Consider the following 72,089-nt stretch of genomic DNA (forward strand, 5'->3'; position numbering starts at 1 on the left):
AATACCCACAACCTCTTTTATATCCTGTTATTTTTGCACACGTCACTCTTGTAATCCCTTTAGCCCTCCATATTTTATATGCAGGGAAAGGCTCACATTATACCTTCATACATATTCAACAAACTATCACCATTGCTAATCTGCTGTTGCATGGTCAAAGCAAAAGGGAAAGAGTGTTCTCTTTCATATACTGTTAAAGATTTTTCTGTTTTATTATTAATGGTTACAAATATCATAAAAACCTTTCATTTTGTGAATGTCTTTTCTCTAAAGGCATGGATTGTTCTGCATACTGATCAGCAGAGGGCCTCGCAAGCACAGCGTACAGTCCCTGCTGTAAGACCCCATGCAGGTGTTAGGGTTACATAAAATAAGCCACTTTATTGTGCTCTGTTTTGATTGCATTAATCACTGTCACATAGTGGGAGTTAGCTCCTTTGATGTGAGGTGTTGCAAGCAATCAAAGTCATCTTTGGGAATCAGGCATGCTGAGAATAAAGCCAATTGAGATAAGGTGCCAATATCAGGATCTGCTAAAACACTGATTTACAAATTACAGCCTCTCAGCCTTTTAATCATGCTCAAGTGGCCTTTTGTCAGGAGAGCTAACAGGGAAGAGGAAATCACGCCACTGCTGATATTTGTTTATTTGTTTTAGAGTAGATATTAAAAAAAACACTTTAAAACTAATCTTTCCTATTGTAAAACCGTGAATGTGGGATAAGTATTCTTATTTGCATTGTTTGCAAGTCCTGGAGACATGAGGCCACAACTTCGGAAAAGGGGATTATTAAAGCCAGCCTAGTCACACGTCTACCACAGCAATCACAAAACAGTATTTGATGTTTGAAAGAAATCTCCATACATAGATAGTAGCAATGTAGGAATATTATATGCTAATGGTGCTTCACTTCCATGCTTACATTTGTATGTTGATCGAGTGCTTGCTGCTACTCTGCACTGGATTGAATTACTATATGTGTATGTTTGAGTAGATAGGTGTTTGAGTAATAAACTGACATAATCACCCTTTAACAGAAACATAGCAATGCCCTGTTGTAGTGGCTCACTAAAGGTGGCCAGATATTGGTCGGGCAGGCCCGTTGGTAGTGCCTATACACGGGCCGATTAGCTGCCGAATCGGCCCATGTATGGGCACCTTAATTATACTGCTCCTCTGCAGGGTTTTTTCTATAGTGTGCCCCGAGTAAAATGGATGATGATCAGATAAAAAACCATAACCTTGGTAAAAAGAGTTTGTTGCTTTATGTTCTAATTGCAGTTTATATAACTATAATATAATATAAATAAATTGAATAATTGAACTATAAGATGTAAAAGAAGTTTACTGCCAACCCTAATTAATGGGGAAGCATAAAACAATAAGCGTTAAGAAAGCCCTCTTATATTTCCAACAGAACTGCACCTATTGCACTTCCATCACATGTGGTGGATTCTCAGCCCTTGGATAAACAAAGGCTGAGAATCTGCCCCTACGCTTGAATCAGCAATCTTCTGTCTCTGCACCCAGAGCAACTGTGTCGACTTGGGTGTAGGCACACTGAGTGAATACGTCAAGTGTGGCATAAGCCTTAAATGGATTAGATGAATGGCACTAAAGGTAGCAAAACACCACAATATAAAATGTTTTAAAGAAAAATGATTCTATTTAATATTTGTACTGCTGGTCAACTGCCAACAAAAAAATGAAAAATTTGGTTGGAAGATGAAAATATCATTTGGTTGGTATATATATATAGCGCCATGTTGTATGTGATTATTCTTCCTCTTCCTCATGATTCAAATGACAGTATATAGACATAAGAAAATTTAATGAAGAGGGTAGAGATTTCTAGAGAAGTCTGAAGCAGTGGAGCAGCCAATACTTGGCTTCCCCAAGTAGGCAGAAACAAAACTATTTAAATTAGATAGATTTTTATTTTACAATTACATTTTTATTTTAGTAGAATTTACAGGTAACCAGACCAGCTTTTTCACTAAACACTTTAATTAAAGGATGCATTTTGTTGGAAAATGCTTGGATGCTGGGGTTACCCAGACAGGGGATCATGCTACTAAACTACTGACTAATGCACAATTCATATTTATGTGTACAGATAAACTTCCTAAAGTTATAGGAGCTAAGATTTTGCTGTGGAGCCCAGTAAATGGCATCAATGTAATTTTTTCTATTTGACCATCCATATGGTGGGTAAATTGATTACTTGATCATAATTTGGGCCCATACAGACCCATCATGTGATGACTGCAAAAGCCTTTTAGGATTTTCTAACCAACCTGATATCGGGCGAACAGGCAACTGACTTACTTTGAAGAAGCTGTCTCCCCTGCTTGCATTGGCACGTGCGTGGTCATCTTTACTTCTGTTTATGCCGCTGTTTTTATAAGGTGAGACATATTATGCGATAAATCACACAGTTTAGGCATCATTCATCCCTATAGAGTAGTTTACACAAACTTGTTAAATCTATTCTGCAAGCTATGATACCTAGATTGTGTAACAGATCGCATGCATCTTGTAGCTTGTATAAACCAGGGCCCTAATCACCTCGGTTTTAGTTACCTAATAAAAAGGATACTATCAATAGGCAAACGAAACATCAAAGAATAAAAAGAAAACACACAGAGGGGTGATTATTTACTTGAGATAACAACACTATTTGTGTATTCCTCCCAGCTGCAGCATGTAATACAGAGAAGCCAAGATCCACAGAGGCAAAATGAACAGCAATAGCAGAGTATAATATCACTGCACTGCAGGTACACTAATGTTCCATTTTTATAGCTAAAGAGAGGCAAAGAGCAAAATAAAAAAATATCACAGTTCACTACACTGTTCCCCCAAAATACAGCATTTGCACGAACTTATAACTGCCATAAATTGTAGCAGCTAACAAATTGGATGCAGTTAAACATATACAAATGCATTTGTAAAAAAAAATGATTTTATATGGGTATATATTCACTGGCGCCTACATTTTCATGGCAATATCTAAAAACAATAATTTTGCATGACTGGACGCAATGCCCCGGTCAATATCAGGTGCAAAGTACAGGGCTCAGGTGTGAGTGCTGCATCTAACTTCATATTAATCATATTAATAGGTGCACTGGCATAAAGAACAAAAAATATAGGTTAATTGATTTATGTATGGAGTTAAAAGGACAATGGAACTCAAATTCACTGGCAATTGACAATTTTTTAAGCACCCCACCTTCCAGTGAATAATGTAATTTAATTTTCACGCCAGGCCATGTGATCCAGCTCATGCCCGATATAGTACATTTTTTGCAGTTTTTTTTTATTTTTAGGAAGTATTTTTAAATATTTACAGTTTTTGCTGTAAATTCATTCTCCAGCTCATAACAGCTTTTTTATCACAGACCATCAAGGAGGGAAATATGACAAGTGTGCACACTGTACACAAGCAGTCTCTCAAGCTAGAAGTCCCAATGGACTTGTCCCTCACTTCCTCTGCCCACATATATTTGGTCACTAAAACATGCTGCTTTTCTTTTTTAAAAAAATACACACGCACGGTTTCATGCTTTCTTCTGCCCATCAACTGGTAGAACAGTCATTCCGACAGGGGAGAAAGGTGAAATTTGTGAGTGAAGGTTTTCTATTGCTTAACTTATAATTAAATATCAATATATAGCAGTTGATCTTCTTTTGGGCAATCTAAACCTCCCTAAATCTTCATTATTTTCTGTCTATGCACTCAGGCTTTTTTCCTTTCCATAGTAGACTACTGTAAAAAATGATTTTTTGGTGAGGGTCCCAAATAAGCAGACCGTCGGCTCGTTGATGCGGTCCCCAAACCGACTGCCCCATTGCCGCGTGTAGAATTCGCCTACATGCCTCCCCAATATCGCCCACCCGTAGGTGGGGATATCGGGTGAAGATCCGCTTGCTTGGCGACATCGCCAAGCGAGCGGATCTGCCCGTGTATGGCCAGCTTTAGGGTACATGCAACTGCACCCTTACAATCTGCTTATTGATCACACAAGAATTTGCTCCTGCCCCCTAACTTGCAGCCCAACTACCCAAGCAGAAGTCACCATCAGCATCTTATTCCTAGAGATCTGATTTTATGATGACTATGAGTAGCTTTATGGCACAAGGCCTAGTTTCTGTGACATATCCTGCAGCCCCTGTAGTCACCCTAAAATACAAATGGTGGAGATATTATAAAAACATCTGGCTTCTATTAAACTAGAAAAAAGGTAAGGTCATCGGTGTCATATACTTCAGTAAGATATGTGCTTCAACTATAAGCATTACTCTGTAAGAACAATGCATGTTTTTATATGTTCAAATGAATGGCTAAAGGTCATAAATACCTGTGTAGAGTATTAATTTATTAACATTTATTTATAAAGCGCCAACATATTCCGCAGCGCTGTACAATAAGTGTCTGACTTTTTCTAATGAGGAGCAAACTGCTTTCTGTGGGCATCCAGGCAGAAGAGGCAGTTTGATTATGTGCCAGAAAGCAATCTCCCAGTTTATCACAGTGGTCATTCTGGCTCAGTGCAATAGGCTTCACCTGAACTAACACATCTGTCACTGGGCCTAGCCTGCAGTCAGCAATGAGAATGGATAAGACAACAGCAAGCTGGAAAAATATAAGGCAAAAAGCTCAGCTGTTTCTGTTGTCTAGGAAGGGCTTACTCTGTTTATCCACAGAGGATCAATACAGTGATGTTACAAGAGTAATAAGACTACAGGGAAAAAGATATTTCATAAACAATAAAAAAGAGAGAAATGCTCATTACAGTTGTATAATTAAAACTTGCTGAGTCGACAGCAAAATCTTTTTACGGCCCCCAGAACACCAAAAACATTGAGCACTCCACTGGGCACCCTAGACAGCAGCAAAATAGTTTGCCTTGAACAAGGTGCTAAGGTAGTCTCTACAGCAAGAATAAAGCCAATAGTAAACATGGTGCTTTGGGCGCCAATGTTGTCTGGAGGAGAGCTACAGCAGCCAAATCCATCTGTCCCCCTTTTCACTACTGCTCATGTTATGTAACATAGATCACCATGACTGATGCACATGGAGTGGTGAAAGTTTGCCCTCCACAGAAGAGCACTCGCTTGAGTGTATTTTGTATGGGGTTGACAGAGTTGTATGCAGACAAACAGATTTATTTTGTCCAACCTTTAGCTATTTAGCTATCATTAAACGCAGTTCTTAATGAAATATTAACTCCAAAATACACTGGTTTACATAGCAGATAACAGATAAGCTCTGAATCCTCCACAGATGGCTGCCCCCCATAGCTACTCAGCAGCTTATTTTTATAAACTACTGTAGTGTTTCTGAAGAAAATATGATTATTAGGTTAATGTCACACTATGCTTTTCCTCCTCTAGCTGTAAAATGCACAAAAGAGAGACATTTGCTTTAAAATCCATATCCTTATTGCCCCCCTCCTCCCCATTTTAGGTAATGGTTCAGTACTAGCCAAAGCACATACTAATCTACGTTTCCATATAAATTTAAATAAAGCACAAAAAAATAGGGCCAATGACATGCTTATTTGTAATATTTCTGGATTTGGTTAAACAAAGGAGCTGTGCAATTGTGAGGAAGTTAAATCTCATGCTATAAGATGTTTTTTTAATATTTATCAGTTGCATCAAACTGTTTTGCTTAGATGAGAGACAGCAATATAATTTCTATCCAGTGGGGCAGACCAGCATTTTTTTATGGAAGAATGCCGTCACTTTAACTACTTGATAATCAAGCTGGCTTAATAAATCCATTCAACAGAAGCCTATGGGAAAGTAGCGTAACCAGAGAAGAATTTTCTCGGGCATCTTCATGATTGAGAAAACTGACCTAAGACCCAAGAAATAATAAATGTGAGAAATTAATGATCTAATGAAAAAAATGTTTTGTGATTCTCCCAAGTGAAATGAATCAGGAATAGGCTAAAACATTTCTCAGATTTTGATAAATCTGCCCTTATCCATTCTTTATCTCTTACGCAAGTGGACAGCCATTCCTACACAGCATGAAATGCAGTGTCTTGGTGCCATTAGCAATAAAAGGACTTTACGATATAGCTGTTATCGCAGGGACACCTGATTTACTGTACATGCCTTTTGTTTCACGGCAAAGTAATGATGAATAATGACACCAATAAATAATACAATGCAACACATTAAGGCTAAGAAAACAGTCTATAAACCTTTGCCCAACTGCCAAAAAGACAAAGACTCAATATTTTGCCCTATTTCCACACTTGTAGTGTAATGTCATAAAAGAACAAGAAAAAGAACCATGCGTTGCTCTACTTTTTATTTGCCTCATTGACCTAGGAAAGTGGGCAAATGGGGCTCATGGTCCCATCTACTTTTAGATCCTCTCAACCAGATCTGTTTGTATTCCGTTTTATCTATGTACCGTTCTACAATAGTCAGTGCTGTGTAATATGTTGGTGGGGCTTTATAAATATGCATTAATAATAAAATACCTATAAATCCGCACACTAAAGGACGTTTATAAATAAAGTCAAATCCAGGCACCCTTACCATTCACCCAGAACCGTAGGCAAGTTAGCACCAAACTAGTTAGCTTTATTGCAATGACCGGCGCATTTATAAAGCGGCCTTCTAAAATTATTCTTATTTATGAAACATACACAGAATCTCCCGCAGTCTTTATTCGGATCAGGACATTTAAACCTGCATCAAACTGTTAAAGTAAATAATTAAAGCCAAGCAGGTTGGCAGAGACACGGGGGTGTCTATGTAGCGTTAAATCAATTCAATTGGCGCTTCCATGTCACTCACACCTCCCAGGATTAGCGAGATGAGCCGAGTGCGGCACAGCGCGGCCCGCAGGAAGGAGCGCACTCAAGTAACAGTGGGAAAAAAACTAATGAAGGAGGATTATGGGCTCAAATTAGATCATGTGTCCGTCCAACATCGTGTGTTTTGAGTGGAAGCGAAGTGTCTGTTTTTCTTTTCTAATTCTTTGCCCCGTTAAGAGAATGTATGTAATTAGGTTCTGGGATGCCTGCCTGCCTGCCTGCCTGCCTAATAAGCACAAAGCTTGCCCAACACTTCCCTCTTATTGTTCGGGTCCTTTTGGTTTTCCGCTGTAGTGCACACAACAGCAAGGTGCTAATTCGCCTTTAATTACTGCACGAATGGAAAACTTCTGGGAGGCTCCGACAAACTTTTAGGCAGTTGTGGGAGCTCGCAGCGAGCAGTCAGGGATTGCATTGCGCCCACATGGGGGCTGGCTGCTCGTCTCTAGAAGTTCCAGCCCGTCCCGGGGAATGTTAAAGAGAAATACCAACTCAAATGCCTCTATAGCTCCGCGTTATGTAAATACACGTTTGTAATTATATCATCGTAGGATGAACCGCCCCCCCTCCTCTCTCCCTATGTCCAATGAGAAGAGAGGCAGCTTGACACCTGCCTATATACAGGGGAAAGGAGGAGAGGCTGGAGCATACTCATCTGTCCCTCACCGCAAAGCAAATATTAGGTCAGTTTAAAGAGCCCGCGGGGGAGAGAGAAGGGGATAATCCGCAGCGCATCCAGCCATGACTTCCAGTAAAATCGAGATGCCCGGGGAAGTGAAGACAGACCCAGCTGCCCTGATGGCTTCCCTGCAGCTCTTGCCTTCTCCCAGCGCTAACCTAGAAGTCAAGCACACCAAGGTAAGTACAGACTGCCCAAGAGCCGACTTTGTCTGCTCTGATGTAGCGTCAACTTTTCTTACGTAAGAATTTTTGTTGGATTTTACATTGGATCACATGGTTGTTTAAACAAGATTTACGGTAATACCGCATTATACACTTGCGTTCTGGGCGAGTTAAAGGAAAGTTCTGACTGCGCTTTGTTATCCTGATGCTGCGCGACTGCGCTCTGGCGCTGCGACTGGAGCATCTCTACATCGCCCTTATTATAATAACAGTAATGAATATTAGAAATAATATGTGGGGAAAGTTTTCTCTCTTGCTCAAAAGAAGTGATACCAGTCCTAACTTCTTGTTATTTTCCCAAGTTCGTTTCTTGTTTCACTGACCTGCTGTTAATGTGCCATCAGTTTTAGTCTCACAAATGGTTCTTTGCAAATTTTGGAATTATAATGATTTTTACATTTACACTTTATTCTGTTATTAGAAGTAAGTTTGCTAAATCAGTTGCCCTTTTTATCGCTGTGTAAATTCTTCTGCAATGGATAAGGTTTTTTGTTTTTTTTTTATCACTAAAAAATCTGCAGCAGTTTGCAGGTATTTAGTAACTTTGTGATAGATTCCCTTTAATAACCAAAAATGATTGTAAAATGTTTATGCACAGTCAGATGTGAAAACATGTTAAGATTGTAACAATTTTACTAAAAACAGCAGCAATGAAATTGCATAACACAAGGGCCTTCATCAGGGTCTTGTTCAACATTACATGATACTAGAACTACACTTTACTTTCTAATTTCTATTTTTAGTAGTTTTAACATTTCCATACTCTGTATGCATAGCGCAACTAGAACTATGTTATGTTCAAGGATCTTTAGAGTCTAAGCATGCTCAGGTCTTTAAATTACTAACTATACTCTTCAGATTCTTTGTGACCTTCCTGGATGAAGATGGCATTCATTAAAACGAACAGCATTTCATTCTAACGCAAGACTAGAATATTTTCTTTGATTTCTTTTTAATTAAACACATCAGTGTCCTTAGAGAATATATTATATAATCTGTATAAATAACATATATGTAGGCAGCGTTAACCTTGCACTCTTGAAATATACCAGCGCTGGTATCTTCTGGGTTAATGATATTCCTATCTATTTTAAATAAATCATTATAAATGCTTTTCTAAGTTTTGAGGGACCCATCCAAATGCTTTTAAATAATGCTGTCAAATTGCTTTGCTAGAAACTTGAAACTTTTGGAAAGTTCCTGCTGACCACACATCTTGCTGCAAAAGTAGCTGCTTCTGCCTTTACCATGTAAACCCAATTTTTTTAAATTGCCAAGAATTCATAGTTTTAAGGCTTCCAGAGTACCTGGAAGTGAAGTAAGAAAAAAATGATCTATTATCATGAACTAGACAGAAGTAGTAGTTATTCATTCCCCCCAGTAGTCTGTTGTCTTGGCACTGGAGTATATTTGTGTATTGGCGTTTAAAGTCTACTTTACATGATAATAGTTTTTTCAAATAAATGTTTAGTGTAGACGTCTATATGTGCTTGGTTAAAGGTTATTTTTTTAAAAGAAAAGCAGAATGTCAATCCCATGATTCTATGAATCAAAAGTATTTATAAATTAAACAATTTATATACTTTGGGCATTCAGTATTGCAGTGTCTTGAAGTTTAGAAATCCTGGATACTTGTTTATACTGAGGCATATAAAACAAACACAAAAAGCACACATGCAAGTTCATTAATAATGTATTGGGTATATATGGTCTGCTTTTCTAGCCTTTTAACTTTGATTTCAGGCTTATTGAAACACAGATTTTAATTTGCCATTTGAATTTGCCCCTTAAAATGTTAAGGTGTGATGCTCATATACCATTACTGGCAAAGATGGAAATAAGATCTATACAGAATTCCTAATTATAGTGAAGCATTTTAAGAATAACAAGTTAATGTATGTACTTTACATATTGTATGTAGAACATATAGATACCATTTGTCAATTTTATGTTTGGTTTTCAAGAGAAAATAAGACTTTTGTGCAGATATTTGCTATTTTATTATTATCGAGTTTCAAGCACTTATCTAAAGTACAACCTTATTAGTTGGGTTTTCCTCAACCCCTTCCCCACCCCATAACTAGACAATTAAGGTACATTCCTTCAATTTACTCAAATGGAATAAGTGTGTTTATGTCTGGTCCTTACATTCAAGGACCTTCACTGACATTGGTGAGGAGAATTGACTTGTCTTTTTAGGTTCAGCATTTGCATGGAGGTGTCTCTTAAATATATTTATATTTTCTTTGGCCTTTATTTGGTTTTGCTTTCAGTAGTGTCAAAGGCCTATACTGTTTTCTCCAAGTTCTCAAATTTATTGCTAAGTGGTATTTAGGGGGAGTTAAAACTATAAACCTAGTATAACATTTGACATTGAGTTGCTGTCTAGAGAATCTGTTTATTGATTTAATGTATTAAACTGGCAACACTTGCTGTACTGGATGGCAGTATGGCATTACATTAATGTTCACAGGTGGATATTTATTGGTGCACTCTAAAAAGATTGTTATGAATATGTAAGGATTAGTGATGATTAATTCAGCCATTCATGCTGCTAAATTAACAAGGGTATTTCTGCCATTTTAAAGAAAATAGCCAAGATTAAGGCCACAATAGCAGTACTAACCCCTAAGTAATTGTGTTATTGTGTTTGGCCGAGTGAGCAGGAATCCTGCTACTATGTATTGTGGTTACTGCTTTAAATACGCACACACATATATGTATTTGGGAGCAAGGACTGAAAGTTGGATTCCTACCATAAATATCTCCTCTTCTGCTTACCACTAATCTCTGATGGTACTGGTTTAGCAGCTGTGTGGCATATGTGTGGCAGGTTGGTTAAAATGTATAGTGGCTGGCACCTTTTTGTTATATATTGAATCCAAAGAATTTACTTTTATTTTAAATAATGTTTTCTTTTACTATTTTTGTCATGTATTGTCACATTCAAGGATATTTTCTTGAATGTCTGTTAAGAGTGTAAAAGCAGATAGCCAATTGGTGGTTTTTAAGATGCTGTTCAACTGCAACTTCCCTACTAACAATTAAAGCCTTTAGGGGTGCCGGGGGTAATTGTTTAAGAAAGTATGGGGTATGCACATGTTTAAAAAAAAAATCCCACTCCTTGTACATAGAAAGCAGGCATTTATCTTTTTATTTAAAAAATAAAATCTACTTTAGTATTAATTTATTTTAATAGGCAGTGTATATGATTTGAAGGTGCTTGACTGTGCTTTGAAATGTTATATACTTGCATAGATGATATTAATTTATCAGTAAAGGCCAATAATATAATGATATCTACTGTTCAAACATATATGCAACATATAGCTACGGTATTGGGAATAAATTTGAAGCCGCTGCAAAGGGTTAAAGATCTTGATGTATCTGACATTAATTTTTTATGTTTGTAAAGTAGTGGTGGCACTGTTATCATTTATAGGTTCTTCCCAAAAATCTGCCTTTTATAAAAAAAAAAAATGAATACTGGGAATATTTTATGTTACTATATCCAATTCTTATAAAACTACACATATTTATAACTGCAGTAGAGTTGTTTAATTTTGTTTGTATTTCATCCTGATGCAAATGATTCCTTAATCTGCAGTGTGTATTAGCAGAGGGAGTCAGATATGTCCTCTGTGGTCTGAATTCTCTGTAATAAAGATAGCTAGAATATTAACCATAACCTGGCAGGACTGTGATAATCATTGAGCTCACTTCCAGTTGGTGCATAAGATTAACTGCTCGGTTTTACTTGTTATTACTTGTATTCAGAGACAAATACAAACTTTATTTTTGATGAAAATGTCCCTTTAGGTTTATATGCTTTGCTATGGCTGAGTATTCTGGGAATTTTAGTCCTACACTAGCTGGAGGGCCACGGGTTTGACACTGCTGATCCAAAGCATGCATCCTTCAATACAGCTCCCACATAGTTGGAACTTAGCCAGAGTCTATGAATGTTTTCAATTAGCTCAACTTTATTTGTGCAGCTTAGTTTAATGTAAATGAAGTAGGTTGTATTTAATGTAGATTTCTTTTTTCCCCCTAAAACAACAAACCTAATAGAGTAGAGAATGCCATTACCCACAAGAGCCCACACTGCCCAAGTATCTACAGCCCCCTGACAAAGTAACTGTAGAAATCATACAAGGCTAGATAGTGTCCCGAGGTCTCATCCAGCCAACAATGAGATATTCCTAACACTACAATTTCCTTTCCATTATGATTCCTAACAGGAAGAAAGTATTTTCCTTTACATATGCTGTTGCTGCTTGTAATTTCCTCTCCTCCTACTTAATGTGGTATTGCTGTTGTAGAGTTTTTATGTTTAGCAGTTCGGTATTGCTGATAAGCTTACCTATGATGTATTGTAAACCAGTTGTGGTTCTGAGAGTACTGGCAAAGTGCAACGCTGTGTCGAGGATCCTGTTATTTTAAAAAAACTGAAATAAAAAAGAATCGGGCATCTAGCTCCTCTTCCATAAAAGTGTCTAATAGCTGGCTCTTCCCTAAGTAGCAGGTGTGAAGGGTAGGAGATGACCCCTATTTCTAATAGTGAAAACTAGTCCGTTTCCTTGTTAACCAAACATTAAACTTACAGACCTGACAAATTAAGTAGCTTTGATATAAACAAGGAGGGCCAGATTGCATTAATTTAGTCTAGCAAAATAGCTAAATAGCAAGGTGGATGTGGAGAACTGGGGTTTCTATCGCTTTAGGGATAGGAACTGAAAATTAAAGGTTAGATTTGGTAGCTGAACTACCGTGTGTGACCAACCTTAGCATATTTTTAGAGGCTAGTACATTTCAGTAAGCCATAGGTGTTTTTCATTTAGCTTGCCATAAATGTATTTTACAGGAAGTTCAGAGGACAAACATGGTACTACTGTTGAACCTTGATTTGAATCTTAAATTGGTGACTTATAGTTCTGCCTCTGCACTATGGGCTTGGTACCTAAAAGATAGATCATTTAGCTTACTCCGTCACTTTCCATGCCTTCCCTTAAAGCATTGTAATTAGAATATATGATATGTAATTTAAAGGAATAAACAGGCCAGTTTATAAACACAATTGCTTTTGTATTGCAACTTTGGAGTATGTGTTGAAAAGTCTGGAAATCTGCAGCTGCAAATCTCCATGTGCCGATGAGATTGTGAGAAGTGGTGAGAGTAGTGGTACTCTGGCTTGCTCCTTATAGAGTAAGGAGGTCAAACACTCTGCCCTCCAGCTGTTGTATGCTGCTGCTCCTCAGGCTGCCACCACTGTCTGAGAATGCTGGGAACTTTAGTTCACAATAGCTAGAGAGCCACAAGTTTGACATCTCGGTGTTAGAATGCAAGGAGGCATACAATACAAAGCACCAAATGGAATGGCAAATTGCCAGATGGCAACTTTGGACTTTTTTTCTTTAAAACTTCTGTTAGAGAGCTTTGCAGACTTTTTGTTCTTGCTGGATTGTCAGATATACTTTTATATATGGTGAACAAAACAGTTGGTGGAGTCAATTTTAGAACATTAGGGGATATGTAACGTAAGTGTGAGTGTAGTATGCAGTTGTTGAAGTTACCATGTTTCTTAGAAAGATTCCTCTTCCAGTTACAGTGATAGTAAAGTATAGAGGGCTATGTTGTATTGTGCATATTCCATTCCTATTTGACTGAGAGCCATTATATGGCTTGCCTTGCCCAAATCATCATATACGATGTATGCTATAGCAAGTAAAATAGGCAGTGATATTTTACTGGTCTATTATGTCTCACCTTTCCAAGGCAGTCTGCTGATATTATTGAGTGGAACAATGTAAAAATCAAGAAAAAAGCATTCATGGATCTTCTCTAGGATTAATTAAAAGCTACAAAGATACGATCCTTGCGCTTTTAACTTATACACAATAGATATGCAGCTCCTTAATCTCTTTTAATTTTCTTCATCTTAGAAAGGATAGTGCGTTATTGATGACTGAACTCTAAATAAATGATGCATTAAAAATGTTGAAATGTTGAAAATCTGTAACTGAGATGAAGAATACAAGCTTAATATCCTAGCCATAAGCTGGCGTCTGTCTAGAATGTAGTGGTAGATCTTCTATATAATACCACTCATTGAATATTAAATTAGATAGCATTATACTTAGTTTTTCATGACATCATTAAAGTTTTCGGAATGATTTGCAACTTTGCATGAGTTGATATGAATTTTACCAGTGACACTTTTGAAACATTTATAAATAGTATCTCTTCGTAAAATAGAGACATCATTACAAAATAACATTTCATGAGAAACCACCCACTTGTCACCAAATTGTAATTTTAGTTTTGTCTTTGTATTCCTTTCTCTTCCTTTCCAAGCAGCATGCAAGCAGTCATTCACAGTGAGCACTCAGTATTAACTACACTAATTACAAGGTTTTGTATAAAACGGTTGTTCTTGAAATTTATGCACCCCCCACAGCTTGGAAAGCAAACAGTAAAGACCTTTCCACCTTCCTTCCCCCTCTAATGTGCTGCCATGTGCAGACTGATTCCTTAAACTGGACAGGAGTAGATGAAAAAGATACTTGGTGCATAGTGGTACGCCATTCAGACCAAGACATCTACTCTGCTGAACAAAGTGACAGGAGGAAGTTTTCTTTCTGTTTCCCCCCCTCCATAGAGCAATCCAACACACTCAACAGCAAGCCACTACTTAAGTATTGTTCTAACAGATACATAGGGAAATGCACGCTCACTTTGGAGCTGTACTATTAAAATGGGGTTAATGCAACATATTTGACTTTATTGCTTCTGCTATAGGTCTAAATTATAAATGGCCTTTTACTATATTATATTTTTGACTTGGTCAAATGCAAAAGCAGGAATTTCCCCACGATTAAGCCGAATTTCTACAAGTACTGTAATTTGCTTTCAGCAATTACAGTGTTAGTGGAGGGCAAGTCATTCTCATGGAAATTTGTCAACCGCATTAGCAAATTTTTAATGTGAGCGGCAAATCTCTCCATGTGTCATTGCACTGGCAGTCCATTCTTATTCTGCGTGGAGAAAGCTTCATTTTTACCAGCTCATTCTTACCACAAAGAATCAAGGTCCTTTCTGCTCCCAATCATGTACAGGTATGGGACCCGTTATCCAGAATGCTCGGGACCTAGGTTTTTTCGGATAAGGGGTCTTTCCGTAATTTGGATCTCCTACCTTAAATCTACCGAAAAAATTATTTAAACAGTAATTAAACCCAATAGGAGTGTTTTGGCCCCAATAAGGATTAATTATATCTTAGTTGGGATCAATTACAAGGTTCTGTTTTATTATTACAGAGAAAAAGGAAATAATTTACATTTTTAAAAATGATTTGATTAAAATGGAGTATATGGGAGATTACCTTTCCGTAATTTGGAACTTTCTGGATAATTAGTTTCCGGATAAGGGGTCTGATACCCGTATAAGAAATCTGCAATGATAGCTAGCAAAAAAGTTTGTTTTCCACCCTACCTTTCACAACAGATGAATTGCTGCAGGTCTCTGCTTTGGACCTGCGGCTACTCCTTGAATATAGTGTGTGTGTGTGTATATATGTATGTATGTATATATAACACTTACAATACTACAGTCCTAAGGTCTCTATCGCATTCTTACACACATTTATTTGTATTTATATAGTGTGTGCAGAATTTCAGCTAGCAGCCTTTTCTCCCTTGTCTTGCACATAGCATATGGGGTAACATGAACAAGGACTATTTCAGCAATTGAAAACATAACTTGCTTGTAAATCAAATGAGTTGAGAAATTCCCATTCACTCAGTGTTCATCCAGAATAATTTTTCCTGTGGGACGCCATTATTACTTGGATGTTAAAATCTGCTTCCTGTACTGAAAGAAGGGAATAGCTGAGCTGCTAAAGTACAAAACTATTGTGTATTGAATCCAAGGGAAAGCAAGGGGGGGAGAAATTTCCATATCACTGGAATTGAGCGCTAAGTCCATGAGCATACTGGCAGAGGCTTGGAACCTTGCACCTGGGGAGGCTGCAGATAAATTATGACATCACACAGCAACATCAAATTAAGACTGTAAATCATCATTGTTTCACTAGCACATCATTTTACAACTGCCTTAGGAAAGGAAATGAGAACTTACATTGCCACCACCTGTTGATATGTGGCTTAAATACATTCAGCAAACACTGAAAGTGCCCTTAACACCACCACAGTGCTGAAAGTTTAGCCCCTGTATATTCTTGCAACTGCAGGATCTATTTAGGGGGGAAAAAACATTTCCACTTTTGTTTTCTTATAATGTCTGTGTTGTATGGTTAGAAAAGATTCTCACTTTTTTTTGTTTAGTGTAATAAAAACAAAATATAATCACATATAAATAAATCTTCTTTATAGAGAAGATCACCCTCCTGCTTTCTCCTCAGACCCTAGATCCTGAAGTCCATTCAGCTGTTCTGCTTTTAAACAATAAAGTGAAAAAAAAACCATATTTCTAACTATGGGGTTTCCTCTCTTTTCGTCTTTTCTCGCTTTCCTGTCTGCTCAAAACAAAAGCATGGGATGCCTCATGCGTATATTGTGCAGAGTAGGTCGTTTGCATATGCGAGAGACTGCATGGCCCAATGAAGGTTGTGTGTATTGCACTAGAGTGGAGATTTTTACAATGAGACTGGGTAAACAATTTCAACAGGATCCTAGTCAAGGTGCTAAATACATAAATGTGTATAAATGTGTATAGTTATAGAGATTTTATTTTTCTAAAAAGAGACTTTGAGTTAGAGGTATTTAAAAAAATTATGTACATTGATTATGTCTCTAATTCTGCCGGAAGCGATGCTGGAACTGGAAGTACGTTGGTAAATAATAAACAGTGCTCACCAAATAGAGAAAACATTAGCTGCACTGCAATTGAATAGCTCACTCCTCCTTTTTTCCTGTTTAGCACAGCAAGGGAAAGCGTTAATCTCACCAACGAGATTTATACATGAGTAGACCCCAAAAGCAAATAACCCCCGCACCTCTTAAAGACTTAATGCGGTTAATCAATTACTTGTTTTCTATTTTTAAATATATATACTTAATGCTGAATTAGGCTGTAAAAACACAAGGGCTGATTTATAGTCAGAAGTCAGCCTTAATTAACATTGAATCCAGGGGAATAGCAATTGTGACTAGCCTTTTGCTATTAAATTTGAACAATGGGCTCTCTAGGTGCTTGATGGTGATTTACATGGAAACAAGCTCTGCTTTTGCAAGAGGCAGCCTTCACTGATAGTTATATATTTTTTCTCTCCAGATAGGATCACTTCATGTCACATAGTTTCTCTGATTTACAGACTTCCCTTACAACAATCACTATAAATTAGAAAGTGGGGGAGGAATGGAATCTAATTTAAGCTTTGCAGGGATTCCTTGTGTTTTCTTGCAATGTGTCATCACTTGTCCACTACATGGCATTTTTATGAAGTGACCATAATGAAAGTCAGATTAAATGTGCAGGCTATATACATTTAATCAACAGCCATCAGAGTCTGTATAGCTGGAGGAGTTCTAAAAAGCCCCCAGTGAATGCACATTTGCTGCGAAAAAATTTTGGGCTTGGTGGTATGGATGTGTGCAGACTGGTACTACCTGACACAGAACACTTCAGAAATTTAAAAGTGAGTTATTTACGTGTAAGGTTTTCCTTGTAAACCCAACAGCTGGTGGTTTTCAAGACTTGAAACTGTTCCAGAACATGAGATGAGGCACTTAATACACACACACGCCCAAGTAAACGCTATGATTTTTACAGCCAATTTAAATGCGATCAACTTGCATTAATAAGAAATTAATGGTGATGCCGTGGTTTGTTTTAGAGTAAAATGGTGGGGGAAATAGTTTGTTCCTGTTGCTATTTAATGTGTCACACTATGATGGGGTTTGCTTTTGTTCTAAGTGATTTGGGTGCTTCAGTGAAACTTCTTGCAGGCCCTGTTTCCGCAAACATGAAAAAAATTTGCTATGCCACACACTATGAATGGCTTGTAGATTTTATTATATAGTCTATTTGATAGATTTTCCCAGTGGTTTTTAAGGCTTTTAAACTTTGCATTCCACTTTCTAGGTATTCTCTCAAAATTTTACCCTAATGCAGACTATCCTCCCCAATATATACTGTGGGCCCCACAGGGAGCTATCCCTAAAGCTTAAAATCACTGTACTAGACTGATGTTTTGGTCTGTCTATCTGCTGTCCTCTCATTCCTAAATGATCAGACACAACAGAAAGAAATATTATAGGCTGATATTGCTGAATAATGTATAATCTCTGTGAAGCACTGCAGAATATTTTGTAGCTTTATATATGAGGATTTATGCTAGTATCCCTTTAAGAAAGTGTCTGCTTAATTAACTGAGCACTGCTTTTATTCTATATATACAATATTCATAATGTGTTTTTTTTTTTGTTTTTTTTTATTTATTATTGCTGTGAAGTTTTTTCCTTAGCTTTGCTAAATTTATATATCTTAATCTCTGATAATCTGTAAAGATCTTGCAATCTTTTAGTAATGTAAACAGCGAGTGTAACATAAGATCTCAGAATGCTATGCAAGCATAATGCCAATGGTACATCTGGCATTTTTACCACATGGTGATAAGAGTGGCAGTCAGTAGGCTGTTTTACATGTTATGGCTTCATTTTTAAAAGAATGCCTATGAAAGATGCTGGTAGTGACAGGTGGGCACCTCAGGAATGTTAATGCTAGCTTGTGATTGGTTAAATGGCGTCAATCATTTAATTTTTAATGAATGGTTGGTAGAACAAATACAAGAAGACTTCATAGTTGAGATGGCACACCTTCCATCTCCTATACATGGGTATAAGCAGCAGGCACAAGTGCTATTTGGCATTTAAAAAGGAAAATGCTATGCCTGCCCCCCCCCCCCATTTTTTTTTTGCACTGATTAATGTGCATGCTTTTCATAATTGAACCCAGATTGAGATGTGGTAGACATTTTTAAATGTTGATGTGCCTGAGAAAACTGGTAACTTGTTAATAATCTTGCTGGTAAATATAGAAGGTATTCAGATGCACAAAAGAGAGACGGGGTCATTTGTTCCCATGTTACAATGTCTGCAATGAAAATTCACCTGTCCTTTACTTTTGTAAATAGAACATGACTGTTTATTCTTTAAAGGTCAAGATGTCACTACAATATAAAAACCAGCTTATTTTTGTTCTCCTCCAAAGATTTTTATAAACAATGAATGGCAGACTTCTGAGAGTGGAAGGACTTTTCCAGTCTATAATCCAGCCACTGGGGAGCAGATCTGTGAAGTTCAAGAAGCTGAAAAGGTAATTGTGTTATAAAAAAAAAAAAAAAAAAACAACCCAGCAAGGTGTGAATTTGGCCTCCTCATCTCTAGCTGCTGATTTAATAAATGTGGAAAGGAAATCCTCTCTGCACTGAGGACTAAGGGGTCGTCTTCTGCAATATAAAATATTTGTGTTGTAAAATGAAAATGTTTTATACCACTAGAAATATTTGGTTTATTAGAGAGAGGATTGCATTTCTAACAAAACATAATCAAACAGGAAATCAATGCACCACAGGTAGTGTTATACCAACAGAGGTGCATGTTTAAGATAACCACAAACCCCCAATATTGATACAGATTTTTAGTGGTCTAACATTGCCATTATCAAAGAGCAAATGAAAATGCTAAAAACTTTTCTTTTTTGCTAACAAGGTTGAGGAATATGATTCAGACATAGAACTCTGTATTATCAACAAGGTTTTTTTTTTTCCTAAAACAAAAAAACTTTCCTTTGTCGTGCTGAAAGAAAATCTTTCCCTAGGCTTCAGTTTATTGCATTTTTAATTAATATCCAAGGTAAATCTGCTCACTTATTGCCAGTGCTTTAAAGGGGGAAAATCAAACTGCATTGACTTCTAAACTTTGTAGTGGGAAAAGTGCATCCATTGTATGATGTCCTGGTGGCACACCTTGCAGGCAGAATTGTTTGTGTTTACATGCATGTGTATATAATATGATTTGGTTCAGAAATAATAATTACAAATCATTTTTCTTGCTAGGCTGATGTAGATAAAGCAGTGCAAGCTGCCAGACTGGCCTTTTCATTGGGTTCTGTATGGAGGAGAATGGATGCCTCTGAGAGGGGACGGCTGCTGGATAAATTAGCTGATCTCGTGGAAAGGGAGAGGACTACCCTTGCAGTAAGTATAATTCTATATACTATGCTTTATGATATATACTTATAGCAGATGTGCAGACATTTAGGGATATTACACAAAGTTGATATTTTTCTGTAATGTGTATATTACCCTTAGGAGAGACTATCAAATGTAATCTTCTACATAATGTATTTTAAGAAAATTAAGTGTAAAGCATCTGGACTGGAAGTTCAGTTCAACTAGAAGCAATTGAACTGGAGAAGCTGCTCAGATGAGCAGAGAAAGGTTTTACAAAAAAAAAAAAATCTGTTGCTTTGGACTTAAAGGAGAAGGAAAGGCTAATAAAGAGTTAATCTCAAGCTGCAGGCATACCTTCAGTTGTCTCAATAGTGCCCTTAAGTCTCTGCATATTTCACCTGTTCAGATGATCAGAAGCCAGACCGGAAGAAAAAACACTGAGCTGTGTAAAGAAAGTTGAACATGCTCAGTTAGTAAAACTATAAGTCAGCTTCCTGCTGATTGGCTCAGATCCACATTCCTAAGGGGGGGAGTGAGTTCTTAGCATTCTTGAGGGAGGAGCAGGAGAGAGGAGACAGCAGAGAGCTGTGTGTCTCTGGCACATGAATTACAGACGCAACTAATCTTTTGACAGAGAACTCAGTGCAGTGTTTCTGTGAGTGCTTATGGCTGTATTTACATAGACCTTCTCCTTTAATGCTGCTAGATACTATATATCATGACCTGGATAAATAATATTCATAGACATTTATCTTAATAGTTTGTCATTCTTTTTCTCCTACTTTTCTTCTACGGAGTAACATGATATACATTTAGTTGAAAATGAATTATCGGGGGAAAAATAGTTTGATTTCCAATTTTGGCAGCCAGCAAAACGTTGTGTCTGTACCCCACAAACCCTGTCATTTGTTTTATTTTCTTAAATTGTCCCACCTCAATCTCTCTCTACTCCTGGATTCTCCAGGCTTCACAGATTGGGAAAGTATTATGTTTTATGTATGTCTCATTAGTTTGCAAAGACATGATCTACACTCTTGGTCTTGCAAAAATGAACAATGACTGAGGTAAACTTGGTAGTAATTTAGCAAACCAGTAGAACAACGGTCATGTCTGTTCTAGAGCTACAACTTTCCTTACTATTGATTTTTTTTTTTCCAGATAACTACCAAAAGCATTTAGTTAAGAACACATTCAGTTAATCCATTCATCAAAGTTACCTATACTTCTGTATGTTTGCAGTAACAATTTAGTGCTGCATTTTTTCTTGTATCGTGCACAGCGATGGTTTACTCTAGAACCTAGAGTATTCATTTATAAGCAACTGCTTGGTTATGTTGCAGAATTTTCACTCCGTTATTAAAGCTTTCATGTTTTAAAAAAGGATTTAGTGCCTGTAATAATTTGCAGATGTGGCTCTCTGTTATAAGACGTTTAAATGTTCAGTAAAACATGTCTTGCATGACTGGCAAAAATTAAGTGTCTGGTTAACTTCTGATGTGTACAGAACTTAGTGGAACTGTGAATCTAGATATTTCTCAACTTTCTTTAATTTGCTGCCTAAGAAAATACAGTATATAAAAGTGATGCCTATTTATGTCCTGTTGTATGCTTATTTGTGTATGTGTTATAAAATATCATGCGACTCTGACCATGCTTTGTGTGTCAACCATGCAATTGACGTGTAACGGTAATAAAAGTTATTCCACAGTTGTGTTAAATGTTAGTCTTATGACTTTATTTAAAATGTGGGGTTATCAAAAAGAAGCAAAACCAAAATGTTCACATTTTAATCTGCTTGGCCTAAATGGCCTATATACTGTTCCAATTGATTTTTGTATGATTATCTATCCATTTGTGGGTTTTGAGAGAATAAATTCTTTAAAATCTGGTTAATTCATGACCACTATTAACCCTGGATTATCACTGAATTGAAGAAGTTAAATATTACTGCATAATTAGTTTACTTAGCATTATTCTAAAGGAGGTTTTTTTATGCAAATAACTGTTTTGATGCATTTAAAAAAATTTTAAATTGTTGCACATAAACATAAATATTTGATATTTTCTTTTCCAGACACTTGAATCTCTAAACAGCGGAAAACCTTTTCTCCAATCTTACTATGTGGATCTCCAAGGTGCTATCAAAACATTCAGGTACTATGCTGGCTGGGCTGACAAGATTCATGGACTGACTATCCCAGCAGGTAACCATTTTTGTCTGCTATATTCTGATACATGGAAACACAGTTATATTTTATATAGCACTGATCACGCTTTATCACTGTAACAACCTTACAGAGTTTGTAAGAACTGCAGATAGATGACTATGGGCACATATGATTTGGGCCAGAAAATGATAGTCCGATGATAATGATTATTTGAAATTTGTTTAGGCTGTTTGGCTGAAAAAAATGATTGTATTGATTGTACTGTACAGTTGGATCTGCTACCTGTGCATCCATATTGGCCATATCAGGGGGCTTCATTTCTTAGGATGAACAACCAGTTAATACAATCATTGGACAGTTTTTTTTGGAGCTGCGTGCTGGGGTTTTCTTGCTGCTGCATATATGAACATGACATGTTATTCCTTTATGGAAACATAACATGCATGATAAGCCCTGTTAACTTGTGGAAAAGTAAAAATAAACCAACTGCCAACTTATTGTTATTAGAATAGGCAGATATTAAGAATATCTATATATTCTTAATAAAATTAAAATATTATAATACATTAACATTGTGCACTTTTTGGTTTTCTGTAAGTCCAAAACTTTGCTTTATTTCCGGGTTGGAACTTCTGTCTTGCATTCTGCTTTTTTTTTTTTTCTTTCTGTGAATTACTTTATGGTGCCCTTGTGACTGGAAGGAAAAACAGGTGCAGTGTGTATTTTTTTCTTTCCTCTAGAAAAATATGCTGCAGTGGGATCATCATTTTCCATAACAATGATCTCAATCAATGGTCACTTTATTTGGAAACCATATTGGGAGAACTTAATGAAGCACAACTGCAGTTATTCAACTCGAACACATGTAAAACCAGTAAAGATTTCCCTACACCACCTGCTATATTTCAAACTGATGCATACACTCAAAGACTCAGAATTGAGGAAAATTGATGATAAAACTAAAAGTTTTTCCTTGTGTGTAATAGCGTACAATGTAAATGTAAAGGTTTCAGTGCCCTTATACAACATAATAATTTGTCTTCCATATTCACTAAGGATCTATCTTGACATAGGCTCCAGCAAGTTCTATTACATCATTCTAATTTAGGGTGATGTGATTTTTCCTGAAACACTGAAGGCAAACCATATTTCGCAAGGAAAAGCATCACACATAACATACCCTTTCTTCCAATGTGTTTGGATGAGAATGCCTTTACAAAAAAATAGTTCATTTAACTGTTAAAGGGACACAGTGGGGAAAAAGTATGATTCGCTTGATGAAAGAAATGTTGGCAAAAACTGATTACAATTTCTACTTACTAATTTTCCAATATATATGAACCTACTAATTAAGTAATTGTAGTTTTAAGGGGTTATTGACCTTTGAGTTAACTTTTAGTATTTTTGAGTAATATTCCGAGACGATTTACAATTGGCCTCCATATTTTTATAATCTGTACTTTTTTAATCATTTCAAGCATCATATTGTTTAATGTAACTCCATACCTAGCAATAAAGCATCAAGCTTGTTCAGAAAGTTGAAGTTTAAAATGTTTCTAATGTTTAAACTTCATAGATATTTAATTCCAGTTGAGTTTTTCTCAGTTTTGTTTCATCATTCCTGCTCAGCCAAAATAATATTGCTGAAATCTAACACCAGCTCAGATCTTGTGAAATGTCATTATTTTCTTTCAGAGGATAAAGAATTTCTTTTGAGCCCCATAAGAGAAGAAATCATCGTTGTTATATTACCTATCAATAATTTATTTGTGAAAATATTAAAATGGTGTTTCATTTTACTTTTGACTGAATACTCATTACAACATTGCCAACTATAGAAATTGTTGATGTATGTCAAACTAGTAAACATTACTTCAACAGTATATAAATAGGCCCCTTGGTGGTATTTTCACACATTTTTTTGCTTTTTGGAGGTACTCCTCTGTATCTTTTTAACACTTAAATTCTGAACATTATAATATGCTTTTATTGGTTACAGGATATTATAGCCCTGCCCGCTTCAAATTTGGGTACTTGCACAAGAAAGTGATAATAGTAGGTGTTAACACCTCAGTCTGAAAGGAAAAAATACATGCAAGCCCCAAAGAAACTAGAAAACAAGGTGTAGAAATGGCCTGTAGGAAACCAAAATGTCAGTTTAAGAAAAAAATGAAATATATGTTTGTGTTAAGATTACACATGCTCTTTCAAGGAATGGCAGCTTTTAATTCATTTTGCATGTTCGTGTATAAAGAAACTATATTAGTGGGGAAAAAACAGCATATGCTTGTGTATGGGTTTTATATTACAGGCACCAAGATACACTCTGAAAGATAAACTGGAAAATATAATCCATCAAGCAGCATTCACATATTGTAGGTGGTCCCCTCAAGGGCTTAAGACCAACCCAAACATGCTTAAATAAGCAGAGTTGGACAAATGTTTAGTAATTATCCCAAATCTACAAAAAAAATACAATTAGAACCTTATTGCAAAAATATATATTTTATAAATATATTTTGAGATAAAAAGATAACTATGTACATTATTTTTTAAATAGCTGTGTATACATGTTTTTTTTGCTAAAAGATTGTGTAAACTCTTAAAGGGGCTGTATACACCTATAATCACCATTGCTAAACCAACAAACTTGTTACATAGTATCTGTTTAAAATGTACTTTGCCTATATTTTTAAAAAATCCATATTTAAAAAAAATTGCCATTATAAAGCAGGTGCTAAATTTTGTAAGCATGTAATTTTGCTGACAAAATGTAATATGGTCGGTAGAATCCCACAGAGCAGAGCATAATGGCCTTTGCGAGGGACTTGGGTTGTGGTATAGTAAGATGAGATGGTGCCTTTACAGTCAGAAAAGATTATGGATAATGTTAGTTATCATGTATAGTAATAGTAGTATAAGGTGGTGCCTATAGTAGCAGTGGGGGTAACAGCCACTGGGCAAAGACTTGGCTATGGTATAGTAGGATGCAGTGGTGCCTGTAGTAGTAGTTGGGTTAATAGTACTTTGAAAGGGACTAGGCTATGGGATACCAGGCAAGATTGTTACAGCAACTATCACTAATCCGTGTATGTTTCATTTAGCTTGAGAAATGCCAAAAACCACCAATTTTCCATAAGTAAAATATATTCAGCACAAGCCTTAAATACTGAACTCATATTAAACAAGGGGCTGTATAACCTACAAATAACCAACCTGTATAAGTCCAGTGCTTGTAGGAAAACTGTAGGTGATCATTTTGTAATGTCTGTCATTCATGTATTATTTAATAATCTACTTGTACATGTTTATATTGAAGAGAGCAAGTCTGATTTTGCTTATTCCAATCATCTGTTTTAAAGATGGAGATTACTTAACGTTTACAAGACATGAACCCATTGGCGTGTGTGGTCAGATCATCCCAGTAAGTATCTCTTTGCTATTGCCCATATTTATTTTTCTTTGGAGTGGCTCACAGTGCAGTCACACAACATGGGACTTGCAGCTGTGTGTTTTCTGTTACAGGGAATCAAATCTTCCTATTGTTGACATATCTTAAACAGCTTCCCTGCATATGATTATTTGGATTGGTTTGTAGGGCTTTATCTCTGTTATAAAGAGTCAGGTTCTCAAGCCATTTAGACTTTCTGGAAAAAAATGTAAAATAAATGCTTCGTTCTGTTTTAGTGATCTAAAAGTTGGTTATTTTCTTACAATTTGGAACAATCTTTAAACAGAATACTGGGCTATGAGTATTCTCTCATAAAAAACTTTAAAGAGAACTATTAGCAAATAAAAAGCTCTTATGTGGTAGGCCATGTTGTAACACTAATACACAGAATTTTCCATTCTTTGATCAAATAGCTAATCTATTTGAAAGGATATTCAGTAGTCTTGTAGTAATGTTTTCCTATTCTCTTTTTTTTTTTTTTTTTTTTTTTTTTTTTTTTGTGACTGTTGTGCAGGCAAGCCCAAACCATTTTAAATCCAGTAACAATGTTTTATACATCAATATATTACATTTATGTAGAGCTTTACTGTGAAGTGGGGATAGTCGAATTCTAGAGGTCTGCCTGTTCTAATCAGTCAGCAGACAGATTAGCCTTTAAAGCAGAGGTCCCCAACCCTTTTTTTTTTTTTTTTTTTTTTTCCCATCAGCCACATTCAAATGTAAAAACAGTTGGGGAGCAAAAAATGGGTGTTGCAGTGTTAAATATGGAGTGACACTTTGGTAGCTCCTATGTGGACTGTCAGCCTACAGGAGGTTCTGTTGACAGTACTCGTGGTTTTTAAGCAACTTAATCTTGCCTCCAAGCCAGAAATTCAAAAATAAGCAGCTACTTTGAGGTCACTGGCAGCAACATCCAAGGGGTTGGTGAGCAAAGTGGTGCTCACGAGCAACTGGTTGGGGATCACTGCTTTAAAGGTACAGCCCTTAAACTGCTGTACAATCATGTTCAACATTTTACCTCCAGCTGTTGCGAAACTACAGCTGTAGTTGGGGAGGTACTGCATTTTGCAGTTTACTTAACAGTTGAAGGACAGAGGCCCTGTCCAAGCAATGGCAAAAAATAAATAAATAAAAATTCAAATAAGTTACTTTATCAGTTATTTAATTGTATATAGGTATGGGACTTGTTATCCAGAATGCTCAATCTGTGTTTTTTTTTTGTTTTGTTTTTTGGATAAGGTATCTTTGTTTGGAACAACATACTTTGTCTACTAAAATAAATTTTAGAATTAATTAAACCCAGTTGGATTGTTCTTATTAAGTTGTATTTTGAGCCATTTGATTGATACCTGATTAAAGCCTGGGAGTTGGAACAAATCGGCTTGATGTTAAACACAAAGGCAAGCTAGAATTTTCTTATCTATTTATCAACTTGTTCTGTTCTACAGTGGAACTTCCCCCTGCTGATGTTTGCCTGGAAGATTGCTCCTGCCCTGTGCTGTGGGAATACTGTAGTAATTAAACCCGCTGAACAGACTCCGCTCACTGCTCTCTACATGGGAGCCCTCATCAAAGAGGTAAAGAAAAAATACACTTGTAACTATATCCCCTGAGGTTAAAGATTTACGTTTAATAATGTGGTCAGTACTAATGCATCATATCCCTTCTGTTCATTCTGATAGGCTGGCTTTCCACCAGGAGTTGTTAACATTTTACCAGGATATGGACCATCTGCTGGCACAGCAATAGCTTCTCACATTGGAATTGATAAAGTTGCATTCACTGGTTCTACTGAGGTATGTATATGGGACCAATAGATTTAATTTTACTTGCTCCAGCATATATTGCTGCACTGTGCAGATTAGAAACCAACCTTAGCAAAAACAACAACAAGTTCCTGTACAAAACTGAGGACTTTGGCACCATATTTTTTTCTTTCAAGTCATGACTGTTTCAGAAACCCAGTCACAGGTAGTAATCCCAGGTGCCTCCTACTGCATGAATCATCATAGACAAGATTGCAAATGGAGGCCATACCAGACACAATTATCTTGTTTGAAATCCTATCACCCCAGGTATTGTTGCAGATTTATGGATGCTTATCAGAAGAGTGACTCAGCTCCTAGAATTTCATTACACTAAAGAACTTTTTTCATGCTTAAAGACAGATTGTTTCATGGAAACCAATAATCCCATGCAGTTCTGTTTATATTAAGGGGCTGATTTACTTACCCACGAACGGGTCGAATGGAGTCCGATTGCGTTTTTTTCGTAATGATCGGTATTTTGCGATTTTTTCGTATGTTTTGCGATTTTTTCGGATTCTTTACGAATTTTTCGTTACCTATACGATTTTTGCGTAAAAACGCGAGTTTTCGTATCCATTACGAAAGTTGCGTAAAAAGTTGCGCATTTTTCGTAGCGTTAAAACTTACGCGAAAAGTTGTGCATTTTTCGTTGCGTTAAGTTTTAATCATAGACAAGATTGCAAATGGAGGCCATACCAGACACAATTATCTTGTTTGAAATCCTATCACCCCAGGTATTGTTGCAGATTTATGGATGCTTATCAGAAGAGTGACTCAGCTCCTAGAATTTCATTACACTAAAGAACTTTTTTCATGCTTAAAGACAGATTGTTTCATGGAAACCAATAATCCCATGCAGTTCTGTTTATATTAAGGGGCTGATTTACTTACCCACGAACGGGTCGAATGGAGTCCGATTGCGTTTTTTTCGTAATGATCGGTATTTTGCGATTTTTTCGTATGTTTTGCGATTTTTTCGGATTCTTTACGAATTTTTCGTTACCTATACGATTTTTGCGTAAAAACGCGAGTTTTCGTATCCATTACGAAAGTTGCGTAAAAAGTTGCGCATTTTTCGTAGCGTTAAAACTTACGCGAAAAGTTGTGCATTTTTCGTTGCGTTAAGTTTTAACGCTACGAAAAATGCGCAACTTTTCGCGCAAGTTTTAACGCTACGAAAAATGCGCAACTTTTTACGCAACTTTCGTAATGGATACGAAAAACTCGCGTTTTTACGCAAAAATCGTATTGGTAACGAAAAATTCGTAAAGAATCCGAAAAAATCGCAAAACATACGAAAAAGTCGCAAAATGTTCGTTTTCAAGTCGGAACTTTTCCAATTCGGGTCGGATTCATGGGTTAGTAAATCAGCCCCTAAGTGTCACATAATCTCATGCCTTCTTAGGAAAAGCTTTGCAACCAAGCTCATTCAAACTTAGGTTTTTACAAAACAAGCAGAATGTGTACCCCCATTTATTTCATTGTATACATTTGCTCATCCAATTATCATCACTGGTAAAATTTGTATACTTTTATATGTTTTCTTTATAATATATTACAGTATTATACATTGTTTACAAATTATCAGTGTTCAGCAGAAAATGGAGGTTACTTTGAAATTTTAGAACCCACTGTTAGAGACAGACTAAAAATCCCATGCATATTATTCCCTCTCAGTTTGTACAAACAAATGCATTTTAACTTGTTGTTTGTCTTTAAAGCATGTTCTGCTTCCCGTACATCAGTTAGGTATGAGGAGTATGTGAATATAAAACAGGGTCATCCATGGGTGTATTTTAGTTGCCAGGGATCATATTTTAAACCCATCCGTAGATTTTTTTTTTTTTTTTTTTTTTCTTTCCCCCTCTCCTAATTTTTAATGAGCTAACAGTTGTTAGATCAAAAGATGTCGATTTAATACCAACTAAGGAGCTGACTTTAAAAGCCTTGCTAATAGGAAGTGAAAAGCACCACTAATGTGAAAAAGAGGGTCTCTAAAATTCTAAGCAAGACCAGATGTCAATTCTTAATGCAAACAGAGTATAAACAGTTCCATATTCCATATTTCCTGTCACAGCAGACACTTATAAAAGCAAGTCAACATTATCGCATCTTAAATATACCCACTGTAACAACAATTTGTAAATCTAGGGCTTTACTTTCGATAAATGGAGAAAATTCTTTCAGGCAGAGAATATGATCTCTTTGGTCATGACTCCTATACTTGTATTTACCATTGTACAGAGCTTTTAGGGGTTTAATTAATTTCGCTTGGTAAACCAATGAACTCCTGTAAGGCATATGAGTTGAGGTTTAAATAGCCAAAGCCTTGACTTTTCATATTTCTAGTGTCTAGCTATGGAAGACAGGCCAGTTATATTTATGTTGCAGTGTTTTAAAAAAAAAATAATTACAGAGGATCCACCACCGAATAAGAAGTTGTTTGACCAGTTTAACAAAACAGAAAATTCTACTTTGTATTTCCAAAACAGAAATATTGGTCTTGGTTTGCTTGCTACATTTTCTGCCATAATACAGCTAAACACAATCTCATGAATTCTTCTCATCTTAAATCTCCAAACATTTTAAACACCACCTACCTGTTCTTATGCTTTAGGCTGATGGCCCTCGGAGCGAGTTAGTTGTCCCGATAGTTCACTGTTAACCGCTCCGAAATGCAAATACAATAGGAGTAGCTGGTGGAAAGGCTTACCCATCACTTCAGCTTTCCGAAATCGCGTGAACTTTCCTACCGCAGGCAACTTTGTGCAGCTTGGGAAAGCCAAGTCTTCAAAGCCGAATGGCTTTACATCTAAATCTGAATCTAACGTACTACTCATATTCATTATCCAGTCTCTGCATATATCATAACTCCATTGCAGTAGCATTGTTACTTTTTGCCATTTATTTTACTGCTCTTTTTACCACTCATATCCAAAAAAGTCTATAGGTCTTAATTTTCTACCTCAAACACATATCTTGTTTTTATTTTAACATCACAAAAAAAATCTCCCATCTTGAAACTGTGGGCTTATTTATCAGTTTTTCTAATTCGAACAAACTCATTTTAAAAAGAACTCTAATGAGTGCATATTTATTAATGTGGAAAACTTAGAATACAAAGAATCGAATACCTCAAATTTGCAAGTTTACAAACTCAAAAAATTCAAATCTAGAACTCCCATTGACTTCTACATAAACTCCCCAGCTTTTAGATGCCAAAGTTTTTTATTACTGTTTTCAGTTTTTTGCACTTAATAAATATCGGACATTCGAGTTCCTCAGCCACAATTAGAATTATGGGAGTTTAATATGGGAGCACAACAAACCTTGAATTGTGGAAAAAAACTTGAATTCAGATGTTGATAGATCACTCCCTAAGTTAATATGTTAAGAGGTACCTCACATATAATGTTTCAAACATAACAGGTAGCCCAAGACATTTTTGTGTGACTTCTTTATCCTGTGCCCAAAATCTCCCATATAAAGATAAGGTGGATATCAAATACATCTATAATAAGGGCACAACTATAAAATGGAAGAAAAAAACCCTGCTGATTTTATATAGGAGTTTTATGCCAAGGCCCTGTGCAGTTTTTTTTGTTTTGTTTTTGATAATCTTGTTTTGATTGGCAAAGTGTTTTCTTTATACAAATCATGATGTCATCATTAGTCAAACAGATGCAAACAGAGTCATCAAAGCAAACTACAGGAGAATCATAACTGTTTAATGCCAAACAAATGTTTCCATCTAACAGCTGTATTACCACGGATTCAAATTTACTCAGCAAGATTTTCCTTTTATTTCTTAAGTGAGATTAATGTCATGTTGCTTGGTATAGACATCCGCGTTCCGCCTAAATAATAAGCTGTTTACACTAGAGTTTTAAAATAGCTTGGTTTAAGAGAGTTGGCAAGAGGAAAGCTCTAAGGCATGTCTTACAAGTTGGAGTTTTAAATAGCTATTATATTATACAGAAAATCTCTGATCACTGAAATGAACACTCTTTAAGTAGCAACCAGGCTTGAAAACGATCGGTCACTTTATCCCTCATGGGGTCTTTGTACAATCCCATTTTCAGGTATTAGCTGCCTGGCTGAACATATGAAATACCATTTGTTAAAGAAGCCACAAAATTGTTAGCCTATACTTTATTTAAAGGCATCACCTCTGATGACTTTCCAGTTTTGGAAATTGTTTATTAACAGGTCATTTCGTTACAGGAATGTCTACAGGCAGACATGGTAATATTCAGCTGAGATTTATGGAACAATATTAAATTGTTTAGTTGTGTCTGTGCAATATCCTGAATACTGTTTAATTCGCGTATTATGTGACTAGACTATAGCTTTAGAACTTCAACCTGCAAGTGCATGAATATATTCCTTGTATACTACATACCATTACAGAATAATCCCAACAGCCTGGGAAGGAAGTCAAAGTTTTATCCATTATAATCATTCTGTGTAGTACCCATTGTTTAAAGGCCTCTAGTTGCACTGCAGAACAGCAATGAGCAAGCTGTAGAATTTAGAGGATTTAGAAAATTGCTAATAGTTTCAGAATAGCACTCTCTATTACATACTAAAAGTTAATTTTAAGATGAACAATATTTAACATATTACAATTCTTCTTCCTAAAAGAAAGGCAAACAAAAATGATACATTGGTTTAAATCAGTGCCTGCATCATGCTAAAAGTTAATTTGATTGTGATCTTCCTATTTAAGGAAGCTGTTTAAAATACAGTTTAACAGGTGATATCCTCGGGAACTTGCACTCCTATCAAATTTGTGTGTTAGGAGGAAAGAACATGTGGGCTGCATCTTAGCTACAGACAATACAGATATCAATCTTGGATTTTGTTCACCAAATTTATGGGAGTTTAATCAAATGGAATGTTGGCTCAGTAAACCAGGTTAGCAGAGCTCCATTATCTCTACAGGAGTGTCTTCTTGCTCAACTGCTCTAAGAATTAAAAATGAGTTTAAATAAACTCTCAAACTCTTGTATAACACTCCTTAAAGGACATGGAAAGGCAAAGTCACTTGGGGATGCCAAAATGTTAGGCACCCCCAAGTGACTTTAATCACCTACCTTTTACCCAGGGCTGGTGCCCCTGTATGGAGAGAAGAGCACCAGCCCGGGGTACCTGCAGCGCTTCCTTCTTCCTGGTTCTGTGCGCATGCGCAGTAGAGTGAAAAGCCAAACTTTAATAGAGAAGTCGGCTTTTCACTCTACTGCGCATGTGCTTGTCGCATAGTCGCAGCTAAACCAAGCAGGAAGGAGGAAGGCTCGCTCCAGGTACCCCGGGCTGGTGCTGTTTTCTCCTAACAGGGGCACCAGCCCGGGGTACAAGGTAAGCGATTAAAGTCACTTGGGGGTGCCTAACATTTTGGCACCCCCAAGTGACTTTGCCTTTCCTTCTCCTTTAACAGATATACCCTTTCTGTCAATATGTGTATATCACTTTAAATCAAAATTAAGTGTACAATCTTATCCTTTATACAAAAATAAAAACATTTGCAACCAAAATATTGTGTGTTCACACTTCTGTTTAGTGGAATGTTGCTATAATAGCTGTGTATGTGACATATTTTCTTGACTTTTTTTTTTTTTTTTCCCCTCTCAGGTTGGCATGCTTATTCAAGAAGCAGCTGGCAAAAGCAATTTGAAGAGAGTGACTCTCGAACTAGGAGGAAAGAGCCCCAACATTATTTTTGCTGATGCAGATTGTAAGTTGGTTCTCTTACAACTTTAAAGAAATTATTTTATTTACTTGTTGCTGTGGTATACATTTAATTCAAGTAAAGCATCGGTGAACTAAAACTAAGGATGATAAAGGATTTGGCCGAATCAAATCCTAATTTCCGCGCGCTACGTGCGTGGTGAAAAATGTTCAACTTCCGTGTTTATGTGACAAAAAGTCACGTGATTTTAAGGATTCAGTTGACCCATGCGCGTGGATTCAGGTGAATCCAGCTGAAAAAGGCCAAACCCCAAACAGAATTCTGCAATCGGTGCATGCCTAACTAAAATCCTCTTACTAAATCTAACACAGTAAATCAAAGCCCTTCTTAACGAAGCATTTTCCAAAAATGGTAAATTACACTAAGGGGCCCATTTACTTACTCACGAACTGGCCGAATGCGTCCGATTGCGTTTTTTTCGTAATGATCGGTATTTGGCGATTTTTTTGGAAAATTATCGCGACTTTTTCGTTGCCATTCCGAATGTTGCGCAAAATCTGGCAATTTTTTCGTAGCGTTAAAACTTGCGCGAAAAGTCGTGCCTTTTTCGTAGCCATTCCGAAAGTTGCACAAAATGTTGCGATTTTTTCGTAACGTTCGGATTCATTCAAGCTTCAGTATGGTGACTTTCCTTGGGCCAGGTTGGAGCTGCAGGGTGCCATTGAGTCCTATGGGACGCTTCCAAAATCATCTGAAAGTTTCGCCCGCCGCTTATGAGCGCTCAATACGAAAAAGTCGCGACAAGATACGAGCGCATCTTAATGGCTACGAAAAACTCGCGTTTTTACGCGCAAATCGTATTGGTAACGGAAAAGTCGCGACAATTTCGGAAAAGTCGTAAAGGCGCCGAAAAAATCGCAAAAAATACGAAAGTCGCAAAATGTTCGTTTTCCAATCGGAATTTTTCCAATTCGGATTCGTGGGTTAGTAAATGTGCCCCTTAGTATATTAAATAGTCTAGCTTTAGTATTGCCTTGAATAATGGCTATATAACCAAGCGTTTTTTGTGTTAGGTAGACAAACATCATGTTCTACCATAGAACCTTTGGAAACCTCATAATGTGCAATACACATTTGCTCTGGTGCCAAGCAAAGCACACCTGCATTATTTAGTTAAGTTCAAAATTAATCTTAATTTGAATTCCTTTACCTGGCATTTGGCAGTTTACTGACTTTCTTTTTAGATATTAAAACCAAAAGAAAACTGGAAAAACGTCTTTAATGAAAAATGCAATTTCATCTAAGTACTGAATACTCAAACCTAAGGGCTTTTTAGTTAGACTGGAGGAACATAGTTGTGAATTATTTGGTTCTCGGATATCATAGCTTTATTCTGCTTCTGGTTAAATTGTGACACGCTGTATCCTCTGGCAGCTGTTGTAGTTCAGCAGTAATTGATGTGCTACTAGTTAGTCCATTTTTTCCAACCAACAACCCATCCCAGTTATAAAGGTTACGGCTCATACTGGCTATCCTATGATCTGCTTTCTTGGCCCATAATGTGCCATTTACATAATCGATACATTTATTTGACCTACACGACAAATTAACAGAACGGGAATCTGAGGCAAACTTTATTGCTTACTACATAAAAGAAGCTTCTTTCTTTTGGCCTCTTTTTATGAAAGACCCTTTTTTTAGCTCCTCTCAAACAATTGATCATTTCCCTGGACTTATTTTCCTCTTCATCTATATTTCATTCCTCCTTTTTTAGTGGACTATGCAGTTGAGCAAGCCCATCAAGGTGTCTTCTTCAACCAAGGACAGTGCTGTACCGCTGGCTCACGGACATTCGTAGAAGATTCCATTTATGAGGAGTTTGTTCGGAGAAGTGTTGAACGTGCAAAGAGAAGAATAGTTGGAAGCCCTTTTGATCCCACTACAGAGCAAGGCCCCCAGGTGTGTCACCTTAGACTAACGCTAAACACTATTTTTATCAGTGATGGCCTAAATCCTTGACATCATAATATCACTCAATTTTAAAGTCTTAGAAGAATATAGATATCATACAGTATTTTTTTTTTTTACACATAATTTCATGTTGATTATGCTAATATCTGACAATTCATATTTATCTGTATTAATCCTGTGTAGTACATGCCACAAATTCTATTTGTAATTTACAGATGCATATCACTAAAAAATTAATAGCTTTCCATAAATAAATACTAGCTAATTGATAAACATGTCATGTTACATTGCAGTGACTGCATCTTAAGCAGCACATTTTATAATCCCCATAGTAACCAGTATATCAACATCCCCTTTGAGAATGTGGCGTTTTCTGTGGTGAACAGTTGCAACATGCATTGATCTCCCTTGGGAAAATGCCTAAATAAAGCCAGTGGGAGGATATAAGTGAAAAATAGTTTATATGCATTATGTTCACCAGTGTGCAATATATAACCTATACATTGCATTTTCTACTTCACATTTTGGGGGGTGGCTTTTTTTTATCTAACCTGAGTCATTTTTCAGTTTACGGTTCTGAAGACACTAGAGGTTCACCTAATAGAGCAATAGAGCCACAGCCATGTGACTTGTGCTCTGATAAACTTCAGTCACACTTTACTGCGAAGCTGCAAGTTGGAGTGATATCACCCCCTCCCAGCAGCCAATCAGCAGAACAATGGGAAGGTAGCAAGATATCTAGTGGGAGCTGCTATGATAATAGCACTCAGCAGTAGTAAGAAATCCAAATCTGGCTTGGGACTCCTCCAGTTACATGGCAGTAGGAGAAACAATAGGTTACCTGAAAGCAGTTCTAATGTATAGCACTGGCTCCTTCTGAAAGCTCAGACAATGAACTAAGATGGCTGCCTACACACCAATATTACAACTAAAAAAATACATTTGTTGGTTCAAGAATAACATTTTAAATGGTATAGTAAATTATTTGCTATGCAAACAGTGTAATTTAGAATAAAAAGTACACCATAAAAATCATGACAGGTTCCCTTTAATGTGGTTATGGCAACTGCTCAATCACTGTGCATGTATGGATTTAGTTGTGCAGGTAGCTACTGTCATAGGTCAAAACTATTACAATATACCTGGCCAACACAAATGCACTGGAACAAGGACAGCTCTCCTAGGATTTAACAAATTGTTAGCAAAGTTTAAATGCAAAAATAGAAAGGTTTATTACTCAACATTTCAGTCTCATACAGAAACCTTCGTCTGAAGTGATAAAATATACACCATGTAACATTTTATAGTTCTCAAAATTAACATTACCTTTTCTTCTAGACTGATAAGAAGCAATACAACAAGATACTGGAACTTATTCAGAGTGGAATAGCTGAAGGAGCTAAGCTGGAATGTGGTGGAAAAGGACTGGGCAGAAAAGGGTTTTTCATAGAGCCAACAGTCTTCTCCAATGTAAGAGATGAAATGCGGATTGCCAGAGAAGAGGTAACTTAATCATTACTACTATGCTATGAATTTAATGAAATGTATTTTTGTAGAAGTGTCCCATAAAGTTGAATCAGAGACGGAATAAAGTGTTTTTCCAGCCTTTCAGCCATTATCTGTACTGCAGCATAGGACTACCTGTATTTTATTTCTATATACTTTGTAGGAAGCTGCACTTTCTTTTTCTTTACAATCGTTCACAATATCCTAATTCATAGAACACTGATAGTACATCCTGATGGTATTGTCCCTGAACATCAGTATGCTACAGAATTCCTAAAAAATCATGTTATAATGTTCATTCTTTGCTGTTGGTTCCACAGTTTGCATAATACTATTATCCACATCCCTTTGTTTGAGTTGAACTGCTGTGCTTTTAAATATTGTACAAATTACAGTCTTCTTTTTGATACAATGTATAATGGCAATTCATGAAATATTTTTTTATTTTATAGATATTTGGGCCTGTTCAGCAAATCTTAAGGTTTAAAACTGTTGAGGAAGTTATTGAAAGAGCCAACAATTCTGATTATGGCCTTGTAGCAGCTGTTTTTACCAATGATATCAACAAAGCCCTGACTGTTTCTTCAGCAATGCAAGCTGGAACTGTTTGGTAAGGAAATCTTGTGAAGGGGAATTTTCAATGACAGCCTTAGTATCATTATTAGGAAGGCTAAATTTAATCAGAGCTTATTAACGTTGGTGCCAGTGAGGCCTCCAATAAATTGCTAGAATCCAAGTGGTTGAATTATGCAGTATGTTCTGTAAAATAAAACATGGCACATTTTGGAATAAACATTAAGTTTGCAACCCACTTTATAATATTCGCTATAGACTTGTAAACGACAGAAGGAATTAATGATGGTTTCCATAGTGATGGAGGCTATTGGGCCTCAACAGGATCTAGTACATGGCTAAATTTTACTTTGCCTAAGTCCCATTGGTAATTTAATAATAGCTGCAACATAGATTTAGATAAAATTATAATTATATATCCGTGCTCTATATAAAACCTTTTTTTATGTTACATCCTGTAATATATCAGCATTTAATAACTTGCATTCCTTTCCTTGTAATGCTTTTATATACTGAATGAACAGTGCTGGAATTTTCTGCCTTGGGGCCTTTTTTGAACATGCAAATCCAAATGAGCCTTTCTAAGTTCAAGAAAAAGTACTTTATTTGCAATGCTGTCCAATTAAAAAACAGATTACATCATTTTTAGAATATTGAAGGTAGTGCAGTTTTTGCCATTTTTAGCCTGCGGGGCTATTTAAAAGCTTTAAATGTATATAGGTTTTTACAATCAATGTGCTAATTAAATTAGTGAAATGGGTGTTTAACATAAGTGAACACTGTGAAAGCGAGCTGAAAGGCAGAAACTTATTGAGTATCCCTAGCAAATATATTGTACTTATTTCTTTACACTGGTGCAATGTTTAAATTACGTAAAGACTTCTAAGAGTTTGATAGCAATAACTTCTTCACAGCTATATAGTCTTCCCCAGCTGTAGACTGGTGTTTTGACTAGTATGGTTGTCCCCAAGTTTAGAAGTGATGGAGGGGGGGGTTAAAACTCTGCTTTCTAAAATCAGAATCCAAGGTCACAAGTAAAAGTGAAAAAGTGAAGGTTGCAAAAAAAAAAAAAACAAACAAAAAAACCCTTTTAGAAGTTGCCAATAACCTGTGCATAGTGGGGGCACATATTAGAACTGAGAATAGTCCCAAATGAAATATGAAAAATATTGTAGTAAAAGGAAAATAAGGATTGAGTAGAAAATTATGGAGGACAATTAAAAGATAAAGATATATAAAAGATAAAGAAATCCATTATCCAGGAACATCCAAATTACATGGAAGGTCATCACCCATAGACTCCATTTTAATTAGATAATTTACATTTTGAAAAATGATTTCCTTTTCCTCTTTAATAGTAAAACCGTACCGTGTACTAGATCCCAGTTGATTAATAAACAATTCTTATTGGAGACAAAACAATCCTATTGGTTTTAACTGCTTATATTAAGGTATGAAGATCCAAATTATGGAAAAACTTCTTATCCGGAGAACACCACCTAAGCCTCAGGATATACATTATCATTCAATTACAAAATAAATTGTATAGTGCATATAATATACACCCCTTTTAATGATTAAGCCCAGAAAATCAAATATACTTTAATGCCATAAATATTAATATTGATAAATCATCTAATTGTTAATAAGCTTTAACTTGTTCTAGTAAAACACTGTTCTGATTTTTCCATCTAGTCAGCTCATTTTACAAATCACATGGTGGGGGCCAGATTTGAATAGGTTGCCATATCCATAAGCCTATGGAGCACATGAGCCTGCTGGTGGCAATAGAATAAAGCATTAAGGTGGACTCAGTCCAACCCACAAGCCTTCAGCTGTGCAGCTCTTGTAGCAGAGTATTATTCCATGGATATATTGAGGCCTCTGACTATTTGTGACCGCTTCAATTTACTGCTTTTGTAATTTGTGATTCTCTTCTTGTTGCAGGATAAATTGTTACAATGCTCTGAATGCTCAAAGCCCATTTGGAGGCTACAAAATGTCTGGCAATGGAAGAGAAATGTAAGTTTTGTTTGTTTGCTTTTTTCACAAATAAATACAAAGTACAGTTGTAGAAACAGCTTTACCAAGCGACATCTATAAACACATTTTCTTAGTTTCTGTTGACCCTTTAAAAATGTGCATAATATATCATATTTGCTGGTCTGTATCCCTGGAGATGTTTAAATGAGCCAATCCTAAATGATTCCTGAAGCCTAAATGATTATAGTAGCATGTGATACATTTGTGACTAATTTGTGACTTATTTATTTCTGTTCAGGGGAGAGTATGGACTGAGGGAATACACAGAAGCAAAAACGGTGACTATAAAGATCCCTCAGAAGAATTCCTAAAAAAAGACAATTGCAAGAAAGTCAACATGCAAATAAACAGAGTCCTGAGCCTAAGCATGCATTAACTCTGTTCTCTTGAATGGGCATTGAGACATGCATGGGTTTAACTCCATTGTAATTAGTCTGGACTGTCTCCTACATTGTTAATTTCCTATCGGCAAGCACCTAGAAAAAAAATACTGCATATGATTATACATTTGAAATGTTTCTGTAGTTGAAAGCTGAAATATGGGAAGATCCAAAGGGCAATTGTAGGCGTCCCATATACTTTTTTCAAAACAGTAAGGTAGGAAATATATTGTATTTAAAGTAGGTATTTCGTTGTATTAATGTAGTTATGTATAGTCTGGAATGTGTAGGTTGTGCTTGTATTACGTCCAGCTACACACAAGTCTCCACTTCTAGTTCTGCATGAGTTCTACATGGTACCGCTCATGAATTCTTCTGCAAGTCTTTTAATCTTTGCTGCTTCTGTTATTTAAGTTAAATACGTTAAGGCCAGAAAGCAAGATCTTTTAAAGCATATATTTTTAAGTGTAATACAGATGGAGTTTTTAAATTGGTTTTTAATTGCAAGCATTTAGTAGAAAAAGCAGATGTTCTAAAAGCCTGTTTTTGATTAATTCATATGCTGTAAATTCCGCCCTGGCCTTCTTAGTATCATCTTTAAAACCCCTGGAACTTTATTTATTGCTTAATAAAACAGACTAGATAACTGAAGCAGACTTTGGGGTTTTTTTTTTTTCAAATGTTTACTTGTAATGGCTCATAAAATTGAGAAGAGTCCTGCTTTAAAAGGGTCTCATATTTTAGGGAATTTTATTAGTTTATAAGAAAAGTCATTACAGTTTTAAGGCACTACTACATTTTAATATGTTGAACTCCAAATGGAAACTTGTGCAGGGCTGGATGTTTACCTTATGCATGTTTACTCTTGCTTGTAGTGTATAGGGATTCTTATTGTAGGCATAATTTGAGTCTCCTTGTATTGCGCTTCCCATTTTAACACTATATATGTATATATGAAATTACTCTTTTTCTTGTTCTTTATAAATATTATTCATGAAAATGTTTGAACTAGTTGTGAAGTGGTTCTTTCTAAAGTTTCTGTTGGGGGGGAAGGCTGTATCATTCAATTCTGAATAGCCTTAAAGGCTTACCTTAACATTGGGCCACATTGGTGGCATCACCAGGAAGGAACATTGCAAGCTTGAGATCCCTCAAACCATTATTTGGACACGACTGGACAAAATACAGTTACATTCTGCAATACAACATAAAAAACCTATAGCAATGGATTATGATAAATATTTATCATGGACAAGCCACTTCATGCAGACATATGTATTTTACAGTACTGCACTAATATTCTTTATAAATCATCCCAGTTAAAAGGAATAACTATCAAAAGTTAGATTCAATTAGCTTACCTGATATAATTCCTTCTGATATGGCGTTACACCCATGTTTGCTAGGAACACTGCATTCATCTTCACAGATCATTTGTTATTTCCAATTGGTGCCTTTTGTTAGCACACACAAGCTGAATTCCTACAGGAGCTGATTAGATTTCTGCTGAAACTTGGTCTCTGTTTACCTGAATTCTATTAAAATAAAAAAAAAGGACCATATGATTGGCTAACTGACATAGTTGCTTCCTAAGGGCCTAGTCATATTAAAGGCAATATATATGGAACAGCAGTTTTGTGGCTTCCTATTAAGGACAAGTTAAGATTTTGTGGGATATAATGAAACTCTGTCTCAATATAATGGCTCTGCTGTAGGGAAAAAAATATATAGGCGTTTCTCATCCCCTGTGCTATGAAATTGGGTTGTTTTTGCATACACATAGTGGTATTATAGGTGTGTTTTTGTCATTCATGTGATGTTTAATGTAATGAGAAAAAAAACCTCTAAATTTAAAAAACTATGAAAGCCGTGACTTGGCTTGTTTGCTGTAAATGTTGTGGTACCAGAATGTGACAAGCATTTACATACATGTGCATGATTCCACGCAGTTCTAACAATTCATCATGTATATACATTTGTGTTTTAAATGTCAAAGGATATGAAATATTTTCTATGAAGTTTTTCCATTAAAATTTCATATAAACAAATTGCCATCCTATTTTTTATTTTGTGTGGAACTTTTGTCCAGCTGGGAGTTCTTGCTTCTATTCAGTTGTAAGGGGCAAATTTGCCAATGGTCATATTTATTTATTTTCCTGCAATTCATGTTTTTTTGTGCTAAAAACATGATTTTTCCCTTACCCCCCCCCCCCCACAAATTTCACAATTTCGTACATGTCAAAACCATAAAAACTGAATGTAGACATACGCCATCTAAAAGCTGTCAAAGTCATGTAAAAGTAAGCACACAAAATTCTTCTGGAAACTAAAAGTGCGAGGTTTCTTGTAGTCTGTGCATTAATATTTAGATCTTTTAATTAATGGACGTTAATGGTTTTAATGAAAAAGGGTTTATTTGTGGATCCAGAAAAACTCTAAAACCACTAAAATTTGAGTATTGATAAATGTGCCTCCAACTGTCCATATATTTAAGTGGATTTCTTCTTCTTTATCTGTCTTATACCTAAAAATCAACAGGTATGGTCTCCAAGGGCAGAGATATAGTTCACATTGTGATTCCTGGGGGAACTGCCGCAAAGCAAACTCTTACCTGCTAACAGTGGCTTTCCTTTATAGCACTGGCTGATAAGGGATCGTTCCTAAATTTGGATCTCCTTACTTTGTCTGCTAAAAAGCATTTAAACCTAAAATAAACTCAATATGATTGTTTTGCCACAAATATGGATTCATGCAGCTTAGTTACCATCAAGTACAAGGCACTGAATTATTATTACAGAGATGCATTTTTGAGAGCTGATTTTCACAGCTTTACTAAAAAGTACCTAATAACCATATCCAACATAAATTTATTCTAAGCAGCAAAGAAAATGGCACCATAATCCTGTTTACCCATGCAGAGGGTCATTCTAATTTCTTCCTAACATTAAATAAAGGTACATGAAAGCAGTTTTAGCATTATAGTACCAGTAGGGTTCTAACAGTTACCCAGCTATTTGCTCTTGGAAGAAGGGGTAGTGAGAGGAACTTGAAGAGATGGCCTGGGGGTAAGGTTGCCACCTGTCTGGTTTTGACCCAGACAGCCCGGTTTTCGGAAGGGTTGCTCGGGTCAAAACCTCCTGCCCGATTTCCCTAATTAGGGAAACTGGGCAGGACTCTGTAACATTGATGCAGTGATCAAGCAATCGCTGATCGTAGTGTCATAGCCCCACCCCTGTGATGTCATGGCCCCACCTCCTCCCTGCACTGCGATGTTGCAGCCCCGCCTTCTACTCACCGCTCCATCACATGAGGCCCAGGAAATAAGAGGTTCTTTAGAGAAAGGCCTATGTAACAAATCTGAGCTATACAGACTCTACAGTTTAACGCCCTCTGAGGGCGATTAGTCGGGCCACGACAAATCTTCGTTGTCACAGGCGACTTATCTCCCTGCAATGCCATCCCACCGGCTAGAATGTAAATTGCCGGTGGAATGGCATATGCAGCACCGCGATTTGCGAAGTTGCCTGAAGTTTCCTCTCAAGGCAAATCGAGGCGCCATGTATGCCATCCCACCAGCAATTTACATTCTAGCTGGTGGGATGGCATTGCTGGTAGATTAGTTACCCGCGACTAATCTCCTCGTGTGTCACAGCCCTGACCTGTGGGATGGTCTAAAAGAACCAGAAAAAAATGTTCATGGTTACATACATCCAGAGCTGCAGATGTAAATGTCCAGGTGTATTTGACCAGATATGCAGTTAAACTCAGGATTTAGTTGCCCTTTAAATACTGATAAAGCTTACCATCTCATTAAAGAACAATCGTTTATGGAAATAGGCAGTTTTACACAATTATAATTAAAACACCACTATAAAATGCCAGTCTGCCAATCTATGTTGCCTCTAAAACTCTTAGAGCACCCATGGGATGGCTTGATTTGATTACAACATTTTCCAGCTAGTAATATTATGTTTTTGATAATGAATATATTACTTTGTTTTACCAGGAAATTAGAAGTTTACAGTAAATGCAGCACATTGTTAAATTTTTTTTTTTTTTTTACATTCCATTAATTCCAATTAAAGCCAGTCTGGTATTTCTATATAAAGGCTGGTATCTTTTACTATTTAGATTGCTGATTTCATGTCCTGCCTATATACTCATTTTGTTGTGCAAAAATGGGTATCCAAGCAAAACATTATTATTACTAGCTGTCAGAGATGTACCTGACTCCATGTCACCAGAAAAGTAATCCAGTCCTGGCATTTTAAAGACCATATTTGTAAGTGCCAGAAGATAACTCCATCGATTTGTGTCTAGATAAAAAGGCAGAATACAGGTTCTCTCCGATACCATCTGATTTTATCTTGACAGATGCAGGCGCAGCATTCCCTTTCGACAGGTGTGATGCATTGGATTGCATGGTTTCCATGTAGTTTACACATTCGATTTTTCTATTAGTCCCATTATTTTTTTTAACCCAAATACATTTAATGCAAATACATCTGACTTATAGTATGTGATCTGTTTATCCAATACCGTTCAACAAAATCTCCTGTGTGGTTTAGGCAGGGCGGCAATCAGAAATCACGGGGCCCCTCACAACAAAATTTTCTGGGCCCCCCTCCCCCAGTGACCCCATCCCATCAATACAAAGGACGCACAGACATTGGTAGCCAGGGGCCCCCCTAAAACATTTGTGGCCAGGGGTTACATTTTGCATTGGTGCCAGGGCAGGTGCCCCTTAAAACATTGCTAGCCAGCCCAGGGCCCCCTAAAACATTGGTGGTCCTCCCCCAAATACTATGGCCCGCTCCCGCTGCTTCTTCCTGCTTCCCCCCCCGCATCCTTCAGCTCCCCCGCCAGTATCCTCCTGCTTCCTTCAGGGCCCCCCAAGCATCCTCCAGCTCCCCCCAGCATCCTGCTGCTTTCTCCAGGGCCCCCCCAAAGCATCCTCCAGCTCCCCCCCAAGCATCCTCCAGCTCCCCCCAAGCATCCTCCTGCTTCCTCCAGCTCCCGCCCAAGCATCCTCCAGTTCCCCCACCCAGCGTCCTCCTGCTTCCCCCAGGGCGCGCCCCAAGCATCCTCCTGCTTCCCCCAGGACACCCCTGAAGCATCCTTCAGCTCCCCCCAGCATCCTCCAGGGCCCCCAAAGCATCCTTTAGCTCCCCCCAGGGCCCCCCAAGCATCCTCCAGTTCCTCTCCCCTGCGTCGGCTCTGACTTCGATGACGTCCTCTGCTATGTCCTGCTGCTCCCCACTCCATCTGCGCTTATATAAGGTTGCGCCCCATACGTGTGACATCACTACGCACGGGGCGCGACCTTATATAAGCGCTGATGTAGCGGGGAGCACCAGGACATAACGGAGGACGCCACGGCCCAGACTTGATTAAAGGGGGCCCGAGCTAAGGAAACTCTAGCACGGCCGGGCCCGGGATGTTAAAAACGTCCAGGCCTGGGACGACTGTGCCCCCTGATGGCAGCCCTGGGTTTAGGCCATAGTCTGGACTGAGGATCCCCAACCTTTCATATCCATTAGCCACATTCAAATGGAAAAGGTGTTGAGGAGCGACACAAGCATAGAAAAAGTTCCTGGGGTGCAAATAAGAGCTATAATTGGCTATTTGGTAGCCCCTATGTGGACTGGCAGCCTATAAAAAGGCTCTGTTTGGCTTTACACTGGTTTTATGCAATCAACACTTGCCCAAAAGCCAGAAATTCAAAAATGGGCACCTAATTTGAGGCCACTGGGAGCAACATCCAAGGGGTTGGGGAGCAACATGTCCCTGAGTCACTGGTTGGGGAACACTTGTCTAGACCCACAAATGCCTAGTGCAGTTTCCAAATAACGTCAATGGAAAGAGACCCTAGGTTGGTACACATAGCAGCAATTAAACAACCCACAGATCTTAATTCAGAAAAATCTGGTTTCAATCAGATGCAGTGGGCGAATAACAACACCAGCAATAGTATGCAATGGCACACACTAGATTGCACCACAATGCTAAATCAATATATTAAAGGGCAGATTTATGTAAAGTGGTGTGATTATCTTTAAATATCTTGCATCATTACCAGAAATATCTTGAACTCCTTTTGTTCACAATAGCTATATTATTGAATCTTCAACCTCAGTCTTTGATAAATGTGCCCCTATGTCAGTTTGTCAGGTCTTTGAAAAAGTTGCCATGTTGCTAGGTCAGCATCTTGGGCGGGGCTTAGATAATTGTCGGTAAGAACACAGTTGTAAATGTGTCTGTCACCAAATGTTAAAAGTGTCATGAGTGCAACAAGTGCACAGGAGGTATCTGATAGTCCCAATGACAATGCAAATCCAATCTGTTCCCAGAATCCCTTTTGAGCTCCAAAAATTCTGCTTTACACTGTAATAGGCTAAATAAAGTAGCAACATTTTAGTTGTGGAAAAGACATTTTGCTGGAAAAATTGTCATGAGTGCAAATAATTCTTAAAAATAATGTACTTACAACACAAAGTTAACCACCCCCATTTTTAACAGTGTTTTTGTAAAATTGTATTAAAACTTTATTGTTCCACCCCCCTTTCTTTGTGTCAATAAATTTGTACTGGGATGGGAACTGTTATCCAAAATGCTTGGAACCCGGGGTTTTCCAGACAAGGGTTAATTTCATGATTTGAATCCCCATATTTTAAGTCTACTAAAAGAAGCAATAAATAAACCCAATAAAGATTGTTTTGTCCCCAATAAAGAATAATTATATCTTTATTGGGAACAAGTACAAGGCATGGTTTTGGTATTACAGAGAAAAAAGCAGATAGAGAGATATGGGTCTTCCAGTAATATGGAGGCCTGGATAGTGGATCCTATACCAGTACATGCCAGGACCCACAAGCCAACAATCAATCCTTTCTATCACCCTGCCCCAATGACTAGAATGCTGAAAACCAGGGGCATTTTGCTGGCAGCTTATTTAGACTTATTTAGACTGTCTTGTTACAAATCTATTTTAAGGTTTTCTATGATACAAAAGTCATTTTAAGGATTTATTAATTTCATGTTTATTTTTCTTTTTTAGCCTTTTGTCACTGCAAGAAACAAATCTGCATATGGGACATTTAACTGACAGCAATAAACTTCATGTTGTCATTGCGATTCATATCACTAAAACAAGCCAGAAACCCCCATAGGCCCTAAACATACATTTTATTTAAAGAGGGGATACAGAGAACTTGGAACATTTTCAAAAAATATCAATCTATAGGTTATAATATAATTATGTTAAAAACTCCTTGCTTAATAACAATTAAGTCAACAAGATTTTTTTAATACTCAGCAGAGAATGTTGAAGCTAATAAATAAAGCTATAAAGTTCCTGCAGGGCCCGTTTTGGCCAAATTTTCTTTTCAGCACTTGGATCATTTTTCCTGATTTGTTTTCTGTTTCTTAGTTCAGTGTGCTGTTATATGTTATAAGTCAGACAGAAATAAGAATATAGAAGGCAATTCCATTCCTTTTTTTTTGTTTCATACCTCAAACAACGTAATAATTATAATTTCTCCCTGCATTTTTCCTAATATTTAAAGGAACACTGCTACTTTTATTTTTTGCACAGACATTAGTAATTGTTCATAATTCTGCTTTTTGCAGAGAAAACTTTTCTGTCAATTAAGCATTCACAGCATGTCCCTTTATATGCTGTAAATCTGAGCAGATGATGTCCATAGACTGCTTAGGGCAGTGTTACCGTCGGCATTCTCTCTGCTGGCATCAGAGAAAAGCCCGATCCATTTCTGTCAAACTTGTCCTGAATGTACCCTGGCAGGCACAGGATCAGTCTGTCAGTGCACACATGGGACAGATGCTGCAAAATGTGAAAGATGCAGGGGCATTTTGGCCCCTAGTGCCACCCGCCTCGGCTCTTGGTTCTTTTGCATTGGAGGGGGCTGAGAGGGGGGCGGCATCACTAGTGCAGACAGCACAATATTGCCCTTTGTAACAGGAGCGCATTTTTGCCACCCCTAGCAAATTCAGGGTTGCTGCTAGTTTCTCAATAGCCTCATGGCAGCAGTGTCCTTGGAAACATAAAAATGAGACCAGAAGGAGTGTACAGCAGGAGGCTCCCCACCCAGAAGCCAAACCAGCAAATTCTCCCCCATGTTCGCATGTATGAGCAAAACCATGAATGTACATACGCGGGCATGGTTTGACAGCACGAGGGGACACAACCAGAACAGCTGCTTGCACGGATACAGCCTTAAATTCAGATCCTTAGATTATTCAATTCCAAAACTAGGAGGTGAGACTGTCGAGGTTGAGGTTGTTTTCTCTGGAAAAGAGGCGCTTGCGAGGGGACATGATTACTCTGTACAAGTACATTAGAGGGGATTATAGGCAGTTGGGGGATGTTCTTTTTTCCCATAAAAACAATCAATGCACCAGAGGTCACCCCTATAGATCAGAGGAACGGAGCTTCCATTTGAAGCAGCGTAGGTGGTTTTTCACGGTGAGGGCAGTGAGGTTGGGGAATGCCCTTCCTAGTGATGTGGTAATGGAAGATTCCGTTAATGCCTTTAAGAGGGGCCTGGATGAGTTCTTGAACAATCAGAATATCCAAGGCTATTGTGATACTAATATCTACAGTTAGTATTAGTGGTTGTATTTATAGTTTATGTATGTGAGTGTATAGATTGGTAGGTGTGGGTTAGGTGTGCTGGGTTTACTCGGATGGGTTGAACTTGATGGACACTGGTCTTTTTTCAACCCTATGTAACTATGTAACTATGTAACTATTAGGTCTTATTTAGTAACTGAGATTGCTACTTTTCTCTAGTGATGAGCGAATTTTTTCGCCAGGATTGGATTCGCAGATACGCGTCAAAGAATTTCGTTGGCCATTAAATTGGGCGCAGTTCCATAAAAAAAGGGCGCAGCTGCATACAAAAAACATGGGCAACAAAAAAAAAAAACGCGGACGACCAAAAAATTGTGTGACAAATGTAATATACTTCAACCAAGTACAGAAGGTGACCATGTGTTCTACAGTAGATGTATATATTTCATTCACTGTGACAAAAATGAGTGGGGATTAAACTGTATAAAGAGTAAGATAATCTATTTAGTGTATTTTTCATCTTCTTTAAGCTTCTTCAAATCAGCTTCCCTAATGTATCCAAATCACTTCACAGAAACACACAGGCATAGCGGAGACAGCTAGACTGGGGCTTTACTGCAAGTATGGGTTTAGGAGCTGCCTTTGTGGCAGATAAACCAGCTGGAGGGCAAATGAACTGGCTTCCTTGGTCCATATTGTTACACATAATAATGGCTGTGTAGGGTGGCATAGCAATTAACCCTTTGTTTGCCTTTTATCAGATTAACTGTAGGTTTAAAGGGAAAATATACTCCCTTTTTGACATGAGCTCATTCAGTTAGGCTTATGTAGAAAACACTATTTGAGTTACCATACATAAATATAAATGTGTTTTTGTTTTACACAAACATACCTGATATTCCCCATATATCCCATCCGTTGACCAGCACCATCACATTTTTCTAAAACAAATAGCAGGTTTCATCTGGTGGATATTTTCTCTCTGACACATCATCAGTGACATTTACATCTGCAAAGAGCATAAAGTTCATGCAATGAAGAATGCAGGCTTACACAGGCAGAACTTCAAAATCCTTCACTGGAATGAGCGCTGTAACAGTTAAGGTGAGCTCAGGACAAGTTAGGAGAAAAAAATGTTTCTCCAGCAGAGTGCACAGCTAGAGCAAAGTTTTTATGGAAACACTGCATTGCCATCTTTTCATTGGCTACTAGACTAGAGGGTGTGTTTCGTAACCTGACTTGAGAAGAACTGAGCATGCTCAGTATCCAACAGCCAAAGTCAATTCAACCAGAGTGGCAGGTATTTTTAGGTATTGTTAGACTCAGGTGGGGGGGCGGAGACAGGAAGACACACAAGGTTTCTTCTGTATGTTTTACTTTTGAGAGTGACTGGTTTATAAATTGCTCTTCATACATTGCTTTTTGGGATGACCCCATGATTAGCCTGTGGGCCGACTGGTCAGACTTATGTACAGTTTGGCCATACAGTACGCAATGGCTAAATCACTTACATGTACACCAGTAATCATACAGTTAAACAGGAAATCATTGTATCTGTATGTTACCCTGTGTGTTATAAGCTTTCCCTTTTCTAATGTGGCCATGGATCTGTCAGCCCCAAACAATTCTATGTGTCACATGAATTCTGGTTATACTTTTCATTGTGGGCCAGACTGATTATACAATGGCATCATTTAAAAAGGCCATGGGAGCCTTAAGGCAGGCTATAGTATAATATTGCTTTTTGGTCAATGGAAAGACCTCAGCATGTCAAGATATTATAGGAAGCCAGAAGAATCCAAATTCAAACAACCAGGGAAGGGGCATTTATCTTCATTATCAGTTTGGATGATAGTGTCCTTTTAAGTTTCGCTCATTTATGAAAACAAAATGTATATGTAATTATGCACAATGATATTACTTAAGTACAATCGAACATTAGCAAGGATTGACTGAGAAATAAACTGATAATTTAGCTCCAGTGTAATTTAGTGCCTCTACTGGTATTTTCGTAATGATGTTAAGCAACAAACCATTCCAGACAGACATTCTATATTGCGCTGCCTGTTAAACACACATGGCAGAGTTATATGACATCACTTTTTGGTAATTGTCCTTAATCAGTCCTATCTTAGTCCTGCATGGCACTAGAGAAGAAAGAAGAACATAAAAAATATACTTCTCTTTCAAATGTAACCACATTGGAGTCTACAGATCTGAAGGAGATAAAGTCAACAAAAGTTAAAACAACAAAATGGAATCAGATGGTTGAAGTGTCTACCAAACAAAGAGAACATCTGCAAAGTTTAGAGCACAAGTCCTTCTTGTATCAGAAGTGGCTCCGTTTGGGTACTGTAGCAATCCAAACTGATTAACTTCCTCTGATGTGCATCAGATTTTCCAGAGTAATGTGATTCTTTCTTACTGTAAGTAATTTACTGGTTGTGGGCATTTTTGCCTTTGGTCTTAGTTGCCCATACAGAAACAGACATTACAAATCCACTAAAACTGTTATTGACAGATCAAAGTAACAAAATACAAACACATTTGTGTTAAATACACAAGTGCAGAAATAAAACCCACATGTAAGTTGATTTGTTTGTCAGTGCAGAATTAACCACCGGTTGCCAAGACACCTGTCTAGAGCCCTTCATTGTACAAGGAATCCATAGTTTTGTCAGTCTTTCGGTACAGTTTTGGTGTTCATTATATGGGTTCAGGGGCACAACTACAAAGGAAACAAACCCTGCCATTGTAGTGGGGCCCAGTGAGGCCCTAATTAGTCAACAATTTCAAAATACCTTGGTAGAATAGGTCAACCTAGGTTTTGGACCCTAAATTGAAGTTGCTGTATTATTACAGAGAGAAAGCAAATCAGTACTGAGCACCTCAGAACCTTTAAGTTCCCACCACTATACTTTTATTTGTTTGCTGAACTTTAAAGACTTCTAACAGACAAACAGACATTTATACTTACCATAAAGAAGCCCTGACCATATAGTACATCAGTGACTTGTACTGAATTGCTACTTTTCAATCTAAACACTCTCCTTCTCTCATCTGGATGCACTTGCATACACAGTATCATGTAGATGCATTTGTTTCGCTGGGACATGGTCTGCACCTCTGAAACGTTAGAATTCATCCGCTAAGTGTCTCATGTACTGACCAAACCCTTGACCTAAATTAACAACCCTCCTGTTGCATTTTGTAAACTACAGTGTATATCATCAGGGACTATAATGCTACATTTTTTGTTCCTTATTCTAGTTGGCTGTAGCTCAGTGTTTAAATTTATATTTGGTTCTCTTAACTTCACATTTGGTATTCTAAATATTTTGGAACTAACACAGCTATTGTAAACTTCAGTTTCTTTCCACACTGCCCCCCCCCCCCCCCCCCCCCCCCCCACACCTGCTTTACCATGTCCTTCAACTGCTGAGGCAAAACTGTATAGTTAATTTCCACAGATAACACTAGTAACGGCACTATATTTCTGTTTCAATGCCTTGTATCTCTGCAGGCTACAACTCTGATTTGTATAGCCCTTTTCATGCCAACTTTTATTTATTTTTTTTTATTTTTTTAGTATTCAAAAGACGAAGTTTACATTCTTCTCCTTCCCCTCCTGAGAAGTACTGGGACATTCAGCTTAACTAAGGCAGAGCAATTAATGTCTTGGAAGATGACTGGATGACTGGATCTGGAATGTTCCAGATAAGGGATCCTTCCATAATATGGAGCACCATGATTTAAGGCTCCTTAAAACAAATAGGCATAAAGAGACCTAATAGCACTCTGCCATCAACATGGATTTAGGCATTTGACAAAAAGTATCAAACACTCTCTTGCTAGCATATCAGTGAAAAATTAAGAATTGTTTACTTGCTTAATAGAACTCCATAAGAAATGGCATTGCTGTACAGCATTCTGGATAATGTATTTCCAGGTAACAGATGACCTACGCATATACTATTATAAGACTGATGCCCAGTGGGGGTCTGATTGTCCACAGGCCAAGAATCAGCTCCTGTGCTCCAATCAGCTGTTGCATGAGCCTGCATCCATTGCGACAGCCCAAGTACAAGCAAATGGAACAGATAACGGTGCTGAAATGCATACTCGCACAATTAGTTCCAAAATCAGCCCTGTGTGGCTGTTCCCTTAGGTGGGTACAGCTTAACCCACAAATGCTGTCTCCTAAGTGATACAGAGGGACATGTAGCAAACAGCCAAAGCAGCAGGGGTGGTAACACTAAGGAACCTTAGAATTGTGTGACAATGTGGATTTCAAGTCTTGCTGAACTCCCTGACAATTGTTGGGCAGAAGATTCAGGGGCTTATCTATAGCAGCTCTGCCACTTGCTTAAATCTAAGTGCTTATTACCAGATTAGACTGGTACTCACCCTATGGGTTTCTTTGCTTGATGGCAGGGCCAGAAATCCATCCTTCCACCTTACAGCGGTACGGTAATTAGTCGATGCCCCCAGGGAATGACTGACCAGCATAGCAGATAATGCTTGTCTCCTAAATGTAGCTGACCCTTTGTTTGGAAATTATTTTAACTTCCAAATACTGGGTAAAGAGATCCAATTCCTAGAAATTTATGTCTGTCTTGTGGCAGATACCTCACAGACTTTCTGGGAAGCCTAGGCCTCATATTAAGTAATTTCCTTAATTTTTTATTATTTATTCACAGTGGGCAGGTCACCCAATATTTCTAAAACCTAAATATGAGCGATTCTTTTGGAATCTAATTCAAGATAACTCATTTGTAATAGGTGTCCAGCTGCAAGACTCCAGATGTTGTTGAGCTACATATCTCTTTAACTGCAAGGCCACCATCAGAAATGCCTGGTTTGGAGGACTCCCCATGCAGCAGGTATGTGCAAGCTGCATTCTGTTATTATTCCCTGATAAATCTGTGCTGAGGCATGGGAAGTTTTGATTTAGTTTGTTAATATTTACAGTGATTTGGTTAAAGGATTTCATAGCTCTGTTAAATATAAATTTCATCTTACATATGGATGCTCACACATTTAGAATACAAATACATGTGATGTTATCATATGGGATTAGATGGGAAGCAATGAAAGAGCGTGTTAGATATTCCATATTAGAGCAGAGCAAATGTTTAACTGGAAAGCTTCAAGTCCAGTTGGTATAAGGCCAAGACTAATTTAACCTCTGGTCAAATGGTTGGGAGTTAGCTAGTTTCCTTTTTCCTCTTACATCACTCCAAAGGATTCAGACAAAAATAATATGGTCCCGATTATATGACATTACTTGCACAGGGGAGGATAGTGTTGAAACCCCTTGGAGACATATGAACCCCTGCAAACCAACAGCTGTAAGATTCATATAAACAACTACAAACTTCACTTCCTAGTGGCTTTAATTATGAGCTCTGAGAAGCTGTTCCTGTAGATCTGCCCATAATGCAGCTTGAGCTGAGTACAGCTGATAGCTAAAGTACCTCCCAATTAGTAAATGGCATTGCTCTCATGGCTGGACACCATGTTGGGCTGATTTATGAAAGTGCTAATTCAACTCCATGTCTTCATAAAAATTGCAAAGCATATTTATCACCATAACAATGATATATTCCGTAGCCAGCATATTATCCAGTATCTAAAAAAGGTCAAAGATGCACACGGGGTCAGAAACCTTATCTGCCAACTCAAGCACAGCTGCCGCAATAAATATAGAATACTATTGATCGAGAAGGGCTTCTTGTAGATCCCTGCCAGCTGTAGTGTTAGGCATATGTGGAAGTTTGAGAATATGCAGAAGGCATATGAACAAAGAAGACCATATTTTCATCTTACGGGGGAAGGGAAAAGTGTAGGAAACCACTCTATACATAAATTGAGAGGAGCTATTTTAGTGGTAAATTGCTATCAATAATATATATACTGTATATATATATATATATATATATATATTTGTATATACTATTCACACATATATGTGAAAAGAGAAAAACACTACAAAAATATGAAAAATAATAAAAGGCAAAGGCAATTAAGAGAGTAAAAGTGCAGGACTTTTACAATGAAATATAAGCATATTAAGTAAGGTTTAACAATCTTCATTATGCAGAAAAACACACCTGTGCCCTACTTCTAGTACTCATTCAACTCTTGCTGGTGCAGGTCTGGGATCCTTTATCCAAAAGCCCGTTATCTGAATTAAGGGAAAGCCATCTCCCATAGACTCCATTTTAATCAAATAATTCAGGTTTTTAAAAAATTCCTTTTTCTCTGTAATAATAAACCAATACCTTGTACTTGATCCCAACTAAGATATAATTGACCCTTACTGGAGGCAAAACAATCCTATTGGCTTTATTTCATGTTTAAATGAGCAGAGTTAAGGTACGGAGACCAATATTATGGAAAGGTCCCTTATCCAGAAAACTTTAGGTCCTGAAAATTCTGGATAATAGGTCATATACCTGTACTTAAGACTTCCAAATGCCCCTTGTTATAATACAATAATACAATAATACAATGGCATTCCCCAGTACTTCTGTGTAACACAGCTACTAAACCTTCCTACTGTGTTGCATTTTTTTAGGTTTCATCTTTATTATCATTAACATAAAACCCATTTTTTTAAAATAATGAATTGTTCTGACTTATTTAATTAAAATGGTAGAACCCATTTAAATATCACTTCCTTATGAAGTGTCCAAACTTTGTTCCCAAATATATTTAGGGTATAGGCATTTGAAAAGCTCCATCTCAGTACAGGGATTTCAAGAGCACCAGCTTCCTGATCAAGTACCCAGAAACACCTGCTTACTATATAACAGAGCTTTTCCTCATTAGAATGCATTGGCAAGAAATATGCTGGTTGGATTTCAAGTACATTTTGAAGAGCTCTCCAGGGCCCTGTTTATAAAACCTAGGCATAGTGACTACTTAACAAATGAAAATGGTCTTCATTGGGATACTGCAGGTTTAGTAGTCACACTCCAAAGAATTTACGTTAATCCAGGCTAATTAAAGTATTCATAAGTGGTTTAACCTGCCTCAGATTTACTCTATATTGTAAGCATGGAAAATATTCTGTTACAGAATTGATATATAGGTTAAACCATATGTCAGGAGATTATAGTTCTATCCAGTATCTGTTTCTAGCATAATATTGCATTTTGGTCCCCGAGCAATTGAGTGATGCATGTAGCATGAGATACCCAAATATCTCCATTCCTTCAGGGATTCGCTGCCCACTCTGTTCTTTATTATATGCCTAAAGTATTTTCTGATATGCTGTATATTGGGATGGGAGCTAAAGCAGGACTGGAAGTAGGGTTCCCTGGTGGTCTGGTTTATGGGGGTTGAGCATCAGACAGCATGTGTGCAGGGCTGCTGGGAGCTGTATTTTTATCCTGGATTCTGGTTGCTGAATGGAATGCTGAAATGAATAAGACATATACATGTTTGTTTTCACACTTTCTCCAGATGGAAAATCAAGGTTTCTAAATGCCAAGATACATGCACATCTGGCAAGACAAACATTTTGGAGGATAGTTTATTAGGCTAATTATTCATATGTCCTGTCTAAACCTGGCCATACACGTTCAGATTTTAGTCTTCTTCCGACAAACTTTCAGATATCGGTCGTACATTTAAATGCAACAATCTGAAACTAACATTTAGACTGATAATTGTATATTGTCCGATACACAATACATGTACAGATTTTATCATTAGCTGTCCAAAATTGTCAAACCTGTCCAATTGACTAAACGATCGATCGCCATGGTACGTAAATTATTGGGAGGATAATTCGGAGCCCATACACGGTTTGAAAATCATATGAAACCAATTTTATCGGTAAGTGTATGGCCAGCTTTAATGAACTTCTGGTATCTGGTGGGTTAATGCTTGCTTTGACTTTCCTAGGTTCCTATCTTTTATTATTATTATTATTAACATTTATTTATAAAGCACCAACATATTCCGCATCGCTGTACAATAAGTGGGTTTCATACATTGGACATACAGAGTAACATATAAAGCAATCAGTAACCAATACAAGAGGTGAAGAGGGCCCTGCCCAAAAGAGCTTACAATCTTGATGAGTTTCTTGGATTTAATATTTAAGTATATATAGTCAGACTTTACTTTGCTCTTTTTTAGGTATATGTAATTTGTGCTACTGCTGTATTCCATAAACCACACAGTGAACCTGAGTATTGCTTGCCTTTTTTTTCCTTTTATCATATTTCTACCACAGAATGACCACTGACTGTTAAAGGAAAATATATATTTTTTAGCTGTTACATTCATAATTCATATTAATCACATACAATAGTCACTGTAAGCTTCTATTCTCATTTACTTCCCAATATTGGTTGTTATCATGTTGATCTCTATTTACTGGTTAATAGACCAAAATATTTTACTCTGCAGACAACTGGCAGGGGTGACCAGTTATCCATGTTTTCACAAATGGCTAAATAAAGCATGTGTGATAGGGACCTTAAACTGTAAGCTCCATGGTGCACCAACTTATGTGAATGATGTATAATCTCTGTAAAGCACTACAGAAATCTGTCTGCGCTATATAAATTCCAGGTAATAATTTAAAAAAAATAAAATAAAGAACAAATTTTGGGCAGGGGCTTGAGACCCTTATAAGTGGTGGTAAAAAATACCGGGAAGCACATTAATCTGTAATCAATGGAAAAATAGGGAAATTCGCTGCAAATCCATGTCTGCCAAAAAATTTTGCTCATCACTAATGAGCATTTTTCAGTGTATGCTACTGTTTTCTTCCATAGAAACATAGTAGGATATGATAAGAGTTTACAGTTTTCCCCTCACACTGGGAAAGATAGACTATAGCTTCTGTCAGGTCTGCTGAGCTGCTGGGGCCCACCCACCGATGCAGATTTGCTGGTATTATGGCATCCTACAATTAGAAGTGCTGAGATTTCACAGGTCTCCTGAACAGCTTGGCAAACGAAGGGTTGGTTAAAACTAGTAATGTTTTAAGGGGGAAGCCCTTAAGTTTGCATGTCATGCAGTGCAAATACTTGTTCTTTACAATATACAGTGGCTTGCAAAAATATTCGGCCCCCTTGAACTTTTCCGCATTTTGTCACATTACAGCCACAAACATGAATCAATTTTATTGGAATTCCAAGTGAAAGACCAATACAAAGGGGTGTACACTTGAGAAGTGGAACGAAAATCATACATGATTCCAAACATTTTTTACAAATAAATTACTGCAAAGTGGGGTGTGCGTAATTATTCAGCCCCCTGAGTCAATACTTTGTAGAACCACCTTTTGCTGCAATTCCAGCTGCCAGTCTTTTAAGGTATGTCTCTACCAGCTTTGCACATCTACAGACTGAAATCCTTGCCCATTCTTCTTTGCAAAACAGCTCCAGCTCAGTCAGATTAGATGGACAGCGTTTGTGAACAGCAGTTTTCAGATCTTGCCACAGATTCTCCATTGGATTTAGATCTGGACTTTGACTGGGCCATTCTAACACATGGATATGTTTTGTTTTAAACAAAATCATGTATTATTTTCCTTCCACATCTCACGTGTACACCACTTTGTATTGGTCTTTCACGTGGAATTCCAATAAAATTGATTCATGTTTGTGGCTGTAATGTGACAAAATGTGGAAAAGTTCAGAGGGGCCGAATACTTTTGCAAGCCACTGTATGTTCCATTTTTTTAAAATTTTTTGATCTTTACTATCATTAACCTAAAACCCATGTTAACATTTTTTCAAAATAATGAGGTGTCCCAACTTCTAAACCATTTAAACATCTCATCTTTATGGAGTGGCCAAACTTTGTTCCCAATGAGATTGCGAGCATTATATGTACAAGTAGCAAGCCGTCTCTCTAAACTAGATACTTGGATGCCTGTATAGAGCCCACTACACTAGTGCTAACCTATGTCAAATTGGCCCTACATGAAAGAAACCCAAAAATCAATAGCATCAAAACTAATGACTACTGAAACTACATTCATCTACTCTTACTGGATGACCCATTACACAATCATCCCAATGACCAGCTATATCCTAATAAACCAAACTATGCAGGAGAACCACAAAAACATAACAAAAACTATTTAAGCTTCATAACCCAAAACCTTAGCTGGGATCTGTATTTGATCCCTACCTGCATCACCCAGAGATCTTTCCTAACTGGAAGAAATATAAATATAGATTACACTACATATAACTATGTATAATTTGCATTTATTGAAATATGTGCTGCACTTAATTGTATTATTACATACTCAAATCTACTCACGCAGGAGTAATACCTTGATATCTGTCACACATCTCTATGGTACTGTGTGTAAGCTTGAGGGATTCACAACACACATTTTCTTCACATAAAGGCAGTTTATTTAAACACAGGAATGCCCATTTCAGCATATAAAACACAAATTATAAAAATACTTCCTGCCCCCTGGGCGCTACCTTCACATATCTGATGAGTTCCCTCACTACACTGGGCACCTTGTGGACTACCAGTATAAACAAACATATGTCGGGGTCAGCCCTCAGGAGATGGCTCAGCCTCCTGTTTTTTTCTCTTTGTCTCAATCAGTCAGGTAGCCTTCCTGCCCTGTGTCCTGAGTTTACATCTCCTAATGGGGAAAACTTGAAGGCAAAATTTACCGTTTCCCATATTCCTCCCAGGAAGATGTTTAAGGCAAAATTCACAATTTCCTATATTCTTTTGGCAACTCTATCACATATGTTTATGAAAGCTCTCAAATTCTTTGTTGATCTTATACCAGGGATCCCCAACCTTATATTACTCGTGAGCCACACTCGAAAAAATGTCAGTAAACCACACAAGCATGAAAAAAGTTCCTTGAGAATGGCTATTTGGTAGCCCCATATGGACTGAAGGGGCTTCGCCTTTAGGAGGCTCTGCTTGGAATAAAAGGGAATGGTAAGCAACATATTGCTTGAAAGCCACTGGTTGGGGATCACTGTGTTATAGTAATGCAACTTTCCTGCAGCATCCACACGCTCAGCTCTTTAAGACTTGTTGTTAAGGAGAAATTGTAAACAGCGTCTTTTCATCACTGGTCATGTCATATGCATGCAGCAGATGGGATAACAGGTCTTGAGTCTTGGCAATCTTACTTCTCTTTGGTTCTCAGAGGTGTATGGGGAGGCTAAATCTGAAACATTACAACTGATGTGAGTGCCATTTTGACCTTTTTAATTTGGAGAAGGCTTCTTTTTAACACACAGTGTCCATCGATTTAGTTGAAATAGCACAAAAAGGTGCAGTGTTTATATAGAATACTACACTCTATCATAATTATTTCTCTACTTGTTTCCCCCTGAGCAATTGTTTTCCTAAGGAACTCTAGCAGAGATGGGTGAGCCTGGCAGCAGCATTCATTATGGACTGGAGAGCTTATATGGTTTTTGTTAACTAACCTAGCTTCCAAGTCCTCTGAAACAAATGTACACACACAGATACATATCAGTTGCTACATAGATACCATTTAAGAATTTTTATGATTTTGGGGTACTTATTTTTTTGTAAACTTGCTTTTTTGGCATCTAGGTACATTTTTGTTTCGCACGTGTGAATTCAGGTAAGTGAAACCATCACTGGCTGGTGTTTCCTTTTTCCTGTTTGTGCGCCGTACGCTGACAGTTCTTGTCATGAGCAAACCTCCCAACTTTTGAAGTAGTCAATGGGTGACACTTTGATGTGCTTTATTACTGCTTTGAAAATGTACTGTATAGTAAGCTGTTGAGAAAAACGATAACAAGGAATGTGGAACTTCAGTCTAAGCAGGGAGACATTAGCTCTATTAAAAGAAAAAAAAACATTATTTCTAATGGAATTTGCTGTTTTACAGAACATACAATTTAGCCCAAGGCCTCTTCTTAGTAAAACACAAATAATATATTTATTGGATAAATATTGTATTATTAAGATATTCAGTGTGAAATCTCACATTGCCCTTTTTAATTCTGCAACTAATGAGAGACACAGAATGTATTTGCATTGTTGAACTGTAAAAGGGGGATTACAGGGTGCCTTTCTATATTGTTTAGCCATACAAGCCCATTCTTTGTTTTTCAACATACCAAAAGAGCAAATAAATTAAACTTAGTTCAATAATAATTATAATTTAGTATTTAGTGAAATATTGCAATACTTTTCAGTCATACTCTGAAAAGTACTCATACTCATACATGTTTGACTTATGATCCATGCTACAATATCATGTGTGAATGTCACACAACACTTAACACCAGTGAAACTCAATAATGTTCTCTGGGACATATCCCCTTCCCCTGCTGGAGAGGATGCAGGCACCAGGGCGCCCTACTACATATGTGGTGGAATTGTGCACCTGTGCAACTTATGTTGCAACCTATGACCTATGGCAATACAGGTTCCAACCAATCAAGGAGCTGCAACTCAATATTTCAAAAACAATAATAAAGATACCATTATTATTAATCTTACCAGATAATATTTCCAAACACAAGAAAAAACCTCCTGTTTCACATATTAAATACCTCCATGATGGTAATAGCGTAAGGCTGAATATCAGGTGTCCCCTTTAAAATTCAACAAATATTACAAGCTATGATGTACTCTAGGGCAGTAATGTAGAAAATGGCAGCATGAAGCGAGAACAGAATGAAACCATTAGAGCTTGGTCTGATCTGGCCTACATATCCATATATGCTGACGGGAGGATGTACCCCCCTCGAAACCGAAACGTTGATCTAGGTAGTCACAATAAATGGGGGTAAGCTCTCCGACTGCATATATCATTGTGTGTGTGCGGCACCGTCACGCTACTATTTACATACCCAAACCCTTTCTAAAACAAGATCCTCTGGAGAAACACCATCTCCTTACAATCTAATTTCTGCAATTATCGTAATATATTGACAAACTATAAGTGACAAACCTAGTGACACAATTATTATTTTAGATAGTAATTTGTTAATTTATATTTAACTTTTTCTTCTGTCCTACTTTCTACTATGTTATTACAACTATATCTCTTCTCAGGTGCTACACTATAGCCCTTGTTTATTAAATGTAAGACCCTGTTATAAATTCATGTAAAGCACTGCCTAACTTGCTGGCACTATATAAATAAATTATGATGATTAAGATGATAGAAAATGAAGTTACAAAAAAGAAAATGTTTTTGTATTTGCACCCCAGATTTTATCAGGGCTGTTAAAATAAACTCAGGGGGGCTCATTTTTAAACACTGGGCAAATTTGCACCTGGCAGTAACCTTTAGTAACCAACCGTGATTAGATTTTTTCAGCCAAATGCAGGTAAAACAATGCAAACGTCTGATTGGTTGCCTAGGTGCAAATTTGTGTTTATAAATGACCCCGAGCTTAGATGCCTGATGATGGCGTGTAGAAAGCTGCAGTTATCCTTTTTGTGCAGGGCAGGGTGCTAGGTGTAAAAGCATGGCAAATAGCACCCATGTTTTGCACTTAGCACCCAGCTCTGCCCTTGGTACATGACCCCTATGGTGTTTTTATTATATATGATTATATAGAGCTCCACATGCTAGATTTTGTTGTTTCAAAACTTATGAAATGTTTTATTGTTTGTTTAGTGTGTTTTTACAGAAAGGTCCTTAAAAGATTTACAAAAGAAGCAAAACACAGAAAAGCTATAGGATCTCAGTTCAGTTCTTTTTTTTGTTTTCAAGCTGTTTAGCAGGAACAAAAAAACATGCAACACCTTCAGTATTTAACATGTCGATATGTTTGACATCTGCAGCAAAAATATGGTCTGCTCTACACGTATTACATTTCTAAAAGTCATTTTTCAAACATCTGCTTGGAAGTGTTAAGGTCCTGCTGAAAAACCTCACACAGATGTAGGCAAATGGCCATAACTGGGATAATGATAGTTTATTCAAGGTTCCTACTAGGACACCCTTTCCAAAACTGTTTAGCGTATGGTGCTATGGTAAATAATATCCAGGAGCAGTGGGTTTCATTCTTATACCAACATTACAACATAAAAATGTATCTCATTCTCTCTTAATTTTGCTTCTTTCTCGGGTGTGTCTGAAATGGAAGATATAATACAGCTATAGATGTAGAAAATAATGAAAGTCTTTAACTGTGCTCCCAGGTATGAATGCAAGAGCACTAAAGAACAAAAGTGGCAAAATGTGCCAGTTCTTTGCACTTTGCACACTGCCTTCCTAATCATAAATGACCCATAATATATGTGTTGGATTGCATGTTCCCGATAGAACTTGATTCCATGTTAAAGCCAACAAGTTTTATACCATTTTACCTAATTCATTGAATCGGTCACCTTAAATTAACTTTCAGTACGTTGTAGATTATATCTCTAATGCTGTGTTTTTTTCGTTTATTTTTTACTCATTCAGCTTTTTGTTCTGCAGCTCTTTAGTTTGGAATTTCACTAGTGTCCTGTTTGCCATAACCAAGCAGCTGTTTGGTCAGAATGAAAGATGTAAAGGTCCTTTATAGAGGGGTTAACAATAAAAAGTAAACATAATACAAATTTAGCTTTAGGTCAGTGGCCCAGGCAACCAGATACACTTCATTCTAGAAAATAATTCATAAACTATAAAAAACAAAGAATAAGCCTATAGTATAACTATAACATATTAAAAGTTACTTTAAGGGTGCACTTTCTCTTTAAGTGGATACTTAGGACTCAGAGCAGTTTTTAGTCTCAGAAGCAGGTTAGTTCAGCTGTGCCAGCCCAATCCTGGTATGTTGCCGGAGGTTACAGTGATATTATTGTAGAAATGTCCATGTTCCATAAAAGCATTTTGTTACAGAGTATTAAATAAGAATACAGAACCAAACAGCAGTGACCGTGATTTCAAATATTCAAATCGATAAGGGTTTAAACTTGTTTGGAAATCATTTACTTTACTGTTGATAAAAACTAACTATATTGACTGTAAAAGTGTAACTAACACATGCACTTAATGGCCGCTAAAAATCTCCCCAAGGATAAAAATGTCCCCTGTGTAGATATGCAGACATTGCCACTTACAGTACTTGAGGTAAAGATAAGATACAGAATGCTACATTCTGCCTAGCAGCAAGGCCTGTCACTGAGGATCATCCTTAAGGTGGCCACACACGTGGCGATCTGCGATCTTTCGTGCAAAAGATCGTCAGATCCGCCACTAACCTTCAGGGCTGAAACAGGCAGATAAGGAGGTAGAAACAATAGGATTTCTACCTCCTTCTGCCCATTCAGCGCTGAAGGCAGATTTTCCTCAGGCGCCTTCTATGGCGCCCGATCAAAATCTTTTAACTGGCCCGATTGGCGAGTCGACCGATATCAGCAGCTTCCTGTACGTACGATATTATCGGTGCGTGTATGGCCAGCTTTAGAAGATGCATGGGCTGAAACCTGGGACATTACCTAGATCAGCAGCTACCCAATTAGGACTTACTTCCTCTAGGGGCCTAGAGCATTGGCCAAAGGGAGCTTAGCCTAAAGGCCAGTTAGGGCAAGAATTTGGGAAGCTGCTTATTTGCTCTAAATACTCCTGAACGCTTAACATGAATGTGAAATGAACGTGAATGTGGTGATATGTATTTGCTATTGTGTATATTGTTGGATCAATGACTGATACAGCAATGTTTTCATAGGGAAGGATCCTCACCATAGCTCCAACTTTCGAGGGAGGCTTGAACTAAAAAAGTCTCACAACCACTGCCCTAGATATTTTGCCGCAAACCTCCTTCTACCCCCAAACTTCCAGGCTACAGTTGATGTTTATGTACACTTTAGAAACAAGATTGCTGCTGTATATTCCTGAAGCATTGCATTCGGTAACTATCAAGTTCTATATCTAGTGAGTATAAAGCAATCATTGTCTATGAACAGATATTTCACATAAAATCACCTTTGTAGAACCCATGTTCAAGCATTCCTTTGCAGGTTTTAAAGAAGAAAAGCAGCTTTTGGTGGTATAGAGCAGAGGTAAAAAGCAAAATGGCCATAGATGGTTTGTAAAATATATTTGGTAGGTTTATCAGGACAACCAATAGGATTTTAGCATAAAGGGGGCAACTTTAAGAGCAAGTCTCATAGCTTTAAAGATACATCTACATTATGGTCATTCTTAATTACATTGTTTCACAAATAGTTTTTCTTTATAGGTTTTGAGAAGCAAACTGCTGGACCTAACATTTTTTTTTTCTGCTGCAAACAACTTCTGAGGTGTTTAATGATAGAGTTTCCAAATTACTGACTGCTGCAATCAGCTGATTAGACCAGGTAAATCAGTCTGTAAAAAGCTGCCTCCCTATTTCTTAAGGTTACTCCACAACTAATTACTGATTATTGTTCAATACACAGTGTAATATGAATATAGCCTGTCTTCAGCAGCACTGTATTCAGGGAGCTTCCCTAGCTTGCATGCCATTCAGTTGTGCGACACAAGGTGCTAAGGAGCCTTGTACTTACCACTTGATAGGCATACACTACAGGGTTACCTTTACCAAGTGCAGGGGCCAGAATGCAGGAGCCATTGCTACAGGCAATAGGAAACCAGAGCTCATATTTATCATTTAGTTAATTACTTCACCCTCACTCAGGTCTGGACTGGCATTCAAAACGGGCCCTGGCAATTCAAGTACAAAGAGGCCTAAACAGCCCCACACTGGCCCACTAAATAGTGACTGTCTATGGCATCTTACAGTAGCCCCCCTGTTATTTACCAGAATTCACAGATTGCCAGTCCAGGCCTGCCCTCACTCTCTAAAGCATTTCTATTTCTACTTATGTATTTTGACCCGCTGTAGACTTAATGTGGTTGATACACTCAGTGACAGGAGCTGCTGCATTGGGCTAATCAACAACAAATTTTATATGCTTGTAATACTTGTGCCTCACAACATATTTTTATGTTTAAATGTGATCTCTGCAATATAACATACTACAGTGTACCTTGTGTTTCAGTGAACAATTAGTGATGAGTGAATCTGTCCCGTTAGCAAATCTTTCAAAAGATTCGCGAAACGGCGAAAATGATGCGCATTGAAAAAAACCTGTACCCTGTGGCTATTCTTTTGTCGTGCGGCTATTCTTTTGTCGCCCGTGGCTATTTTTTTGTCGCACGGCTATTCTTTTGTCGCCCGTGGCTATTCTTTTGTCGCCCGCGGCTATAATTTTGCCTCGAATCCATGCCTGGCGAAACATTTTGCCCATCACTATTAACAACCTTATTTTTAACTGTAAGTAATCTTGGTCCCATACTTGTCTAGTAAATGTATTTGGAACTGTATTGTCTTCAGTTTCCATTTTGTTTCCCCATGGCACAGCACTTTGATTTTGCCATTTTAAAAAATAACCATAAAACTAATATTTTAATATTCTTGTATTGTCCAATATTTATTTACTTATCTGTTATGGTATTATGTTGCAAAAATAGTCCCTATCATTTTTACATACTGATATATCATTTAGAGTGGTATCATCCCAATGTTTGTACCCAATACATTAAATAAGGAAGATGCAGCATATGGTCCTTGTGATTTTGCTCTGCTGTTGTGTGTGTATACAGTTACTCCAAGATTCCTCTCTAACAATGTACAGTGCACAGCATTAACAAACAGCTACAAGGCTTCATGTTGTCTTCAAACTGTTCTCATTTGGTTGGATTAAGAGTGAATAACTTGTCAGTGTTTACTATGTGAGCCAGTTGGCTCCCTTTCTCCAAGTGTTTCAAGCACTAAGTAAATCTATTTTACGCTGCAAAATGAGGCGGACTTTCTGCAACTGTGCATGAATTATGGGCAGTAGTTTATGGCAAATGACAGAATGTGGAAAGTGATATCATGTTTAAGAAGTTATGCAAAGCTAGTTTGATATTTAAAGTGTTATTTCAGGATTTTCCATTAAATCCATGTACGCTGATGACTTTTTTTTTTTGTTTTTGCTCAGATCAAGTTAAGTGTTGAAGACTGAGCTGGGAATCTACCCAAACAATGTTCAAAACATATGTTTAGCATAAGTGTAGGTGTAAGTATTAGTGTATTAGTGCTCACTTGTAAGGCTATGCTTAGAGCTACAGCTTATGTTGGAATAATCAGCCGGAACAACATGGTGGGCCAGGGTGAATATATATGGATGTTTATTATCCTGAACAAAAGAACAAGGCACTGGAAGGAAAATGGAGTATGCTGTGAATGGTGAAAAGCTCAAAGAATCAAGAAGTCAATGCAGCATAACTGAATTACTTGCAGAGTAAGAGTAATTAAGAAAAGTAAAAGATTCTAGGGCATAGGCACAAGCTACTGTATACCTAGGTGATCTGGCTACAGTTACTCTGTATGTGGTGCATTTAAAAGACTTTATTACTTAATAAAAATACTTCACATCTTGAGGAATATTCACTTGCCAGAATGATTGTTTAAATAAGGGAGAAACCTAACCTAGTTTGTTGTCTTCTTGTAATATTTAATAAGTGAGTAACTGCAGGTGCACATCCAGAGAATTATAAGCAGGCTTGGATTCTCTTTATCATGACTCCATATAGATAAGATGTCTCAGCCCGGCCTCTCCACTATAAAGCTTTTAATGAGCCTTATCTCACTCCTCTTACCACTGAGCAATGTGAAACTGACAAAATGAAGTTGTGTTTGCTCACAGCCCTGCACTAGTTCTCATACTGAAAAATAAGTCTGGGCTTCAATGAACATTCTTTGAGAAATTGCAACGTTGCAGTCCTTTGTCAGATGAAAGAAGCTGTGCAGTCTGGCACCGTGTCCCTTGCCAATTTTAACTGTTTCAAACAAAATTTCTTTTGAAATGTAAATGCTGACCTGGATTTCATCAGATGTGTGGTCAGTCCCCAAGAGAAAAAAAAATAGCATTTTTTTCAACTAATTTTCTTAACGATGGCCTCTCGCCGTATATTTGTTTGCATCTTTTCAAAACAATCATTTTTTTTTAAATCCAACCAATTACAAACAAATTCCAGATATGGAGCTGATCATGACACCCTGTTCTAACTGTGATAAAATCCAAATATTTAAGAAGCAGGTTAATAAATGCCACCTTATATGTCATAGGTAACTTATTTCACTGGAACTAATTTAAAAAATGATAGATGAGGTATAGATGAGGTATTTCTACTGGTAATTTAATCCTCAAGGATACACTTAGGGGACCTTTCATACTGTAATGTTATGTCCCAGTAGACCTACAGTGGTCTACTAGAAGAGAAGAAGTACTACACTGTGTCTATGATATAGGCAGACATTTTTTTCAAATTTAGCCATAGGCTAATGCAATTGCTTTGAACTAGTTTCCTAAGTCAGGTACCTGATCAGCCGAAGGTTTGAAAGGTTAGAAGAGGACAAATTATCACCACCAAATGTGAAGTCTGTAGACAAGAAGAGTGGGCAGAAAAGTAGCATTAAACTACTACACAAGCTACAAAAGCATGTGTACGCATGACCATCTTTATACATTCCCCAATCATTAAAATGTGTGCATTTGGTTTTACAACTATTCCCAAAAATAGTCATACCTCTGCTGGTTATTAGGAGCTTGTCATATTGGAGGGGGTCATGTGATAATATGATGCAGGTGTATTAGGCTATGTTGACATGATTGTGTTAATGCCATCTATAAGAAAATACAGTGTTTCAGTTTATTTTCCATGAGTGTCTTATGTGTAATGTTTTCTTGCTTTCTCTGTGGGATCATTGTTAGAGTGCAGTATTCAGCATTCAAGCCGTCCTGGACTTAAATTTAATACCCAGTGTCTATGCAACCAAATGATTCCATCTTCATATGAAACCACTGCCACAATGCTGACTAGACATTTCTGTATGCGTAGAAATTAGGTAATGGTATAAGTCAATTAGGTGAATCTGAGAAAGCTCATGTCTGAACATTGTACATTCAGAGAAGCACCGCATTTTAGTGCCTGGTGTCATTTACTTCTGTCATTGAGAAGGAGAAAAGTTGGGAACTGAGACAATGCTGCATAAATATATTGGCTTAATATAAAGGATCATTAATAAATAGGGGAGTGTTCATTAAGTAAGGGATAATTGGTTGCAAATTAAGTGCAGAACTGCTGGAAACTTGCCTTGTTGGACTGAAATCTGCAGTCAGGTGCTGCCCTCTTTTTGTTTGATTTGTATTTGCATCCTTTTTTGGAATACAGGTACTCCTTTTATTTAGCCTTCTAAGCACTACTCCATATAGCCAACACTTTACCCAGCATATTCAGGAACATATCCTATAGATTTTATTTAAAAAAATATATTACATGCATGTGCCTGATGATATATTATGTGGGCTGTACCCAAACCCTATAAACCGTTTCAGTTTGCAGACTGCAATCAATAACTTTCTAAGAAAAATAATAAGAATAGAAGATATCAGTATTCCATTTGTGTGTATATATAAATAAGTCCCAGTGATGAGCATATTTGTCCCATTTTGCTTTGGTGAAAAGTTTGTGAAACGACAGTAAAATTTGGAAAACGCATGCTTGACGCGCATTTTTTGTTGTAGCGCACATCTTTTTTTGTCACCTGCGCTTTTTTGTAATGCGACCGGGCCTATTTTTACACAACGACAACTTTTTTTTGACGCACGCAGAACTTTCACGAAACAATTCGCCCATGGCGAAATGCCGAAATTCGCTGCAAATCAATGCCTGGCAAAAAAAATTGTTCATCACCAGTCCCAAGAGTTGCACTCCCATAACAACTTGCCTGCAAATGAAAAGTAACTAAGTATTGAAAAATAGCATTGCACTCTAAAGCTGAAAAGCAAATGGTTTTCATTTGAAAAAAAATGTACAGTATGTGTGTTTTTGCCATAATGAGTATATGTTTTTGTAAGCCTAGCAACCAATAAAATGTTTGCTTTCAAACACTTTACCAGCAAATTGATTGGTTGCTATAGGTGACTGACATGTTAGAAAATATTGCACCTTTATTATATGACAGTTAGAGGTTAGCATTGTCCCCCCCATCTCTGTCCAGCAGAGAGTTCAATAATATACCCTTTATATTTGTTAAGATTTGCATTATTTCCTGTTCAAAAGTTTTAAATACTAAATATTAGACAGTTTTGTGCTCTTTGTATCCATAAACCCCTGTTGTATCCATAAACCCCTATGAATAGGAATGGAATGGACATTGTATATCAGTTTAAAAAAATATATTATGGGTTTCTTATGTCTCTCTCATAAGAAGTCTAAGCTGTTGCCTGTAATTTTTCTATATTAATATAGCCAACTGGGCTCCCTTGTATTTGCCTGCCTCTGACATATGATCAGTTTGTTTGTCTATAGTCTTGGGAAAATGTCAGCACACTGAGTATACGTACATATTTTCCTTTGCCTTCTTTTTCATGTTACACTACCGTAGAGTGGAAACCAGCTTTGGTATGGTGAGATACCAAGGGTAACAAACGACTGCCCTTCTTTTCTCCCTGTACACGTACATGCAGATACTTGATACAGATGGTGGGTTATTTTTGTTTTTATTCTCTAGCTAATAAGGGTGCCAGGATCTGAATGTGCATTCTAAATGGCCCGGGAAGCCCACATTTAAGCTCCAAGTACCCCTATGTTGGCCAATTCCACACTCTGTTAACTCGTAGCTTTTGAGAATCACTCTATAAATTGTGGGAAACATGAAGACGTTTGGCAGGGGTTTCTGCGATATCCTCTTTCAAGCTAATCTGAAATACTGCAGAACTATGCAGGTTTGTTAAGCCTCTTGAACAAGTGTTGATTAAATAAACCGTTTCAGCAGAAAAAATAATAGTTGTTGCCACTATGCCTTAAACCAAAGACAGATGGCAAATATGCCTTAAAATCACTGGCATTTTAAATTGGTATACATAGTTAAGTTAAGCTCATACAGTATATGGTTTTTTCCAGCTTTCATTAGAGCAAGACATTGATTTTGTGTTTTTTTACTTTGTGCATGCTTTTCTTTCTCATTAAATTATTCAATACCATATCATTTCTGAAGGAAAACTGCAGATAAAATATAAGTTATTTCTCCACGTTAGTGGATTTTTTAATGATAATTAATAAATAGGTCTAAAAAGCTAATACCCTTGTGAAATGTAATACATCTGAAATTTGTTCTTTTGGTTTTATTTCAAATGTAATGGAAATGTGAGGAACATTTAAAGCTAAAACCTAAACTCCAAGTTTGCAAGTTTCTCCAAACCCCCCCCCCCCCCCCCCGCTGTATGCAAGTATCTGGGAGATATTGCCCACACTCTGTATCTTTGTGGCTTGAACGGATTGTCTGCAGAGAAAAGAAAACAGTCATTTTTACGGAACTTGTTGAAACACTGCCTCCCTTACTGTAGAAAAAGACTTTAATAGGCAATTTTATCAGTGTTCAAGTTTGTGAATTCGAATTTCTGATTCAAATAAACTGGCATTTTAAACGTGAATGCTTATTTATTAATATGAAAAACGTATTTGAATAAAAAAATGAATACATAGAATTTTTGAGTTTACAAACATGAAAAAATCTCGAAATACTCTAACTGAAAATATGACTTGACTTTGTCGAGGACAACTCCCATTGACGTCTTAAGCTTTTAGTATGATGTGGAGAATGATATTCTGCAATTGGTCTTCATTTTTAATTATGTGTGGTTTTTGAATTATTTTGCTTTTTGTTCAGCAGCTCTTAAGTTCGGAATTTTATCAGCTATCTCTTTGCTGGGGTCCAAATTACCTTAGCAACCAAGCAGTGGTGTGAGTAAGACATTGGAATATAAATAGGAGAGGCCTGAATAGAAAAGTAATACAATATAACAATAACAATAAAATTGTAGCCCCCCAGAGCTATAGATTTTTGGCTTCTGGGGTGAGTAACCCCCATTTGAAAGCTGGAAAGAGTTGGAAGAAAAAGAAAGTAAAACAAATAAAAAAAATAAGATCAATTGAAAAGTTGCTAAGACCTCGCCATTCTATAACATACTTTTTCCATACCTTCATTTGAAGGTGAACTACCCCTTAACAGACGTTCGAGTTTTTGAACCATAACTCAAATTTTAGCACAAAAAACTTAAAATTTGAACATTAGTAAATCAGCCCCTAAGTGTGCACAGGCCTGAAGGAGATTCCTGTTAAATCCCTCAGTGGGTCCCCACATAATAATGGTCTCTTACAAACCACGACCTGCAACATCCAGATGCACAAAACATCTTTCCACTGGCTATTTAAAAGCATTGCCCAAATTTAAATCTTCCACAAAGGAGTCCGTTAAATACTACCCTGTCTAGATTACTGCCTCCACTTGTCTCTGGATTATCACTGTCCAACAGCAGTGGGATCACTGCCACCAGATCTATTCACATTGCTGTATTCCTGTCCATCTCTGCCAGCGCAGCACTGACTAACTTTCATGTATCAAATGAATACAAGTTAAGACATAAACATTTATGTTTATCCTTTGGATCTGACATTGGTCCTCTCCACTGTGAAGACTACGTAGGGTTCTATCAGTCCACAAGGGAAAACAAGTGAAGTCAGGCTTGACATTATAGTGTGCCTTCATGTGGTTTTCATGTTTAATGTGTTGTGATTAAATTCATTCTCTGGAGGCTGTTTTTTTTTACTGGATTTGCAGTAATGTAATACTTTATGATTATAGCTGGCCACTTTTATGTACTGTCATCCCTTACAGCAAGATTACTACTATAAATCCAAACCAGTCAGAGGACACAGAGAGCTGTTATTGAGCACAGTGTCTCCTGTAGTTATTAATAAGTCTTGCCTAACTGAACACTGAGGAACACCAACACCATGTCACCATGTTAAGCAGAGGCAGTGATTAGAAAGGGGTTGTCTTTGCATCCCCATTGGCTCAGTTCGTTACTCATCCTGTAGATTGTAAGCTCTTGTGAGCAAGGCCCTTGGATCCTACTTGTTACTCTGCAT

At 37.2% G+C, this 72,089-nt stretch overlaps 1 protein-coding gene across 1 annotated transcript; it reads left to right on the plus strand.

Moving 5' to 3' along the window:
* The first annotated feature begins 7,581 nt into the window (after positions 1-7,581).
* Positions 7,582-41,579, plus strand: aldh1a2 (aldehyde dehydrogenase 1 family member A2). Its single transcript, NM_001045731.1, is given in 13 exon segments — positions 7,582-7,704; positions 18,979-19,083; positions 19,826-19,966; positions 22,017-22,146; positions 25,473-25,534; positions 27,010-27,138; positions 27,244-27,357; positions 33,001-33,103; positions 34,833-35,017; positions 36,368-36,532; positions 36,988-37,145; positions 39,056-39,130; positions 39,390-41,579. Coding segments are annotated over 13 exon segments (1,536 nt in total). The 5' UTR covers positions 7,582-7,608; the 3' UTR covers positions 39,463-41,579.
* Positions 41,580-72,089: the final 30,510 nt, after the last annotated feature.

The sequence above is a fragment of the Xenopus tropicalis genome, chromosome 3, assembly GCF_000004195.4.
Source record: "Xenopus tropicalis strain Nigerian chromosome 3, UCB_Xtro_10.0, whole genome shotgun sequence".
In the NCBI taxonomy this organism is placed as follows: Eukaryota; Metazoa; Chordata; class Amphibia; order Anura; family Pipidae; genus Xenopus; species Xenopus tropicalis.